The 71364-nt window shown below is 37.5% G+C and overlaps 5 protein-coding genes and 2 pseudogenes across 11 annotated transcripts; 4 read left to right on the top strand and 3 right to left on the bottom strand.

Moving 5' to 3' along the window:
- Window positions 1–29307: 29307 nt before the first annotated feature.
- On the bottom strand, window positions 29308–31676 carry LOC110771052 (rust resistance kinase Lr10-like; the record flags this gene model as incomplete). Its single annotated transcript, XM_088248305.1, has 3 exons — window positions 29308–30644; window positions 30734–30769; window positions 30923–31676. Coding segments are annotated over 3 exons (1839 nt in total), but the record flags the coding sequence as incomplete, so codon positions are not given.
- A 58-nt stretch (window positions 31677–31734) lies between these two features.
- On the top strand, window positions 31735–33245 carry LOC148296772 (uncharacterized). The gene is made up of 3 exons (XM_088248623.1): window positions 31735–31751; window positions 31972–32756; window positions 33193–33245. Exons 1-3 carry the CDS (start codon window positions 31735–31737, stop codon window positions 33243–33245), a joined length of 855 nt encoding a protein of 284 aa, XP_088104749.1.
- A 147-nt stretch (window positions 33246–33392) lies between these two features.
- Window positions 33393–35135, top strand: LOC110771053 (rust resistance kinase Lr10 pseudogene; annotated as a pseudogene). Its single transcript, XR_015833658.1, has 2 exons — window positions 33393–33459; window positions 33927–35135. The product of XR_015833658.1 is annotated as a rust resistance kinase Lr10 pseudogene (transcript).
- Window positions 35136–35433: 298 nt separating this feature from the next.
- Window positions 35434–41047, bottom strand: LOC110771055 (uncharacterized). 4 transcript variants are annotated; one of them, XM_088248306.1, is made up of 11 exons: window positions 40673–41047; window positions 40513–40568; window positions 39987–40061; window positions 39524–39620; window positions 39294–39416; window positions 39107–39202; window positions 36802–36889; window positions 36543–36627; window positions 36335–36404; window positions 36159–36248; window positions 35434–35877 (listed from the first exon to the last, which is right to left on the bottom strand). In XM_088248306.1, the coding sequence occupies exons 5-11, from the start codon at window positions 39402–39404 to the stop codon at window positions 35794–35796; spliced, it is 624 nt and encodes a 207-aa protein (XP_088104432.1). In that variant the 5' UTR covers window positions 39405–39416; window positions 39524–39620; window positions 39987–40061; window positions 40513–40568; window positions 40673–41047; the 3' UTR covers window positions 35434–35793. The 4 variants fall into 4 exon arrangements, with proteins under 4 accessions (XP_088104432.1, XP_088104433.1, XP_088104434.1 ...); XM_088248307.1 differs by having other exon boundaries at window positions 39294–39413; XM_088248308.1 differs by having other exon boundaries at window positions 39528–39620.
- Window positions 41048–45330: 4283 nt separating this feature from the next.
- LOC148296771 (LEAF RUST 10 DISEASE-RESISTANCE LOCUS RECEPTOR-LIKE PROTEIN KINASE-like 2.5) lies at window positions 45331–47624 on the bottom strand (annotated as a pseudogene). Its single transcript, XR_015833544.1, has 3 exons — window positions 46724–47624; window positions 46540–46575; window positions 45331–46445 (listed from the first exon to the last, which is right to left on the bottom strand). The product of XR_015833544.1 is annotated as an LEAF RUST 10 DISEASE-RESISTANCE LOCUS RECEPTOR-LIKE PROTEIN KINASE-like 2.5 (transcript).
- Window positions 47625–47819: 195 nt separating this feature from the next.
- Window positions 47820–64332, top strand: LOC110771048 (rust resistance kinase Lr10-like). Of its 2 annotated transcripts, XM_088249600.1 has the most exons (4): window positions 47820–49010; window positions 62500–62586; window positions 62683–62781; window positions 63004–64332. In XM_088249600.1, the coding sequence occupies exons 1-4, from the start codon at window positions 48200–48202 to the stop codon at window positions 64146–64148; spliced, it is 2142 nt and encodes a 713-aa protein (XP_088105726.1). In that variant the 5' UTR covers window positions 47820–48199; the 3' UTR covers window positions 64149–64332. The 2 variants fall into 2 exon arrangements, with proteins under 2 accessions (XP_088105726.1, XP_088105727.1); XM_088249601.1 differs by lacking the exon at window positions 62500–62586.
- LOC148296770 (uncharacterized) lies at window positions 59828–60658 on the top strand. The gene is made up of 4 exons (XM_088247927.1): window positions 59828–59860; window positions 59954–60034; window positions 60131–60421; window positions 60491–60658. Exons 1-4 carry the CDS (start codon window positions 59843–59845, stop codon window positions 60656–60658), a joined length of 558 nt encoding a protein of 185 aa, XP_088104053.1. The 5' UTR covers window positions 59828–59842.
- Window positions 64333–71364: the final 7032 nt, after the last annotated feature.

Raw genomic sequence — 71364 nt, 5'->3', positions numbered from 1 at the left:
TTGGCTTCTACGAAATCTAAATAAGGTGACTCGGACCTAGTGGCTTTGAGATATTCTTTCCACTCATTGAAAATTTCTTTTCTTTGAGCTTGGGGGAAAGAATCATGATACTTGGCTTTTCTTTCGGCATTTTCAGGGGCTTGGAAATGGGCATCTAATTTTGACCAATGAATTTTAAATGGCTTATTAAGGACTCTAAATTGGGCATCACAATTATAAACATCAAAAGTAGAATCTTGGGCATCTGACCTAGTAGGTGACGTAGGCTGTAATGGCTCAGGAGGTGCAGTAGGGGCTTTGTAGCTTGGTTGGACAACCTGTTTGGCTTTTCTTAATTCATTAATTTTAAAATCAATTAAGGCTTTGTCGGCTTCTAAATCTCGTTCTGTAATCGAAGAAGACTCTGCAGACGAATGTCTTGTTGGAAACTTAAAGGATTGACTAGGCGTAGGTATTTGTTCTAATTGAACTGTTGACTTAATTGGCCTATCAAAACTAATTTTAACCGTACCATCTAAATAAGGCTGAATATAATCTAAATCATTTAAACTACGTTGGACTGGCTTAGGGGGGCATTCAGTGGTTAAAAACCATTCTTTAGGTAAATTGACATCTGACCACCTAATCATTTTAGGAACTGTAATATTAGCATTTTGGGTATGACTCTGGATTAAAAGCGTTTGATTCTTTGGGCTTTTGCTTAAGGCTTGAAAATTAATGTTGGTGCCTGTGACTTTGTAATAAATTCTGTAAATTAAAGCTAAAGGTTGGGTACCTGGTAAAACATTATAACCGTGTGTCTTAATAGTTAAAGTTAAGACTTTCAAAATATGCGGATCACTAAGGCTTACAGTAAAATCTGGATAACAATCAAAATGTACTGGACCATGGCATAGACTTGACTCAATAATTCCTAAAACTCCTTCTTCGAAATCTTTAAATCTAGCATCTCTTAAACTTAATAAAATTGCAGACTTAAGTCCTAATTTAGTTAAGGGTTTAACAGCGACTTGAACTAATCCTATATGCAAAAAATTATTACCTTCTTGCCTATGTTTCTTAATTGCATCAAGATTAAGTAACTGGCATGTTTCATGTTCTTTTCCTAAGGCATAGACTTGTTCTACTGTCTTAATATGCGTAGTTTGCTTAAATGCATTAATTGACCATTTTTGCTTATAAATTTCCTTATTGGGGACTTTAGGTATATTCCAATCATTACAATTTAATTCTGAACTAGAAGACTCAAATTCTAAAACTTCTTCATTAACTATATCTGGAACTGGGCCTAGACTGGTTCTAGAACTAGAAGAATTAATTGAATTGGTTCTAAATAAACGACTCATTTTGCTTACGTGAAAAATTTAAATTAACTAAATTAGAAAGACTCTTACATGACTTTTAAAATAGAAAGACTCTTGGGTAACTCCTAAGACTGACTCTAAGGTACCTAAGAACCTATGGGCTACTCTCTCTCTCACCTTCTCGTGCCTAGAGCCTATATATATATATATATATATATATATATATATATATATATATATATATTAAGAGTCTGGGCCAGTACCTGGTATCAGAGCCAAAAGTCCCTAGAAGAGTGGTTAAGTTTAAGGTTCAAACTAAGTTGTTGGTTTAATCTTCTGGTTTTTCTGTCAAGTTTCCTTTACTCACTAGTCATCGAGTTGTCTAGCTGTCAGATAGGCTCATTAGCCGTTGCCCGTTAAGCTAAGGCGTTGAGAGACCTAGGCAGGGACTAGCAACCTTGAATTAGGAGGAGAACAGAAGGAAAGCATAAAATCCAGAATTTTAAAATGGCAAGCCTTAGGAGAATGTTGTCTATCCGTTCTTCTGGAGAAGCAAGCTCTAGTAACAGTCCTAGCCATAGAACCCTACGAGTTAAAAACTCTCAAGAAATAATCATGCGGGACGTAGAAAAGGAGTTGTGCAACTGGGATATACCCAGAGTACCCATCACTGATATATACTATAAAGGATCTTTCAAGTTCAGATCTGATTACGCAATAAAAACTGTTGAAAAAACGATATCTGTCATTGATAAAAAAGATAGTTTTCAGCTATTCACCCAGAGTCAAATCGACCAGCATCTGGAGAGAAATTATAACTATTTGCACATAGGATTGGTGCAGGTAGCGGTGAAACCACTTACCAGAACAGGATTGCCCAGTTCAATCTTGCTTTGTGTAAGAGATGGAAGACATAGAAAGTTCACGGATTCCTTGTTAGGAATAGTTGAGTCAACCTTAGGGGAAGGTCCGATATACTTTAACTGTTTCCCAAACTTTTCTGTTGCACTTTCCGACGTAAATGTCTTAAAAGCTTTAACATTGAATATTCAAACTCAGGGTTATGATATGGACCCAGGATCCCAAAATCTAGCGATCATTTATAGGGTTTCATATAAGGTTATGAACACTGTCTGTCCCAAAGCTAAAGATTTAGACAGCAAAGGTGAAACTACCTTGTTCCAAACCAACCTTGAAAAATCAAACGTAGCAGTCCCAAAAATGATAAAGTAGAGTGATATAACCCTACCAGAAAAGTGGATTTTGGATGAAATAGTCCCAAAGAAGCCCCTTGAAAATCAAGAACCTACTCGGATCTCCCAATTCGCTGATGGAGAGGTAGAAATACAATTCTCCAACGCTAGAAAAACTAGGATTGATCTAGCGCCCTTTGGATCTAACCTAGAACCACATAGGTCGAGTACCTCTAGGATTGATCTAGCACCCTCTAGATCCAACCTAGAACCCCATAGGTCGAGCACCTCCTCTGATATAGCTTACGATCTAGACCATGACAGAATGATCTTGGCAGGTCTTAGGAGAACCCAGGAACAGACCCAAAGGCCAGCCTATAGGTTTGAGCAAACCCTTCCAAACCCAGGAATTAGGATGAATCCACCTCAACCCGAGCCTTCCTTCTCGGATGTAGAATTTGAAATAAATATGTTAAAATCCTTCGAAATAGAACACGAAAAGATAAAAAGGAATTATCTGAGTATTGAAAATATTAATAAAAGAATCTGGTTTGAAACAGCCTTTCAGGAGCATAGGCAAAATCATCTCTGGAAAGCCCATACCGCCTTTATGAAAGAAAAGAAATTCAATTGTTTCTTTTTTACGTGGTTAGATTGGTGTGCTCAGAAATATGACATTCCTGAATATAGGAGCCATATAGAGATGATAGGAAGACCATTCTCGACTTACACTTCCAAAGATGGGAAATCAGTAAAAGCCGTACATCCACCCGAGATGGTAATTAAACAGAAAGATATGATAGCGGCTCCCTACAAAGAAACCACTTTCCTTGATGATAGCGCCAATAATTTTCGCACAGCGAGTAAAGAGGATATAGGCGCAGTTATTCAGCAGAATAATTACACCAACCTGTTTCTGCAGTCTCTAGGAAAGCAAGTCACTAGGATTGAAACGTCTGTTTCTGTAAAGGAGCAGAAATCCGACCCCGGTCCCTCAGAAACTAAAAGGATCAAGGAAATGAGTAGTCAGGTGTTCTTCAAACCACCTCCCCCTTTAGATAATAAAAACTTTAAGATGGGAAGAACATTGTCAGAAGATGAAAATTTTGTTGATATCCTGGCAAAGAAATTATCAGAAGTAAAATTGTCAGATAAAGGAAAAGGACCTCAAGTGTCGGTTCTCACTGAAGGAGAAATAGAGGACCTTGAAACGATGTTTAAGGAAGAACGACCTGAAATTAATAAGTTAACAAATGAAAAGAAATTCACTCAAACTGCTAAAACAAGAAATTACTACCCCAGACCCACTCCAGTAGATTTACAGTTTGAGGAAGATGGAATGTGGAATTCCGCTCAGTATGATGGAAGCTCCATAGTAGAATGGAATATTGATGGTCTAACGGAATATCAGATCATTAATGCAATGAAACATATGATGATGTACGCTACAACCTCTAAGATAAAAGGAAATGGAGATAAGAGGGTGGCTGAAGCTATCATCGCAGGCTTTGTAGGTCAATTAAAAGGATGGTGGGATTTCCACCTAAGCGACTCAGCAAGAGCCCAAATCCTGAACGCCCAGGTGGCTATTGGTCAGCAGAATGTACAAGACCCAGTAACTGGATTAATCAAAAGTGAAAACATTTACCAGGAAGATGCGGTAAATTCACTAATTTACACAATTACTCTACATTTTGTAGGAACTACAGAATTACAGCACGACAGGTCTAGAGAACTCTTAATGAACCTTAAGTGTCCTACCTTGTCCCATTTTAGGTGGTATAAGGACGTGTTTTACTCCAAGGTGTTCACTAGGCAAGACTGTAATGCTGACTTTTGGAAAGAGAAATTTCTTTCAGGATTGCCACTTCTATTCGCTGAAAAGGTTATGAATAGAATTAAAGAGAAAAATGGTGGTGTCATTCCTTATGGGTCTTACACCTATGGGGAATTGTCCTCTGAAATCTGCGCAGAAGGATTAGCTCTTTGCACAGATATGAAATTAAGAAAACAGCTTGATAAGCAAAAGGCCCTAGGAAAAAAGGAATTAGGTGACTTTTGTGAACAATTTGGTTTTGAACCAATAAAATCATATTCACATAAAACATACAAGAAGGGAAAGAAATTTGGGGGGCGTAAGACTAAAAAATACGAGAAATATAAGTCTGAACCCAAGAAGCCATATAGAACTTTCAGAAAAAGGAAATACACAGGAGATACTAGCAAAAAGGCTAGTAAAGGAAAGAAAGGAGTTGTCCCTACATGCTATAAGTGTGGAAAAGTAGGACATTATAAATCTGAGTGCAAAATGAAGGATAAAATCAGTAACCTAAGCATTAGTGAAGACCTTAAACAACAGCTTTGCCAAATAATGCTTAATTCATCTAGTTCTGAACAAGATAGTGATGACAAACTAGCCCAACTAGAAAATGAAGAATTGTTTGAATCAGATACTGAGACTAGCTCAGGTAGCGAGGAAGAGTGCGCCTGTCAATTTAAAGATCTGAGAATATGTGTCTTAACAAAAGAAGAAAGTCTAATAGTAGACTTAATTGATAAAATAGAAGATCCAGAAAAGAAGAGAGAAGCTTTGGAAAATTATATCTCGCTAGCTAGAACCGGACCAAATAATCCCCAACCGGCCATAGCTAATGTAAGACAACCAGTTGAAAACTATAGTTTTAAGACTATAGTAAACAGAATGAATGATAAAATTCATAAAAAGGAACCTACGCTCAACGACCTTCAGTGCGAGGTCCATGATGTGAAAGAAGAACTTAGAGAGTTAAAAAATAGGGTTAGAGTTTTAGAACTCTATCGTCCTTTTTCAGAAAAAGATACAGAAGAAAAATCTGAGCAATTAGAATTCGAAAACCTAATGGAAGAATTTCAAGAGAAAATAGAACCTGTAACAAGAGAAACCCTACAGGAAGAACAAGTTAATACTATGAGATTCATTAATAGCATAGATAAGGTAATATCACAAAAATGGTATGCAATGATAACTATTGTTATTAATAAAACCTACAAGTTTACTGTTGAAGGGCTGATAGACACTGGAGCCGATCTTAATTGTATAAATGAAGGTGTTGTACCAACGAGGTATTTTCAGAAAACTACCCAAGTCCTACACACAGCAGTCAATAGTCAAAGGATGGGGATTCAGTTTAAATTATCTAACGCTGCTGTACTTAATCAAGGAATTTGCTTTGAAACCCCTTTTGTCTTGGTGAAAGGATTAAACCAGTCCCTGATATTAGGAACCCCTTTCATTAATATGCTTTATCCTTTCTCTGTTTCTGGAGAGGGAATAAGAACTGAGGTAGAGGGTCAACCTATAGTCTTTAGGTTCTCTCAACCACCCAAGCATAAGTATATTAATGAAATTCAAGAAAAGATAAAGAAGAAAGAAAGTTATCTATATCACCTGAAAGAAGAATTGCAGTACAAAAGAATAGAGGAACAACTGCAAGACAATAGGGTAAAAGAAAAGGTAGAAGAAGTCCAAAAGATGTTTGAAAATCAAGTTTGTGCCGAAATACCCAATGCTTTTTGGAATAGGAAAAGACACATAGTGGAATTGCCGTATGAGCCTGATTTTGATGAAAAGAAAATCCCAACCAAAGCTAGGCCAATTCAAATGAATGCTAGGCTAATGGAAATTTGTAAATCTGAAATTCAAGATTTATTAGGGAAAAAGTTAATTAGGAAAAGCTCATCTCCCTGGAGCTGTTCTGCCTTCTATGTAGAAAACGCAGCAGAATTAGAAAGAGGGGTACCTAGATTGGTGATAAACTACAAACCTCTTAATAAAGCCTTAAAATGGGTTAGATATCCAATTCCTAATAAAAAGGACCTTTTGGATAGATTGAATAAGGCAGTAATTTTTTCTAAATTTGATATGAAATCGGGATATTGGCAGATTCAAATTGCGGAAAAAGACAGGTACAAAACAGCCTTTAATGTCCCCTTCGGACATTACGAATGGAATGTTTTACCGTTTGGTCTAAAAAATGCTCCCTCTGAGTTTCAAAATATTATGAATGATATATTTAATCCTTACACAGCTTTCACCATTGTTTATATTGATGATGTTTTGGTTTATTCTAATTCTTTAGAACAACACTTTAAACATCTAAATATCTTTTTGAGAGTTGTGAAGCATGCAGGATTAGTGGTTTCGGCAAAGAAAATGAAATTATTTTCTTCAAAGATTCGTTTTTTGGGACACAATATTAATAAGGGACTGATAGTTCCTATTGATCGAGCAATATCCTTTGCTGAAAAATTCCCTGATGAGATAAGGGACAAGCAACAGTTACAAAGGTTCTTAGGAAGTCTTAATTATATAAAAGATTTTTATAAAGATTTGGCTCAAGATTCAAAATTGTTATACCAAAGGTTGAAAAAGAACCCAACTCCCTGGTCAGAAGAACACACTAAAGCAGTAAGAAGGTTGAAAATTAAAGTCAAAGAACTTCCTTGCTTAGCCTTAGCCAACCCCGAAGCCTTTAAAATAGTAGAAACAGATGCTTCAGAAATCGGGTATGGAGGAATCCTAAAACAGAAGGTCAATAATTCAGAACAACTGGTTAGATTCACTTCTGGAGTTTGGAAACCGGCTCAAAAGAATTATTCTACTGTTAAGAAAGAAATGCTAGCCATAGTCCATGCTGTTTCTAAATTCGAGAGTGATCTTTTAAATAAAAAATTCCTGATAAGAGTGGATTGCAAGGCTGCAAAAGACATTCTGTTTAAAGATGTAAAAAATTTAGCATCAAAACAAATTTTCGCAAGATGGCAAGGAATACTATCTGCTTTCGATTTTGATATTGAATTTATTAAAGGTGAAACTAATGCGCTCCCTGATTTCTTAACTCGAGAATTTTTGCAGGGTGCGAACCAGGAGTTCCGGACAAATGACTCCAAGTAGGAGCTCTTCAGGAGCTCTTGCTAGGTCTTCCCCGACTGATCCAAAGCCCTTGATGACTTCTTCTCCATATAATAAGGGTAAGGAGAAACAGATTGCTGAAAATCCATTCCGTGAATATATGAATATGTCTGTAGCAATTATTGAAATGAATGATCTGGACAAACATCCGAATTTTCTAGCTGAAAAATATTTAAGGGATAACCTTCCTCCCTTAAATAAGCCCCGTCTATTCTATGAAACTCTCCTAATTGAAACTAAATCTGTTAATATAGTTCATCGTCATAGAGGTGAAAATACCAACACAATAGCCTTTTCCAAAATCCAAATTCTAAATGTTATTTCCTTGGAAGAATGGGGTCCTAGCCCTGAAAGGGCTAAAAGATTTATCCATCCTGAAATTAGGCCATATTCATATAATTTCTGGGATTATAAAAAAGCATGGGAATATGTCTTATGTTTTCAAAATCAAAACTATTCTCATACTTGGTTCATCCAATTTAAGCTTCGGGCTCTGAAAGAACTCCCAAATTGGTTCAAGAGCTTTTTCCTTATCTGGGGTCCTACTATGGAATACCTTCCTCCTGAAATTAAGGAGTCTTTTCAAATGAAAATTTGTAAATGGAATAAGAATCATCCTGATCAAAGGACTTTGTTCATGTGGTTCATGATAATGTATGAGCTACCTTGGATATTAAAGTGGGAATATGTCATCTCGGAAGACATTGATGAAGAATGGACCTATATTCCTAACTTAGTCCGAAGCATCTTAATTCGTTGGTGGGATAAATTCACAAGAGACCACTTAGTTCCTGTCAAGATTACCCCAACAATTATTCCCTCCTTTGATCCTGTTGCTGCTCAGCCTTTGGTCACTTCTCCTGCCAGTCTAAGTGTTTCGCAAAGGCTACAGATGCTGATAGATCAGCCAGGCTCTTCTTCATCAAAAGAAGATTTGAAAAAGAAAGTCCTCGAGATCCTGGATTTAGATGACGAGTCGATGGCATCAGCTTCCGCCACTCAACCTGAAGATGAGGTGGACCCTTTTGCTAATGAAGACATGCTTGACCACTTTCATCCAGATCTCCATTCGGATCTTTATGGTGGGCCCAAGTAATATTATGTCTGATAAGAAGACAATTTGTGTTTACTGTAATTTGTGATAAAGCTTTTTACTTTTACGTTTTTCTGGTAAAAGCAATACGTTCCTGCTTTTACTCTGTTTTTATTTGCCTTTTGTAAGAGTCTGCCTTTTTCCTTTTTTGGCCGCTTGCGTGAACGTTCGGACATAATCATTAAAGTGAAGATGCCGCTCTACTGTAGGCTGCTTTGTGATCTTCTGCCTCTAATTGACACGTCAACAGCCAGGAGGCTTTAAATGAAGGGCTTCTCCTCCTTTGCGAAGCACCGAAAAAGATCGCCTCTCAAGCAGAAAATAAACTTTGTGTTTTGAGTGTTTTGGAGTGTTTTTGAGTGTTTTCAAGTGCTGCTTCTGCGAAGCTTCTGTTAAGCACTACTGCTTTCCCTGCTTCTATGTAAGTTTGTTGAATATTAATGATACTACGTTTGATATCGTATTTAATTTCTCTATATTATTATCCTTGGTTTTGGCTTTGTATGTTTGAATTCCTCATAATAATTATGTTTATTCTCTACGTCTCTACACTACCTTCCGCTCGAAAGCTTAAAATTGATTGAGAAAAATTTTGCTCTTAATAGTCTGGGCCAGTACCTGGTATATATATATATATATATATAGTTGAGATTAAACCTGACATAGCAAACCAATATTTTTTTCTTTAATTAATATTTATACATTGGGATTAAAATTCTAATACCATATTAATTAAGAATTCATTCTTTCTCATCTCGAATTCAATCAAAGAGCTGAGAACTTGAGAACTTGAGAGATCAATATAGGCAGATAGAAAATGGATTAAAGATAATCTGGCAGTGTGAATTGGGTTGAGGCAAGGCCAGCTTGAAAGGTTGTAAAAGCAGAGGAAGCATAGCCGACAAGGAAGAGTCACACAATCTATGGAGCAAGCAATAAATTTTGAGTTTCCTAACAGAAGCATAGCATATTTTGGTATTGCTTATTTGGGGTGATAAGTGATTTTTTTAAAATTTTGGGAAGCCCAACCCATTTGGTAAACTATGAGAAAATCACTTATTGTTAAAAATTGCTGTGAGAGAAAGCTATTTGGGAAAGCAGCTAATAAAGTGCTTTCATTTTCTGATTATATTGGAATCAGTTTCAAAGAGGCGTTGGATTTAATGATTATGCAGCAATTATTTTTTGATTATACGGGAATCCATACCAACCACACTTCTAACAAAAAGTTTACCAAACGCCAAATTGTGTTCTCTCACAGCAGATTTCTCTCACAGCAAATCTGACAGCAATTATTTTCACAGCACAGCAATGCCAAACTGGCCCAAGTCTCTCGTATAATCTATTAAGATATTATCAATTGTTGAAAAGCTTACCTCCTCAATGTTGCCATCCTCTGTCATAGTGTTGAGAGAAAGCATAGCTTCAATCAGCATAACTTCAAAATCATCTATGTAGAGAGAGAGAGAGAGAGAGAGAGAGAGAGAGAAGATTAGATTACCAAGAAAAAAAGGATATTACGAAGAAGAGAGATTACGTTTCCAAGAAAAAAAAGGAGAGAGAAAATAAAATTAATGATTGTTTATTATTATTATTATTATTATTTTGAGAATCAGATCATAACAATTGCATTAAGAAACAACCATAACATCATTAGCAAGAATGGAAGACAACCATTCAGGTCCATCCTCCATCCAAACTATAAGGTCCGAAATAGAGAGTGCAAAATGTGCAAGGCTATGAGCCACACGATTACAAGTACGAGGTCGGAACTGACCAAGACAACTATGAAATGAATTTGCCAAAACCCGAATTTCATTTACTAAGACTCCTTCGTAGCCCAAATCTGCATCACGTTGGAAAGCCATCTATATTGCTGCTTGTGCGCCAGATTCTAATTGTATATGTTGCAGTCCCAAGTCCATAGCAAGTTGTAGGCCGAATCTGATTGCAAATAATTCAGTAACATTGGGCATAAACATGCCACCTACTAGTTTGGCTGCTGCTACAATCAACTCTCCACGATCATTTCTAATAACAACTCCCAGACCTCTAACACTATCATTTGTCTTTAAAGCCCCGTCCACATTAATTTTAAAAAACTGTGCAGGAGGCCTCTCCCAATTCACCACCAGGCACCAGGTTACGACCCTTTTGAGTCGAGCATGAATACATATGATTCGCATGATAGAACTCGTCTGCCATCTCCTGCATGGATTGAAAACTTTGCAACGCATTGGGCTTACAGCCTTGAAATAATTGGGCATTTCTTCCATTCCACACATTCCAACAGATATATCCAAAGTGCCTTAATTCCTTATCAGTCAATACGGTCAAGATATAATGGAATAAATTAAGGAAACAACCATGATATTATGATGAGCATGAATCCTGAAGGGTTGAGAATTGCCATACCTCACGAGCGGCAGGACAGTCACATAAAGCGTGTAGTACTGTTTCTGGTGCTTGGTGGCATCGAAACCATATAGGGTTAGAAACTACTCGCTTCAAAGAGAGATTTGCTCGACATGGTAAAATCTCATGCATACATCTCCATAAAAATACTTTGACTTTAGTAGCCACTTGCATCTGCCATAATCTCAGCCAGACATTCTCAAAGTTGTTCTAGACGCACCCACATCTTCATCTTCGCGATCTCGAATTGCGCAAGCCAATATCCACTCCGTACTGTGTAACAACTTGTTTTCTCATAATGCCATACCAACCTGTCCTCATTCTATAATACATATCCCATCGGTATACTGAGCACTGCATCTGCTTCATGTTGCCAGAAGCTAGCATTAACGAGCTCACGATCCCAGTGACCTGAATCCGTGATCAAATCACAAACTCGGGTGTTTAGGGGCAAACGTGGAGGAGTGGTGATTCTTAAAAGATGAGGTAGTGGCACCCATTTGTCGTCATAAACAGAAATTAGCAATCTGTTACCAACGCACCAATGCAGTCCTGCCATTAATAAGTCTCTACCCTACAACAAGGATTTCCATACAAAAGAAGGATACACCCCGACATCCGCATCCAAAACAGAGCCACCAGGGAAATAACGGGCCCTCAAGATGCGCGATGTCAAAGAATTCGGATTCATAAAGACCCTCCAAACCTGTTTAGCTAAGAGAGCTTGGTTAAAATCTTCAATGTTTCGAAAGCCCAAATCGCCAAACTTCTTGGAGCGACATAAAAATTCCCATCTTCTCTAGTGAATTCCTCTCTCCCCATTGCTCTTTCCCCACCAAAACTTTGCCAATATGGAATGAAGCTCTTTGACAACCGACTTAGGCATTCTGAAACAGCTCATAGAATATGTTGGGACAGCTTGAGCCACAGACTTAATTAGAATTTCCTTACCAGTGTTAGATAAGAATTTTTCTTCCACCCTTGGACCTTCCGCTTAACCCGCTCCTGAACTGTAAGGAATAAAGAACGCTGATTCCTCCCAACCACTATTGGCAGCCCAAGGTATCACTCGTGGAAATTCACCACAGGCACTTGCAGTATATTCCTTGCTGCACCAATAATTGCCTCTGTTACATTTGAGCTAAAAGACACCACAGATTTGTCAAGATTTATCTTATGGCCCGAGGCTTCTTCGTAGGTAGCAAAAATCCCTTTAACCTCCTCAAACACTTCCCTTTTGGCCTCTAGGAAAATAAAGGAGTCATTGGCAAAGAAAAGGTGAGACACTGGTGGAGCTTCAGCCGCCACTTTCACGCCTCTGATGTGTCCCAATTGTTCAGCTCGTTGAATGAGGCCTGTAAATCCCTCTGCACAAATTAAAAATAGATATGGGGTTAGAGGGAAGACTTGTCTGATACCTCGATGCGGGACGATATGTCCAAGAGGATTCCCTTGCCAAAGGATCGAGAAGGAGACTGTAGTAATGCAGTCCATGATATGAGTTACCCAACTTTCTGCGAAACCTAACTGTTGCATCATAGCCTCCAGAAAACACCATTCCACTCTATCGTAGGCTTTTGCCATATCCAATTTTAGAGCCATTTTAACACCGTTCCCATTGCGTGGCCCCTTCATATGATGGACCACCTCAAAAGCGGACATGACATTATCAATAATATGTCTACCTGGGACAAAAGTACTATGTGACTCAGAAATTACCTTCGGTAGAACCATCTTCAATCAATTTGCAAAATACTTAGCAATAATCTTATAAAGGACTGTGCACAAACTGATAGGCTGAAAATCCGTGACTCGAGTAGGTTGGGCTATCTTCAGGATCAAAGCGATTAAAGTGTGATTAAAATCACGCACACTACCTTCCCATTTAGAATGCGCAGGCATGCATCACTGACTGAATCACCCACTATATGCCAGTAGCGTTGTAAAATAACGCAGGCATTCCGTCAATTCCAGGGGCCTTGGTTGGGTACATTTGGCCAAGGGCTTGCTCCAACTCCAAACGACTAAAAGGACGTAGAAGGATGTCATTCATATTCGTTGTAACACAAGGAGTTATAGCTGCCAGAACCCATTCCATATCTTGACCACCTGTCTGAGTGAATGGACTATTAAAATAGGTGCAGAACATGGACCCAATGTTATCACTATCTGACTGCCACACATTACTATCATCGAAAAGCCCTCGAATGATATTATTTCGTCCCATGGATTTAGCCTTCTCATGGAAGAATCTAGTATTTCGATCGCCTTTCTTAAGCCAAGTGATGCGAGAACGCTATTGCCACATCGTCTCCTCTGCCTCGAGTAAGTCGTTTATTTTTCTCTCAACTTCTCGTCTGTGAGACACCCACACTTGTTCATACTTCCCATTCTGCAGTTTGCACAATTCAGCATGGGCAATTCGCAAATTCTTGTGAATATTATCAAAGTGTTGACGATTCCATGAGGTCAAAGAGTCAGCACAATGAGCAACACAAGCTGTGACAGTACTATCAGACCCCCTTGTGGACCCCCATTTGTTCAAATTGGAATCTTTGCATGTTCCTCCTTCCTTGTTGCTGAGACAAAGTAGTGGAGACGTTAAGAAGGATAGATTTGTGGTCAGATCCCACAGTGTCTAGATGATGAATCAAAAAATCAGGAAATCGATTAAGTAGATCTGCATTAGCCAAACCTCTATCGAAACGAACCTCTGTTGTGTTATTTTCGTTTCTTCTCCCTGCCCATGTAAAGGGGTAGCCATGAAAACGAAGGGAGATTAACGAGCAATCACGTATTGCATTCTTGAAAGTGTCATTTGTCCAATTGGTGTCTCCCTACAACCCCTTTGCTCTTCCGCTGATAGAACTTCATTGAAATCACCCAATACCAACCACGATCCGTCAACTCCGTGGTGCAATCTTCGCAGCAGCTCCCAATAATGTTTTATATTGTGGACTTCAGGATGGCCATAAAAACATGTGACATGGAAAACATCACCATTTGGCGAATGAACAATAACATCAATATGCCCTATTGAAGATGATAACAAAGTCATACTCCATCCATATTTGCACAACATCATCAGGCCTCCACCCATCCCAACACATTTCACTGCGAAAGCCATATTCATCCCAAGCCTGTATTTCACCCTCTCCATTTGTGTTTCTGTCATACAGGTTTCCATAAGAAAAACCATGTTAGGGGTCTTCTCCCTCAAAAGGAGTTTGAGAGCACGGAATGTTCTAGGGTTCCCAAGCCCTTGAACATTCCAACTTAAAATGATCATTGCTCATGGTGGGCCAGCTCCGTTGATCCCACCATGGTACTGACTTTCATCATGTTTTCTGGAACATCAATTCTTCCTTTCTTGCTTCCACTCGTTGTATTCATCTCAACCTCATGTGTTTTACGCTTGGTCCCCAGTATCACATTGGCTGTTTCCGTAGGAACTGCATGCTCAGCACCCCTTGTTTTCTTTTTCCATTTACCTCCACGCACTAAATTTTTAAGAGGAACAATATCCATATTCATGACAACTCATACCCTCCATCATGTGGATCATTGGTTTCCACTTCAAGATCTTGGATCAATATTGGGCCTTCCTTATAATTGATGCATGTGTCAAAAAATTTTCCTCCACCTTCAGGGAAGGCCAAAGCCTGCCCAGACCCAACTTCCTTTGCCACAACAATATTTTTCCCCTCATTTAACGCTCATTGAATGCCTTCCCCTGATTGTCCCAAAGGTGCTTTGAACTATGTCATAGTCAAGGTGATATTAGACGTTACTTTGGGGAGTTGTTTATTGGGCTCATCATGAGGAAAACCGTTGAGATCATTGGCTTTTACTCCAGCCATAATAGGTGTAACAAAAGTATCCCCCAAAACGTTGTAACTGCTGCCCATCTTTTCCTTCCCCTTCAATTTATTGCGATTAGCCAGCGTATCAATTGCCACGTCAGCCCTATTGTTTTGTGGGCTAAGTGGCTTATCCATACCCTGAAGTTTGCTAGCATTCAGTCGTCCGCCGCCTTGAGCAGTTTCCCATGCCTCCAATCTTTTACGTTGCTGCAACTCCTCATCTTATTTGTGTTTACTCAGCTTTGCAGTAATAGACTTTGTCATCGTGGCTCCTTTTCCTGAATAGTAATCATTCAAGGTACATCTAAACCTACTCCTGATACCCGAGAAAAATACCCGAAGCTCTCTCTCCCTCTCCACTCTCCACTCTCCATATTTTCTTCACACGGCTCCGGCCGCCCGGTTCACACCATACATACAACTCTGTACCCTTTGCTTAATTATTGTTTTCCTACAAACACTCGAACTAACTTAGGCATCGGAGGGCTCTTGGGCAACACCCCCCGGGTGTGGTCTATTTACTCCAATCTTTTTTACAGGAATCGAGAAGGAGAGAGAAGGAAGATTGAAGGTTGAAGGATCCATAAACGAATATTCTCCCGCGAGATTATTTGCACAAACAGTATGTTTAAAAGCTTCACGGTTGAAAGACTCAGTTGTTAACACCTTACCCACCAAAGCAGTTTTCAAATTTTAACGGACTTCATCTTCGTCAGCATCTCCTATTGGCACAACATCTGTTTCTTCTTCAGTGAGAAGAAGAATTTTGTCAAAAGAAGTAATGACTTCCTCCATCTCGTCTCCCCAAGTTACAGAAGAGGATCTCTCAATGGAACAGGAAAAGACAAGATAATTAAGTAGACAAAACCTAGAACAAACTTTAGGGGAAAACCCTAACGGCGGCATAGGGGTGGAGAACTCTCACCTAAGCGTAGGGAGAGATTTGGAAAAAATTGCTGCTTTGTTTTTAATGATTGTAAATATGAATTTTATTTTCTTTTGCAATGCTGAACATTTGTACAAGAAGATCTTACAGTTCATACTCCGGACACTAGGCGAGTGGCCATCAAGATGTTGGATAAGTCCAAAGCTAATGGGCAAGACTTCATCAATGAAGTTGCTACCATTGGAAGGGTTCACCATGTTAACATGGTGCAACACATTGACTTCTGTGTTGAGGGTTCAAAGCATGCTCTCGTATACGACTTCATGCCTAATGGATCTCTTTATAAATACTTATTTTCTCAACAAGGAGTTATCTCCTTGAATTGTGAGAAAATGTTTGAAATTAGACTTGAAGTGGCTCGTGGTATTGAATATCTGCACAGAGGATGTGAAATGCAAATTCTGCACTTTGACATCATACCTCATAACAAATGAAGCCTAGTGACCATCCTTCAATGAATAAAGTTGTTGAGATGCTTGAAGGAGCAATTGGGAGCCTAGAAATGCCTCCAAAGCCTTTCTTGTATCCACAACAAATGCAATAAGTGGTTCCTGGGGACGATTCAAGTACCACAAGTGCATCAACAGTGACAAATTCTACAGAAATCGTTTCGATTGCCCATGCGGATTAAACAATGTAATATATAGCAATCTTGATGTGCAATGGAGATTACATACTGAATTAGCACAATTATACTTTTGTTTTTTGGGTAAAAATTTGGACTTCTGTTATGTTGTATTTGATAGAATATGCAGGTTTTAATTTTAATTTTATTTTTACATATTTGAATTATGAATTTTAGCTTGGAATCCACATAATGTGAGTTTTATTTGATTAATTCCTTATATGAACTCAATGTACATTTTAGCAACTCAGTGTACATTTTATTTAGGGTTAATTACAATTTAGTACCCTGTACTTACACCGTTAAGGCATGTTAGTCCCCGTCTTTTCAATTTTTACAATCGCATACCCTTAGTTTGTAAATTTTTTGCAATGTGGTTCCGCCGTTAGGGTTTCTGTTAGATCTCTCTGTTAACTGCCTACGTGTCATTGTGGGTTCCACATTTTTTAATTTTAAATTGATTAAAATATGAATAAAATATTAAAAATCAAAAAAATCAAAAAATCAAAAAATCAAAAAATTTCTCTCTCTCTCTCTCTCTGCGTTCTCTCTCTGCAACGAACCCAGAAACCCAGCCTGCAATCTCTCTCTCTCTTGCTTTCTCCTCCTTCAAGAATCAAAACCTCTCCTCTCACAGTGAGATTCTTCACCTCCGTCTCTGTCAAAATGCGGCCTTTACAGCCTCTGTAACTCCGGAGACTCTTGCTCCGCTACCTCTCTACCTCTTCTTCATCACCATCTTCTTCTCCAACTATACAAACCCACATTCTGTTTCACTCAAGAAAACCCACCCATTTCCACTATGCCCAACCTGTCATTACCACAACAGCAAGCTCTCACTTTCTCTCTTCTCTTCATTTCTGTGTCTCTAAACCCTTTTCTTCCTCAACCTCACCAGCCCAAGACTCAGATCAATCCCAATTAGCTCAGTTTCTCTCCTCTGAACTCCTCATAGACCCTAGCTCCGATCCTCTCTCTGTCACCCAACGCCTACAATTGAGCTTCTCCCATATCACCCCGACTCCTTCCCTGGTCCAGTCCGTGCTCAATCTGTCCCCTGATGCCGGCCGGGCAGTTATAGGGTTTAACGAGTGGCTCATCTCAAACCCTACTTTTGAGATCTATGGGTTATGGGTTATGGGTTCGTGGGGGCTGAGGTCGTGGGTTCTGGGTTCGTGGGGTTTGAAGGGTGGTAGTCATGGGGAATGCAGGGAGAAAGAGAGGGGGGATGGGGGATGGGTTCTGTGGGTTATGGGGGCTGGGGTTCCGAGCTTTGGTCATGGAGAGAGAGAGAGAGAGAGCAGCTGGATTTCAAGATGGGTTTGTGAATTTTGACCCCAAAATCCCAACTTTAACAGAAAAATGGGACAAAAGCTAAGATGATGAAAGATCCAAATGGTTCAAACAGGTTTCTGACAGCAGAAAGACCAGCCAAGATCGAAGGAAACAATGGAAGCAAGAGAGAGAGAGATTGCAGGCTGGGTTTCTGGGTTCGTTGCAGAGAGAGAACGCAGAGAGAGAGAGAGAGAGAGAGAGAGAGAGAAATTTTTTGATTTTTTGATTTTTTTGATTTTTAATATTTTATTCATATTTTAATCAATTTTAAATTAAAAAATGTGGGACCCACAATGACACGTAGGCAGTTAACAGAGAGATCTAACATAAACCCTAACGGCGGAACCACATTGCAAAAAATTTACAAACTAAGGGTATGCGATTGTAAAAATTGAAAAGACAGGGACTAACATGCCTTAACGGTGTAAGTACAGGGTACTAAATTGTAATTAACCCTTTTATTTATACGAACTCCCCCTTCCCCCCACCCCCAAAAATGTTGTGTTGTTGATTATATTCCTTCTTTTTCTTGCCCTGATTATGCGCTATTGTATATAGCATATGCATACAACCCAGATGAGGATTATGCAGAGGTGCATGCACATTTGGAATCTTTCCTAGAAACTGCAAGATCATTCAATACGATTTACACTAAGGTTTGACCTGCTCTTTCCTTTCATGTACTTTGCCTTTTGACACTCTGTTATCCCTTCAAATGTCATGCTTTTTGCAAGAAATATGTCCTTGGACACACATGATGGAGGTACCCTAGCTCCATGGGTTTCGGCCAGCGTTACCAATCCCTTGTTAGACACATACTGAATGCCTTGTTAAATTATATACCTTTTTGTGTTGGAGGGGAAGGAATATGGGGGTGGGGAAAAATAATTTTCTTTGTTTTGAAGTAGGAGGGAGGGCATAGAAAAGAAAGTGGGCGAGGTACTTTTCCCTTGAGCTGGAAAAGCATTCCTCCTGAGGCCAGGAAAGGATTTCCTCTTTTTTTCCCTGAACTCGAGGGCTGCCTTTGAGAGACATTATATTGTGTTGTGTCTATGTAGCAGTTGGACAGAAATGCTCAACTGTGACACAATTAGTTCAAATTCTTTCAGAAGATTAAACAAGGAACATCCATTCTCCTTATGTTTCCTATCCTCTCATGTTCTTCAACCCAACAGTAGCAAAAAACCTACGCTAAAATCGTCCATTGAATTTTCTCTCCTCCCATTCTCTCTCTCTTTCTCTTCAACATGGTGTTGCTTCCTGATGACCTTTAGTGTGTGTGTTTTTGTGTGTGAGAGTGTGTTGTGTTGGTGCAAGGGGCAAATGGCAAGGGGGTGTAGAGTTTCTAGGTTGAGTGAGGTTACTTTGGTATGGAGTAGCAGTGTGTAGGGGCTTTTTCGTTCCGACAGCTACTGCGGGCTTGGGCTGCTGTAAAGAGCCAAACGTGTGAAATTGCCCCTTATGTCTGAGTTCAAGAATCGGACCTCAAGAATGCTTCGAAAAGGTAGCTGCGCCTTAGAAAGCACCTTGGTTACCTTCACTAACAAAACTAACAATGGCTTACAGATAGATTCTTAGCTTGGCATAAGAAGCTTGTGGCATGGCAGCAAAGCAGTCATGAATTTAGCATTAAAGATAGAGAGAGAGAGAGAGAGAGAGAGAGAGAGAGAGAGAGAGAGAGAGCTGTTATTTCCTATGAGAAGCATAGTTTTAAATCAAGGGGGAAGGGATTTCGAGAGGATTAGTTGAGGGGAGAGAGAGAGAGAGGAGAATGGGTGTGTTGAGTAACCTTCCGGCAGCCTGACGAAGGATATGCCAGACTTTGGAATAGCTTGCTAGAAGAGAAAATGGGAGGAGATGGAGGAATAGGGCACGAAATTACATCGCTTCAGGGATGAGAGATAATCTCTGGATGTGGGTTGGTAGGATGAGAGATGATGCTTGCTCTCTTGATGTGGTTGTTTTGGTGGGTAGGAGATGGCCCTTTTTATAGCCGCTGGAAGCTCCCATTTTCCAAGAAACCCTAATGGTTTCTCCCAAATTTTACCAAGTCTCTCCTTTCATTTCTCTTCTCTCCCTTTGACTCATCCCATTTTGTGAAATCTTCCTCTGTCCAAACACACAAAGACAAGATTTTTGGGAGCTCTAAGGCTTTCCCGCAGCTGCTTCAGTAATGCACTCCCATTTTCGGCTACCTGATCACCTTCTTTCCTTCCCTCTTCCATGGCAAGAGCTAGTGGGAGAAAGAAATGGGTAAGGGCGCTAGTTTGAAGGGTGCCTCTTCCTCCTAACAACCTGCGTGCGATAATACCCTCTGGTTCTTTGAGTGTTCTACCTTGATGTTTGTTTTGCCCATGTGCTGGAGCCTCCCAGCAGCTTACATACATGGACATTTTTTAGCTTTTATCGTGGCCCTTGTTTCCAGCTAAGTGCTGGAGGCTGCAGATATTTTCCTTGGTTGCTTGGGCCTTTCTAAGGTGATGGGTTAACCCATTAAGGGAATGGGCTAATTTCCTAGAGTATTGGGCTATTTTCTCTCCTTTTTGCTTACCCACATATTTGGGCTCAAGAAATGGGCTTGAGTTTCGGGGCTCCCAAGCAGCCCAAAACTTCCATTTCTCGGCTCATCAATGGGCCTCATGAAAACTCGTAACCATCCATACCACAACCCGCTCAGCAAGCCCCAGGCATTCGTGTGGCTTGGGCCCACTTAAACTTGTAGCGTGGCATGTTGCTTATTTACTTGGCGTGGCACGTGTGCAAGCGTATATGACGAACTCTTGCGTACCCAAGTTGGGTTTCTTCCCAAGTTAGGTGTTGTACTGGGCTAGAAATATATTTGGACCTAGCCTTGGATTTTTTGGGCCTCAACATTAGCCCCCGTGATTATTGGGGCCATGAATGTGTATTGAAATGGTCCAAATAATCAATTTCTAGCCCAAAATAAATGGCAGTGGCATGGGTTTCAGAACAGCTCAAGGATGACTAGTTAAGTGTCTCTGAAATTACAGCCAGGTTTTTTCTGGGAAGGTTGGAGGGGTCGTGATGGTCCCGCTTAAAATCCAATCCTTCTTAAACACCGAGGGTGTTGCCTTGAAGAACTTTCCTAGATACTGTAATTTTGGAGGTCACTCACTAGAATTACCAAGAGTTGACCTATTTTGTGGCATGACATAGAAGAAAATGCTTAGTGAATTAGCTCAAAATAACTTAGCTTGCATGATTTATTTTCTTGAGTGACTAGAGAGGCTTGATTTTGCATGATCGTGGTTTGCAAGAGTTGCATTGACTTGTGTGTCTGATATTAATTTTGTATGCTTGATATTGGCTCGCACGCTCAGTTTTGACATGTATATTTGGTGTTGGCATGTATGCTTGGTATTTGGCTTGCGTGCTTGGATGCTTGGTATTGGCATGTATGCTTGATGTTGGCATGTATGCTTGGTATTTGGCATTAGCGTGTACGCTTGATTTTGGCTTGTATGCGTAGTATTGACCTGTACACTTGGCTTTGGCTTGTCTGCTTGGATGCTTGGTATTGGCATGTACGCTCGGCTTTGGCTCGTATGCTTGGATGCTTGGTTTTGGCATGTACGCTTGGCTTCGGCTTTTATGCTTGGATGCTTGGTTTTGGCATGTACGCTTGACTTCGGCTTGTATGCTTGGATGCTTGGTTTTGGCTGAAGTAGAATGGTTTAATATAGCTTTTGGGACATTTAGCATGGTGGATGTCATTTGACAGTAGCCAGACATGCTAGTGGATGGTGGGGATCCAATCTTGGAGTTGCGGATGCAATAAGCCTTGATTCACCATTGTGTTTGAGTTTACTGCACAAGCCTCTGAACACTTTGAATTTTGCAGACAAAACCTCAGTGAAGGTGATAGCGTGTGACATGATGGCTAGATACTGGAAGAATGTTTGCAACAAAGCGTATGCTGAGAGGATGTTTGGAATAGGAAAAACACTATACAAAAACATTTAGAGAGGTAATGGGAGGAAAAAGCCCTCAGCTAGCCCTTAGTGTGTTATAGCATTTCTCCATTCAAAAGTACAACAAGGTGTTTTCTACAATATTGTGCTCGAATGGGTTTTTTTGTTTTTTTAAATTTAAAAAAATAGTATTTTTTTTGCTTTTTCAAATGTAAAGTTATCAAATGTGGCAACAACAAAAAAATTGTAAAGTTAAAAAAGACTTATATATGAAAAGCCCAAAAATTTAATTGAGGGAGATAAATGAGATTCAAGTATTATTGGTCTATCTTTCTAACCATTGTCCACATGTTTGTAGGTAAAAATTTTCAAAATCAACATAAGAGAAAACAATTTGTTGCTTTTGAAAATTTTCGCGCATGTGGACGATACTTAAAAAACGTAAAGAATAATACTTGATCTCTTTCAACTTTGAAAAGAGAAATATCATTAGTTTTTTCTTTTAGTCATATTTGTACTTTTATTGTTAAGGTGTCCAAGACCATAAAGAAATTTCAAATCCAAAATAAGTAAAATTTCCAAGAGATTTATCCGTATTTCTTAAAGACTTGGAAAGTTTCAATCATACAGCGAAATTGAATAAAAAATATTTCTAAGAAACAACCATCCAAGTGCAGTTTCAGTTTATTTATTACCTTATTCAGTCAAGTACTCAATCATTCTCCTTAAAATATATATACAGTAACACTCAAGTGCTAACCACTTATTGAGTTAATACAACGTTCACTATATGTTTCGCCAAAACTATGAACTTTCGCATCAAATTATTATTATTTTTTACCGAAGCTTCACATGAACTAGGAGAATAATCATTGGTCAACTTTCCTATTTGAAAGAAATGAAACTTGTGCCAATTGATTGATGCATACTATATAGAAGTGGAAAAAAAATCCCAAAAAGATAAACATTGAAAAGGAAGTGCAAGAAGCAAACGAAACCATCACTAAAAAGTAAACATAATAGTTACCACATATTTGACCACCATGGTACATTCGAATAGAAAACAATTCAGGATCACCTACATATTACATGTCGTTATTTTCAGTTAAAATATTACACAAAACACAGTATTCAAACATTACAGAAAAGGCAAAACACAGTATTCAATTATTTTCAATTTAGGATCATTATAGAAAAGGCAAAGTTTCTATTAAACAACCATTTTCACACCCTTCCACCTAACACTTTTGCCTTATTAAAGGCAGACACTTTGGCCTTATTAAAGGCAGACATTGCAAGCACATCCTTACAAACAAAATCTGCAGAAGGACCAACTATATTCGACAAAATCTTTCATACTTCTCCCACTATTCCACACAGATTATAAAACACACCATTCAAAGCACAAGAACCCATACGACCTCTAACCAATTTACCACAGATAACTGAATTCGCAAAAATTTAAAGCTACTTACCATACGAGGGATGTGGAGCGCCTGGAGCCCTGAAATCCCAACTAATTTCTTCTCAGTTCTTCCAAAATCGCAGCGCCTGGATTTCTCTCAGGTCTTAGCTATGGAGTTTTAGGATTTAGGTTAAACTGTGGTTGAGGAAGACTTTTGGGGATTTTTGTTCGAACTCGAGCTTTGCAACGCGTGCCCAAATTGGGCTCGATTTAGCTTTTTTTGTTTTTGTTTTTGGAATTGTTGAAAACCTAAAATACCCTTCAACAGTCGTACGCTGAATGGTCAATCCGCTGGTGAGGTAGGTCCCACGGGTGCCACATTAGCATTTAACGATTGACTGTGTGGTCAACTTAAAGGAAGGATGAAATTGGACGATGTTGAAAACGTAAGGGTGTAAATTGATAAAATTGATACCTTGGAGTCCATATTGAGAACCACCCCAAACCTGCAGGGTGTCTTTTGTCCTTACCAGAGTCTCGCCTGAGTTCCCAAAGTAGCCTTGAATTATGTTTCTAGATTTTCTTCCAGCATGTGGGACTACAAGCACTAGGAGCCCAAAGTCCAAAGCCCAAAGCCCATTTGGGTGTGCTTCAAAGAAAGAGACCACGACACTTGCAGCTATGGCCATGATGAGATGAGAGAAAAGGGAAGGGGAGGGGAGTGGATAGTGAAGGGGAGAAAGAGAAGCATGAGAAGAAACCAATTTAGTCCTGAATAATTTAGTCAGGTGTGCATCATGTGACCAATTTTGAGAGGAAATGTATTGAAATTGACTTCAAGAACTAATCAATTAAAAAAAAAAAAAGAAGTAAGCATCTCAAAAATTTGGGTAACCACAAATATTTGGGTAATGGGAAGAAAAAGCCCTCAGCTAACCCCTTAGTGTGTTACAGCATTTCTTCATTCAAAAGTACAACAAGGTATTTTCTACAATATTGTGCTCGAATGTTTATTTATTTATTTATTTTTATTTTTAAATTTAATTAATTTTTTGTTTTTAAAATGTAAAGTTAAAAAATTTGGCCAAAAAAATAGTAAAGTTAAAAAGGACTTACATGTGAAAAGCCAAAAAATTGAATTGAGGGAGATAAGTGAGATTCAAGTATTATTGATCTATTTTTCTAACTATTGTCCACATGCGGTAGGCGAAAATTTTCAAAATCAACATCAAAAAGAAAAATTTGTTGCTTTGGAAATTTTTCGCGCATGTAGACAATACTTCAAAAAGTAGAGAATAATACTTGGATCTCTTCCAACTTTGAAAAGAGAAATATCATTAGAATCTTCTTTAAATCGATCATATTTGTACTTGTATTATTAAGGTGTTCAAGTTCCACCATTTACAAATTCTATAAAAAATTAAACTTCCTTGTCCAAATACACTGTAAAGAAATTTCAATGCCAAAATTAGTAAAATTTCCAAGAAATTTATTTGTATTTCTTAAAGACTTGGAAAGTTTCAATCATACAACGAAATTGAATAAAAAAAAGTCTAGGAAACAACCATCCAAGTGCAGTTTCAGTTTATTTATTACCTTATTCAATCAAGTACACAATTATTCTCCTTAAAATATATATATACAGTAACTCTCAAGTGCTAACTAATTATTGAACTAATACAACGCTAACTATATGTTTTGCCAAAACTGTGAACTTACTTTCGCATCAACTTTTTTTTCTTTTTTTTTTTTTGCCAACGCTTCACACGAACTAGGAGAATAATCATTGGTCAACTTCCCTAGAAATGAAACTTACGCCAATTGATTGATGCATACAATATAGAAGTGGAAAAAAATCCCAAAAAAACTAAAAATTGAAAAGGAAGTGCAAGAAGCAAACAAAACCATCACATCTTATATATACATAATAACTAAAAAGTAAACAGATTGGAATCAAAATGAGCACCAAGTCAATATGATTGATACAAAGAAATCCGTTTCATAACCCTTTCAATTTTAGTTTTTATTTTTTATTTTTTGTGCAAGAGTATAAAGCAAAATAAGGGGAAAATGGAAATGAGAACGAGAGTGAAGATGAGATTGGAGTATAAACAAACTTTATTTATATAAATTTATTGTGTTTACTGTCCATGGTACACGAAAACACCCTTCATTGCCTCATTCAATTATCATAATAACATTGTGCATTAATTTTTTATTTGTAAGACATAAGAAATTATTGGAAATCCTGTTGAGGACTTTTGACCCCTCAAGGTCTTTGGTCTTGCACAATGCCAAGAAAAAGAAAACGGATTGGTTCGCAAAACAGTCTATTCCTGGATGATTAAAATATTCATATATAAAAATTGATATATTTGGTCTATCATTGGAGTGCTTTTCGTGGATTGGTTGGCAAAACTACCGTTACAACAGTTTTATATTATTTTCAAATTAAAAATATATTTTAGACACTATTTTTTATACTAACAACACTTTAAAAATATTTTTAAAATATTGTTTAGCAAACATGAAGCTGTTTTACTTTACAACTAATTATTTTCAATGCACAGCAGAAACAACTCTTTTTTAAAAATAACACCCAAATTGGCCCTTAATTCAATGGTATGGTTTTTCTGAATCAGAAATCTTTTAGAAGTTTGTATGTTCACTGTGATAATCATAGAACTCGGCTGAACAAATGCTTTCCTGGGCGGTGTTCGAAAAATCAGCCTAGGCGGCTAGGCGGTCGTGTCCTTTTTTTAATTTTTTAAAATATAAATAGATTTTTTTTTTCCTGACTTTAAACATTTATTTGGTTAATAAATAGGACCTCACAAGACCTTATTTTTAGATCCTTAAATGAGTGGGACTATTTTATTAAATATGACTTATATATTTTATTCAATTTTCATCTAAATTCTTTTGAAAAATTAGGTGATAAAATGAAAAATCCGTACACACTTTCATCAATCAGAGAGCAGACCCAGGTCAAGTGTGAATGTATAAAAAACAGAGCAATATTGTTAGGAAAAAAAAAAACTCAAGCCTATGTTGACTGTGCAGACCCAGGTCTTGGTCTTCTTTCTCCTTATTTAATATTCAATAATATTTATCGTTGATTAAAATAATTTACTGGGTCTCTACTTTGTAAAAACGGAAACAATAAAAGTAGTCTTTTTTAAAAAATTGATATAATCATTATATATAGTTTGGTAATTAACAAATTCGCCGCCTAACAAAAAATATAATAAATTTTGGAAACTTGTCACTTAAACTTCATTAGCTACGAATGATAGGAAAATAGAAATTAATTTATAATTCTCTATTATCATGTCATACCAATGATTGTGAATGCTTTCGTTTATTTATTATTTGGGGATCAACAATACAGAATTTTCAATATTTTCTCAACAATTACAAAAATTTAATATAAATTTAATATGAAATGCTGGAGTTTGGGGACAGTTACAGCAACTTCGAGGCAAAGTGTGACCCGGTGTGCTTAAGAAAATTCCCCTTCTCTTTTTTTTACTTTGACAAACAAAAACCATTACATTTGATAATGAATACGACAGATATGGATAAGATTTAAGCATTAATATCGTCTACACAGAGTGGGAAAGCAAAGTGGAATGGCAGCATTATGTGCATTTTTTCCTTTGGACTACATGGGTGGGTAAGAAACAATAAAAGGAGAGTTTTATTGCTGAGCAATATAAGAGAACTAGAGGAAGGTAGTGTCCTACCAACGGGCCAAAAACGAGTCTCCTATTTGTTCAAATCATGCTCTAATATTGTCACTACTTTAACCTCATAGGTCCAATCTTTGGGTTGAGTTAGGCCCAATGAATTTCTAGGTGTGAGATTTTAACTTCATAGATTTCGGTGCAATTAGAAGTGAACCACCTATATTTGAACTGTAGATTATTGTTATATTCTCTAACGTGTGACTTACACATTATAGCTTGTATCGAGCCATCTGTACTAACAAGCAGACTGAGAGAAAAAGAAGAGAAATGAGATAGAGAGCATAGAAGAAAAGGAGTTGCTGCTACGTATTGTAGGAGAAGGAATAAAATTCCAGTTGTTTTCTTCTTCATTTTATGCTGCATAAGTGCTTTGACGTAGAGACAAAAATTCTTATTTGTCTCTCTTTAATTATCTCGTATTTGTGTGAGTGTGAATTTGGGTGTATTTGATAAACACCACGTGTGTGCTCTCTTTGAATATATTGGATTGCTCCGTCGTCTCCAAACTAAACGTCGGCCTATAAAACTAAACTAGTATAAATCTTAGTGTTCTTATTGGGTGTTGATTTTTCCTTTTATCTCATGCCGGTTTTTATTTGTTTTCACTCACAATTTTGCACATATTGGTTGAGCTTCCGCACTTTGTCTGCCTTGAGTGATGCTGATTATGAGTGAATTTGATAGCTGGAGATAAAGAGGAAATTGTTAATGACACAAGTGTGAATGTAGAAAAAAACAGAACAATATAAGTTAGGGAAAAAAAAATCTTAACTATATGTTGACTGCAGACCCAGGTCTTGGTCTCGGTCTTGGTCTTCTTTCTACTTATTTAATATTCAATAATATTTAATCGTTGATTAAAATAATTTACTGGGTCTCTACTTTGTAAAAATCGATCGAGTGATATGATGGTTTCTTTCTTTTCTCTTTCTTTAAACATAATGCGTTCCTCGACTTTTCATTACAAGACCATAAGTCACCTTTTGAAAATATTGATTTTAAAGGAGTCTTTTTAAAAAATTGATATATTCACTATATATAGTTTGGTAATTAACTAATTCGCAGCCGAGCATCTTCAAGGAAAATATCGAATACAAAATATTAAATTTAAATTTGATGTCTTATGTGACAATTTGACAATTTGACTTCAGAAAATTGAGTGATAAACACTACTTGTATGCTCTCTTTGAATATAGTGAATTGCTCTGTCGTCTCCAAACTGAACGTAGGCTTATAAAGCCGAACCAATATAAATCTTGATGTTCATGTTGAGTGTTGTTTGTTCCTTTTATCCCATGCCGGTTTCTATTTGTTTTCACTCACAATTTTGCACCATATTGGTTGAGCTTCCACACTTTGTCTGCCTTGGGTGATGTTGATTATGAGTGAATTTGATTGCTGGAGATAAAGAGGAAATTGTTAATGGGTCGACATCGTCATTCAGTAGACATTCAGTTGCTAGTGCGAGGTTTTAGGTTGATAAATTATTGGAAACCCTGCTGAGGACTTTTGACCCCACAAGGTCTTTGGTCTTGCACAATGCCAAGAAAAAGAAAACGGATTGGTTGGCAAAACAGTCTATTCGCGGATGATTAAAATATTCATATATTTAGTCTATCATTGGAGTGCTTTTCGTGGATTGGTTGGCAAAATTTTCTAAATATTTTAATTATTATTCACAGTTACAATAATTTTATATTAAAATTTATCAAGCTGTTTTGACACCAATTTTTGTACTAATAACCCTTTAAAAATAATGTTTACAAAAAATGGAGTTGCTTTACTTTATAGCTATTTATTTTCAAAGCACATCAGAGCAACTTTTTTAAAAGTAACAGCAATTCCAAATTGTCCCTTAATCCAATGGCCTTTATTAAATAGGAACTCACAAGACCTTATTTTTAGATCCTTAAGTGAGCGAGACTGTTTTATTAAATATGACTTATATTTTCTTGACCAAAAAAAATATGACTTATATTTTATTAAATTTTCATCTAAATTCTTTTGAAAAATTGGGTGATAAAATGGAAAATGCATTCACACTTTCATCACTCGTTAAAAACGAGTCTAATTTAAGCATCACATTGTTGACTCATAAATGTTAATATGAGAGCACATGCTGGTCAAGTGTGAATCTAGAAAAAACTAAACAATATAAGTTAGGAAAAAAAAAACGTTAAATATATGTTGACTGCAGACCCAGGTCTTGGTCTTCTTTCTACTTATTTAATATTCAATAATATTTAATCTACTTTGTAAAAATGGATCGAATGATATGATGGCTTCTTTCTTTTTGTCTTTCTTTGAACGTAAAGCGTTCCTCGACTTTTCATTACAAGACCGCAAGTCACCTTTTGAAAATATTGATTTAAAGTAGTCTTTTTTGTGAATTTCAACTACCAATTATGAAGCAAAACTTGTTGGAAATGGGTATGTTGAGAATTGTGAATTGAATTGGAAATGGGAGCTGACTCAATATAAATTCGTCGCTATGCCTTCGATGAATAAAGGACTGATGGAATTGAATTAAAAATCATTACATACGAAAATAACAAGATAAACTGAAAATAGTACAGAAAACCAGCTCGAATCACTAATTAATATAGAGCGAATAGTGACTCATGACAAATTCAAACCTAAACACTTAGCATATACTACGATATTCAACACCATATGTTATTTAATATTACAGTGCATGATCTCATAACAAAATCATGGTGACTGGTAGAACTCTTGAGGTACGCAAATGTCCAGATGCCTTGCAGACAGTATAGTTGTATTCATTCAATTCGAAGTAGAGCAGAAAGGATTGGGTGGTATGGTTAGATTGTCACCTTCTCTTTCTAACATTTGAACTACAACTTTCATTGGAGGACGATCTATTGGGTGCCATTGGACGCACCATAGACCCACAATGGCAAGTTTCTTTGCAATTTTAGCATCTCCTTCATCCTCAATATGGATCCTCAGGTCGTCCCCTTGTTCTAAAAGGTTATAAATCCATTCTGGGAAGTAGACTTGGCTGGTGGAGTCCTCCATGACCTTAAAGTTTTTTCTGCCACCAACCATTTCCAGCAACAACGTCCCGAAACTATAGACATCTGACTTGTAGGACACGCTACCGAAGTTCCTAGAGAACACTTCGGGTGCAATGTAGCCCATGGTCCCCCTGACGGTTGTCATGGATATTGCGCTTTGATCCCTTGCGCATAACTTGGCTAGACCAAAATCGGAAACTTTTGGAGTGAAATTCTGGTCTAGCAAAATGTTATGGGGTTTGATGTCGAAATGGAGGATTCGTTGGTCACACCCTTGGTGAAGATACTCAATTCCTTTGGCTATACCTAAAGCAATATCTTGCAGCTTATCCCAACCAAGCAAAGAGTTTTTATTATCTGCTGATGATAAAAGGTTTTGCAATGAACCATTTGGTAAGAATTCATACACAAGAGCTCGTATAAACCCATCAGCACAAAAGCCAACCAAGCGAACCACATTGACATGGTACACGCGACCCATTGTTCCCATTTCATTTGTAAAATCTTCTCCATTATTTTCATTTGAATTGTTGAGGATTTTCACAGCAACAAGCAATTCAGAGGAAAGCTTCCCTTTAAAAACTGTTCCATAGGCCCCTTGCCCCAACTTGTCCTTGAATTGATTTGTTATCCTCTTAATATCAGCATAGGAATATCTGCTTGGCTTCTGAGCTATGTAATCTTCCAAAAATCTTTCAATTCTCAACTGATTTGTTTTCTCTGTTTTGTTGGAGCTATAGGCATGGTAGATGATGAGAGCCCCCACTGCTATAAGAGCCACAGAAACTGTGCAAACTGCAGATAGAGATGACAAAAATTAACCTAATTATATTTGATTCAGATTTATACATCAACTTAAGTATTTTAATTTACGGACAACTCACCTGATATCTTTATGCGTGTCCCTCTACGACTACTATCTGTAAAAGTTGTTATTTAAGCTAATAAGTACTTTTGCTATGAAATCAATAAAATTCGGAGTCCTGACTAATCAGATCGAATTTGAATGACTGAAAATAAATAATATTTGCTTGCAAAGTACTGCAACAAAGCCAAGTTTAGTTAAATGATACCTTCAGGGAAATCTAAACATTCGCTTTCTGCAGTCTGAACATGTGCAAGACTATATTCACTAATCTTTGATCTACATGCCTTGCCCATCTCTTCACAATGTCGACATGATGCCTTGCCCAACTTCATTGGAAAGGATGATATGTCCGGAATTAATGTATAGTCATGCAGCTTGGTACAAGACTCTAGGGGCAGTCTATCAACAGAACATTGAGTGTTCACAGCATATGTACCGTTTTCAGGATTGTCGGAAAGGCTCAAAGGCATCATACAAAAGCTTGTGTAGGTTCCCGTTGGATATGGACAGCTAAATAGGGTATAATTATAGTTATTGTGTCCAGGCACAAATTGTAAGGGAGAAGAAGATAAACTGAAGTAAAAAATATTTCCCGATGGGTAATCACTGTGGTAATATATTTCAATCTCCTGAGATGTGTACTTAATCTTTTCAACGAAGAAGTTGTTAGATGAAGATGGCATCTCGAGCAGAGTCTGGTTGTCGTTAGTGCATGATAGATCAAAGCCATGGTAACCGCAATGGATTGACTGCTTACCTTTAAGTCGAAATGGGAATCGGATGGCTGGGCCGTCCGGTTTACATCTTGCTTCTCTGCAAATTTCAAGGCCTACTCCTTCATGGACTGCATTGACATCTACTACTATGAGCAACCAGCATAAGAAATTGATCAGAAGCATTATTCTAACAAAAAAATGGCTTGCAGCATTCCGGTCTCTTGCTAAGTTATTAATTGATTGTATACGACAGATATGGATATATAAGATTTAGCATTAACATATATATATATATATATATATGTGGACGGATAGATGGTTTAGTATTTAATTTCCATAAGGATTAATATTTAATTTTTTCTGTTTGGGTGACTTTACTTTTGGTTGACTGAGCAGCTTATCGCTTGCCTTCAGAGGCTCCAAAATCCAGAACCTAAGTTGTCTAATTAATCTGTGCTCTTCCATAATTTTGATAAATTCCTATTGGATTGGATGCCTCTTCCCTTCCTCCTAATATTCTCTCTCATTATGTCTAGAGGAAGTCTCCTATTTGCTGCACACATAGCCCTTCTCCTTCTCCTTCTTCCTCCTTCCTTCTGTTTCCAGACACCACCGTGGAAGATAGTGCCCTTTATTGTGGCAATATTAACATAAGGTCTCCATTCGACTTAAATGGAGACCTTCAAAACTGTGGCTACAACACTTTTGAGCTATATTGTGAGGAAAATGTTACAGTAATATGCTTGTATTCGGGAAAGTATTACGTAAAGGCGATCAATTACAGTGATTGGACAATCCGAGTTGTGGATGCTGGTGTTCAGAAGAAAGACAACTACTTCTCCAACCCACTTTACTCTTTAACCTCCTACAACCTTAGCGATGATGGAGATCCTTTTCTTCCTCTTTATTATAGAGACAAATATATTCAAGAACGTAGTCTAGTGATACATGAAGTGCCTATAATTTTTATCAGCTGTCCAAATCCAATGCATTCTCCTCGCCTTGTTGATACAGCTCCATGCATCAACAATTCTGCCAATTCTTCTTTGTCCAGTACTTTAAGAATGTTTTCTTATGTCATGATTGGCAACATAAGTTCATTCGATTTGGGGGAGTCCTGCAAAATAACACAAATGGTTGTGGTGTCACCTTCAACATCTACAGATCTGCACCAGAACTTGTCCTGTGAGGGTATATATAATGAAATAGCGCGCGGCTTTGAGCTCTCATGGTTTAACGGTGCATGTAACTTATGTAGAAGGGATAAGGAGAACTGCACGCTCGACAACGTGAGTAAAACCAAGTGCCCTTCAACAACCAAAGGTACTAAAGTGCATCTGTTAATGATTTCACTTATTCAATAATGCTAGCGAGAGTCAACATATTTGTTAAATATCTTCTTCACCACCCACCAAGCCTTATTTATTCATTTGACTACTGGTTTTTCGCACTGCAAGATTTTGTTGTCAAATAACATTTCACGTTGTTCTCATGTGTGGAAAGGACATGTGTAGGCTTTTGCTTCCATCTGTGTACAGATTGATATATTACAGTCATCCATCTACTGTAGATATATTATGTTAGAGATACTGATCAAAGGAATAGGAAGAGAGTTTTTATCAACTAAGTACGGGAGGCTAGTTTATGGTGTTTTCACTACAAATAATTTGGTGGTCAAAAGTAGACTATGACATGTTGATTTCTAATATTATGATCTTTTTGTATGCAAATATGAATCTTATTTTCTTTTGCAATGCAGAACATTTGTACCAGAAGATCTTGAACTTCATACTCCTGATACCAGGCAAGTAATCCAACTTACATATTCAAATGTGTAGTACTTAGTTTCTTAATCCGGCATTACATTAATCAAAGTATACTTAATTAAATTATGAATTTATGATCGAGTTTTTCACTTGTTTTGCAGAAGTGCTATTCTATTTGTATTTCCATGCACTCACCAACAAGTGCAACAGGGGTTTCACCCTTCCTTGGATTCCATTAACCTGTGTAATCTCTTACCTAGGTAATGTGAACTACTTGAAATCAGTTACTGTGTAGCATTTTTCAGTTTTAGCTATTGATAACTGAAGAATAAAAGCATGAACCCGTTTGATAACCTTCTTTTTTTTTTTTTTTTTATCTTTTCAATATTTGGTTTTTAAGTTAAAGAGATAGAGAGACAAAATGAGAAAGAAAGGAGGAGAGGGAGAAAATGGTATGAAATGTTGCACAAAAAGAAAACAAATTAAAAGCAATTTTAAATACCTCTTTTCAAGTTTTTGTTCCCCATCTCTTATTTCTCCAATATTTCTCCCATATATTTGTTTCTCCATCTTTGCTAAAAAAGTAACAAATAAGAACTAAACACGAGAAGGTTACCAGACGCCCGGGCCTTTCACTAATGAAAAATGTTGTACTAAGGAAAATGTTGATAGTATTGTAGCAATCAATTAATGTCTCTATTGAGTCCACTTTTTGTGAATTGCGCAGGAATATTGCACATAGTCATGTATGTGTTCGGCTTTCCCTGTGCAACTGCATTAATAATATACAAATGGAAAAGGAGGCACTTGTCAATGCATGACAATATAGAAGACTTTTTGCAGAACAATAAGCTCGTGGCAGTAAGGTACTCTTACTCGAACATAAAAAAGATGGCAAAAGGTTTCAAGATAAAATTGGGTGAAGGAGGGTATGGCTCTGTATACAAGGCAAAGCTTCGTAGCGGTCGCCTTGTAGCCATCAAGATGTTGGGTAAGTCCAAAGCTAATGGGCAAGACTTCATCAATGAAGTTGCAACCATTGGAAGGATTCACCACGTTAAAGTGGTGCAACTCATTGGCTTCTGCGTTGAGGGTTCAAAGCGTGCTCTCGTATATGACTTCATGCCTAATGGATCTCTTGATAAATACTTATTTTCTCAACAAGGAGTTATCTCTTTGAATTGTGAGAAAATGTTTGAAATTGCGCTTGGAGTGGCTCGTGGTATTGAATATCTGCACAGAGGATGTGAAATGCAAATTTTGCAATTCGACATCAAACCTCATAACATTCTTCTCGACGAGAACTTTCTTCCCAAGGTGTCTGATTTTGGATTAGCAAGGCTATGCCCGCTCGATAATAGCATTGTATCTTTGACAGCAGCAAGAGGAACTATCGGATACATAGCACCTGAGTTATTCTATAAAAACATTGGAGGTATTTCATACAAAGCTGATGTCTACAGTTTCGGAATGCTATTGATGGAAATGGCTGGCAGAAGAAAGAATTTAAATGCAACCATAGAGAAGTCAAGCCAAATATACTTTCCAACATGGGTTTTTGACCAATTGAATGATGGAAAGGACATAAAAATTGAAGACGCCACAGAGGAGGAAGAGAAGATCATAAAGAAGATGATCATTGTTGCATTGTGGTGCATACAAATGAAGCCTAGTGACCGTCCTTCTATGAATAAAGCAGTTGAGATGCTTGAAGGAGAAATTGAGAGCCTTGAAATGCCTCCAAAGCCTTTCTTGTATCCACAACAAATGCCAGAAGTGGTTCTTGGGGACAATTCAAGTACCACAAGTGCATCAACAGTTACAAATTCTACAGAAATCGTTTTGATTGCTGATGCGAATCAAACAATGTAATATATAGCAATCTTGATGTGCAAGGGAGATTATGTAATGAATAAGCACAATTAGACTTCTGTTTGCTGCCTTTGTTTACTACATTTGGAAGGAAATAAATTGCAGGATTTTCAGAAACGCTTCTTGCCCCTTTGCTGCAACACTCAAATTGTATGATTTTCAGTAATTGCAGAATTCTATTAGGTAGGCTGTGCTCTCTAGCGTTTAAAACCTCACCTGCTAACTCCTATCTTGTTGCAGATTGGAAGATCTCTATGAGCTAATTGCTATTAGTGTTTGTTGTATTGTTAGCTTGGGATTGTCTTCTATTGGTAGGATTTGCCCTCCTTTTTGTTAATACATTCATTTAATTACAAAAAGAATAAATAAAAAAACAAGTCCATTTATTCTACACTAAGAAAACACTTTGAAGCTAGAATTACATTTAGATATGTGCAAGTAGCAGTTTCCCTAAGAATATTGCAAATGGGGCAGCAGGTCAAAACCACTAACCCCCAAGGCTCAAGCTAAGCTGATTCACAATGGAATCATACAAATATTGTCTTACCCCCTACACCACTAAAGTTTGTCCACCTTCCCATCAAGCTAATTTGAACTACAATAGTTTATGTATAATCTAAAATGAAAAAGTTACAAGCTCAAATCAAATTGTATTCATGCCTTCAAACACATTCATGAGAAACATGATAGAAGTAGCTCCCCTTTGCTGAAGGTCTGTCAGCTTAAGGATCTTCAGGTTCTTCATCCTTATCTTCTGCATCCACCCACCACGAAACAGGGCCCAAACCGTCAAAATCAATTGATCCCTGCAAAATAGGAAACTTAATTGGAGGCTCACAGAATTCATTAGAAATCTACTTGCCAAAAGAGAACCCTCATTTAATTTGAACAAAGATGTAACAAAAGAATTAGTGTAACTCTACATAAAGGAATTAGCACAGATTTTAAAGGGAACAGAAGTTTCACAGAGCAGGATTTTTGCAATAGTTACATTGCGTTTGGAGAATTGTAGAGAACTAGAGATCAAGTGATGCTACAGCTAGATGCAACCACCAGTCGTATGATAAGATTTAAAGCACAAACTTACTGTAACCACCATAGGGGCAAATGGTTTTGAGTCTTCTGGCTGCACAATTGGAATTGGAGGAAAGTTCACACTGTGAACTTGGAATTTTATCTGCCATTTGGAACTAAAAGTTAGCATACACTTAGGCAACTGAAATTTGAGTACGTATGGATAAATCAAACCACAACAATATGAACCTCGTCTATCCCATCAATAACAAGTTCTTCATCTGAATCAGGAAACTTCCATATCCACACGACTCTATCCCTGTAATCCTCAGCAAATATTATAAACTACAAATTAAAGGGTGTTTAAAAATATATCAATATACAAGAATTCATGCAGGATTATAAATATAACGCTCTATTTGTACTTATAACAACCAGACATGGAAGGGATGGTCACCTCTTTCCTGGGTCAGGCACGGAATGGGATGGAACAGGCAAAAGATGAACAGGTACATAAATATCATCGAAAAATTCAAGGGACACTGCCATTTAAAGATTCAAAATCAGACTATAAGACATGGATATGCTTCCTTATCAAAGAGGAGTCCATCAAAGCATAGAGTGAGAATTGCTTGCACCAAAGAGAAACTAAGAAGGAAAAACTAAATGAGACGTAGAATTAAGCTACACTCAGTTCATCTCAGTAGAATACATACGACGTAAACCATTTGCAGTAGATTCTTTAAGTTTTGCGACAATTATCTCTCCCACAAATGGACGAAACATAATCAGTGTGAACTCCACCTGCCAATTGTTGAAAAAGGGGAAAAATAAAACAAGAAACTTTAGAAAGGAAGAAGAAGAACATTGCATAGTGCATACTCAAATGAAGGGAGTATTCTGACATTAATTTCTCTGGTAATCATCTCTGCAAATCAGACATTAATTTAAGCTGAAAATCTTAATTAGTCTAAATGCCTAACAGTTACCCATTAAGTGTAAAAAACAAATACTCAGCTTATACCAGTGATACTCACTCTCAAGGTAATTAGGCACTTCAATTTCATAGAGAAGAAGACACGCCCTAGTTATCAGTTTTGTCACCCACAGGGAATGAAGTAAATCAAGCTGAGAACCGAGAAGAAATCCAAGCGAAAAGATTTAAAGGAACCTATGTCATAGTAATGGGAAAGAGAGAAGAAGCTGTCCGTTTCTTTCTTTGTTCCTTTTTTCTAGGGTAAGGGTAGCAGTGGGGTTAGATCTCAAGAGCTTGTTGCTCTGATTCCATGTTTCAGAAAAACAAAACAAACAAAATTAGGATATAGAGAAGAAGATCATTGTATATTACATATTATCATATCAAATGAAGGTAGAGTACATTAATTTATGTAGGATCCAGGAAATAAATTCTCCGCTAATCAGCAGCTCCCATTTAAGCTAACAATCAGACATTAAGTAATCAATTTAACAAGTAATAAATGGCTAGCTAGCAGGCAGGCACTGACTAAGAAGTAAAGAATTTAAGTGATGAATTCTAATTACACATAAGAGATATCAATCTTCTGCAGCCAGTGCACGAAGAACAATGATATGCTTCCTCGTTTCGAAATCATTTTAAGTCGAAAACTCTGACTCAAACAACCAAACAAAACTCGTTTGTGTTTTCATACAACAAATAATCACATAACTCAAAGTCAGTCAAAAAATCAAAATCCAGTAGTTCAAAGCATTCCTTACAGAAAAGTATTTTATCAAATATGAAAAAATTGATTAAAACCAATCAAATCCTGATAAGAGATAAAGCAAAAAATGCCAATCTTTCAATCAAGACCTGTACAAAACGAATAGACCACAATGGAAGACCAATCATCAAAATAGATGCAATCACCAAATTTAATAATTATAAGTTAGAAAATCCACAATGGGCTCCCTAAACCACCTCCTTACACAAAATTTTGAGAGCAATTGGAAAAATACAACTCCAACCATACTTCCTATCCACCTCCTAAAATAGAGAGATCTCTAGGAGCTCCTAAATCTGAGAAGAGAGAAAGGACTCCTAGTGGCTCCTTATAATTTAATGCTCAATTATTTTAATAGTATTTTAACCATTTATTTAATGCCAACTATTTTTTGTTGTTGCTTTTGTATCTATACTTTATCCAAAAATTGAATTAAAATTTATTAAAAGCATTTATGACTCTTTAAATTAGAGAGTATGGTTGGAGTTTGAAATTTTATAGAGAACTAAAATAGTTTTATAGTGTTTTTAGCTAAATTTTAACTAAAAAATAGAGAGCATGATTGTGGATGCTCTTACAGACTGACAATGCCAATGCATTGAAAACTAAACAAGTATGCTCTAAAAGCCATACCATTCTCCCTCAAAACTATTTGAGTGAAACATGTTACAAATGGAAATCCACAACTTTATTATAATCCAAAGCAGCTCCAACAAAATTTATTCCACTACATACCTAAAAGCACGATTATAGTTCTTATTAGAAAACTAAACCAATCATTAACCCCTACTGCAACCCAACACCCTCTCCGAAACCATTAAATCTTTACCACCCATCAGCTAAAACACCAAAGTTTCCCAATTTTATTCGGAAACCAAAAACAAAAAACCAACAAAAGCAATCCACAAACAAGCGAAATTACCTGACCAAAACAAGCCTACTTAAGCACACCATTATCACCAATCAACAAACAAAATTTGGATATAGAGAAGATCACTGTCTATTGCATATTAACCTAAAGGCCTAATAATCTGTATCAACGATACCAGGTATTTAGATTGGCAGTTCTCATACACCGCACAGTTTAACCAGAAATAAATTGAGGTATCTTACAATTGAAAATTGGAAATAATATGAATAAGAAAAATAAAACGAATTGAAGCAAGCAAGCTGATTCCACTTATACGAACTAAAACAACCTAAATTTGAACAAAACAGAATTTACCCAAAGCACTTTATAGTCATAAAATTGAGAAGAGTAAGGTAAACAAATATATACCCTAAAAGTTGGATGACCATCATTAGGTAAGATAAAGCCATCGTTAATGGATTGTATAGTATGCACAGAAATGCAAAGTCCCAAGTTGGCGATAACCTACAAGGAACAACATCATAGTGAATCAAAGTAAAAACATTGTGAATAAGAAACAAAGGGCAAAATTCAAAATATGTATCAGGCCACAAACCTTATCTAAGAAAAGCTTCTCAAGCTCTCCCCTAACTGCATCTTCTAGACGAAGGCTAAGCAGATGAGGAGGCAGCCGCAGAGTGTGCTCAATTCGGCTGAGGTAGAACATTTGGGTTGTCTTCTAAATTATATTCCAAAATCAAGCATGCTCAGATTAAAGTCGCAGATTTTGGGCAAAGAATGCAATGTTAAATATCAACAAATTCAAGCATAATTGAAAAAAATTACCAGCCTTAGTTTCCAACAATAGCAACTCTCTCTCTCTCTCTCTCTTCTGTGCCGTGGACGGAGGTGCACTTGCTCTCTATGTTCGATGTCCTGCTCTCTGGTTAGCGTTAACATATAAAACAAAAACAATAAGCCAAAATACAGCAGCAACCAAAATACAAATATTGCATGCTTCAATAACAAAAAAACAATAAGCATTAACATATAAAAAACAAATTAATTGAAACAGCAACCAAAAAATGAAACAATAAGCATTAACATTGAAACAAATTAATTTTCAGACGGTTTTCTGTAAACTACAAATAAAACAAACAGCAACCAAAAATAAAAAAATGAAACAGCAACCAAAAATACAAAATAAAACAGCAACTGAAAATAACAAATAAAACAGCAACCAATACAAAATAAAACAGCAACTGAAAATAACAAAAAAAAAAAGCAACAAAAAATATAGAAAAATTACCAGAAATAAAAACAGCCAGCAAGCCAATCCTTTCCTTAGCCTTCAAAATCAATTCCAGCCAGAATTTTTGATTCCCTAAATTACCAGAAATAAACAGAGTCAGACAAATAAATAGTAAAAATACAACAGAGTCAAATCCCTAAATTTTTGAATTAGGGTTTCCACAATAACAATCAACAAGTGAGAACTAATAGAATGGTGACAATCAACAAGCATTGGCATAGAAAGTCTCAGTAGATCATGCAACGTGGTGGTATCACAAATAGAAAAAATAAATCATACCAAACATGCTAATGATGAATTCCATACCAAAAATAACAAATAAAACAGCAACAATTTTCAATGGTAATGCAGCTCTTATTCAAACAGCAAACAAAAATAAATATAGCAACCGAAACAGCAACCAATCATACAAATTAAATTATTACTCAATATCTGCCAAATCACGTTATTGAATGATGCAATTCTTTCCAAAAATAACAAAAATACAGCAAAAATAGCAAATAAAACAGCAACAATTCCATACCAGAAATAAACACAACCAGCAAGCCAATCTGGAAAAACTTTGCCTTCAAATCAATTCTGTCCAGAAAAAATATATATACAAAGTCAGAATATATAAAAAGAAATAACAGAAATCAACAAAAATCCCTAAATTTTGAATTAGGGTTTCAAAATATTAATACCTCAAACCAACAAAAATCGAGAGAGGGAGACCTTTGATGACTAAGAGAGAGCGGGTGAGAGAGAGCGATAGTGGCTGAGAGAGTGACTGAGAGGAAGAACGGACAGAGGCAGAGACCAGAGACTGAGAGAGGCAGAGGCGAGCGAGAGCGGTTGAGAGAGAGACTGAGTGACTTAGAGAGAGCGGGTGAGAGAGAGAGAGAGACTGAGTGACTTAGAGAGAGCGGGATTCGTGTGAAATCTGGAGAGAGTCTGAGAGTGAGATAGGCAGAGGCGGGAGAGAAAGAGTGACTGAGAGGAACAACGAAGAAGAAAGAAAGAGGCGGGAACCAAAAGAAAACGCTGCTGAGGACTTTTGACCCCCAAGGTCTTTGTTCTTGCACAATGCCAAGGAAAAGAAAACGGATTGGTTGGCAGAACAGTCTATTCGCGGATAATTAAAATATTCATATATAAAAATTTGATATATTTAGTTGCTTTTGTGGATTGGTTGGCAAAATTATCTATATATTTGAGACATTATTCACAACTAGCCTCTCCGCACGAGCTTCCGCGACTGCGAGAGCCTTTTTAAAAATAAAAATAAAAAAAAATATTTAAGAATTAAAAAAAAATAATGGTAGTTGTGTTCCATAAAAATAGGATCCATTATCTGATTTTTCTTTTAATTTTAATTTTTTTAAATATGAAAAAGTGTGAATTTACCATATTATCCTCTGTAGGGGCTTTTTCGTTCCAGCAGCTTGACGAATGGGCTTGGGCTGCTGTAAAAAGCAAATGGCTGGAACCACTCCTTATGTCTGAGTTCGAGAATCAAACCCCAAGTGCGCTTCGAAAGGGTAGCGGAGCCTTAGGAAACACCCTGGTTATCTTCACCAACAAAAAAGACAATTGCTTGCAGATAAATATTTAGGCTTGGCATGAGAAGCTTGTGCCATGGGAGCTGAGCATTCATGAGTTTAGCATGAGAGAGAGAAGGCTTGGGTTTCCTATGAGAAACATAGGCTCGAAGTAAGGGGAAGAGAGAGTTTTTGGGAGGATTTGTTGAGGAGGGAGAGGGAGAGGAAGAGATGAGGAAGAGGAACGGGTGGCTTGAGCAAGTTTCCGGCAGCTTGACGAAAGTTCTGTCAAGTACTGGAACAGTTCTGCCAAGAGGGAAAATGGGAAAGAAGGATGAATAGTGCACGAAATTGCTAGGTTTTGAAGATGAGAGGGAAGCTTGCTCTCTGGATATGTGTTATGAGAGAGAGAGTGAGGAAGAAGATGAAAGCATGGGTGGTTTTAGCATATTTCCAGCAGCTTGACGAAAGCTTCGTCAAGCTCCTGGGCGATTTGACAGAAGAGAAAATGGGAAGCAATGGAAGAACAAGGCTTGAAATCGGAGGGTTCCAGAGATGAGAGATGATGCTTGCTCTCTCTGGATGTGGGTTTTGAGAGAGAGAAAGGAGGAAGATGGAAGAATAAAGCATGAAATTGAAGGATTCCAGGGGGGATGCTTGCCTTCGATCGGTTTGTTGTGTGTTTTGCTGGGAAGAAAGTGGCTCCTTTTATAGGCATTAAAAACCTTAATTTTGTCAAGCCACCCTCTCTCCTTTTCCTCACTTTCTTCCATTTACTCTTGTTTGGTGAAATTTCCCTAGCCTGAACCCATAGGCACGCAGCTTTTTGGGGTTCCAAGGTCCTCAGGCAGCTGGACTTCTCCATGTGGGTGAGGAGCAGCCCACTTTTGTTTGTTGTTTTCTCACCAAAGCTTGAAGAGGAAAGAATGGGTAAGGGTGCTGGTCAAAAGGTGATTCCATTAGCACTTGGTTTTGGTGGTTTGGCTTCGATCTGGTTTTAAGAAAGATGCTGGATATTTCCATGATGTTGGATATAAGACGTCGGGCTGTTTTGTTTCCAGCAGCTTGTGAGTTTGCTCAAGCAGCTGGAAGTTTTAGCTGATGTGGGATTTCTTCAAGTGTTGTGGGCTTTTTCTTAAGGTGATGGGCTATTAGGTTTTCTCTCTCATGCTTACCCATATGTTTGGGCTCAAGGAATGAGCTTGAGTTTTGGTGCTCTCAAGTAGCCCAAAACTTCCACTCCTTGGACCATCAATGGGCCTCGTGAATACTCGTAACCATCCATACCACAACCCGCTCAGCAAGCCCTAGGCATTCGCGTGGCTTGGGCCCACTTAAGCTTGTAGCGTGGCGTGGCATGTGTGCAAGCGCATATGACGAACTTTCGCGTGCCCAAATCGGATTTCTTCTCGATAAGGTATAGCATTGGGCCGAGATTATATTTGGGCCTAGCCTTGAATTTTTTGGGCCTCAACATCCTCATTTAATTAATAATTTCAATTCTTAATGTTTGCATTAACCAAAGACATTTTTTGGTATTTTGAATGTTTCACCATTCTCTGCCTTTTGCTTTATATAGATAGATATAGATTACAACAGTTTTATATTAAAATTTATCAAACGATTTGAACACTATTTTTTGTACTAACAACACTTAAAATATTGTTTATCAAATATAGAGCTGTTTTATTTTATAGCCAATTATTTTCAAACCACAGTAGAAATAATTTTTTTTATATAAAAATGACATCAATTCAAAACTCGCCCTTAATCCAATGGCCTTTATTAAATAGGACCTCACATGACCTTATTTTTAAATCCTTAAGTGAGCGGGACTGTTTTATTAAATACTACTTATATTTTATTAATTTTTCACCTAAATTCTTTTCAAAAATTGGATGACAAAATAGAAAATGCGTTCACTCTTTCATCACTGATTGAAAATGAGTCTAAAGATAATGTGGTCCAGTCTAATTTAAGCAACTGATACTGTGTCACATTGTTATTGACTCGTATATATATATCAATCAAAGAGCACATAATGGTCAAGTGCGAATGTAGAAAAAACAGAACAATATAAGTTAGGAAAAAAAAACTGTTAAATATATGTTGACTGCAGACCCAGGTCTTGGTCTTCTTTCTACTTACTTAATATTCAACAATATTTAATCTACTTTGTAAAAATGGATATTAAATAAGTAGAAAGAAGACCAAGACCTGGGTCCCCAGTCAACATATATTTAACGTTTTTTTTTCCTAACTTATATTTGGGAAATGATACATCAACTGGAAATCTTACTAACGTGGGGGAAATGATTGCAAAATGATCTACAATGTAATCTAGAATCTGAGCGGCCTAAATAAGGCTTGAAATCTCTCTGGGAAATCTCCAAAATCTATGAAATCTGGATTGATATTTGTTTAGAAATTCAAATTCAAACACTTAGCATATACTACGATATTCAACATCATATGTTATTTAATATTACAGTGCATCATTGATGGGCATATTTTATATTATATATTTAACCCTATTATTAATATATTTTGGTTAATATTTTGGAACAATTTTGATACTTTGAATTATATTTCCAATATAGGGTTTTCGACTTCCTCCGGAGCAAAACATAATCAAATGGACGAATTTTGGAGTAATTCCAGTTGGAGGACGTTTGTGAGTCACTTAGCTTGATCGTATCAAAATTTCAAATTTTTCTACCAAGCGGTTATTCTCTGGCAATAAAATAAAGGAGCAATGCGCGGTACTGGAATACTGACGGTTTGGGCCTTTATTGCGTTTTGGAGCCCAAGATGACCTCAGATGGGTTCGTGGCCTTCTTAAGATATGTTCAGAATGTTTTTATCTTTAAAACGAGCTATCTTGGGCCTGATTTGGAGGAGATTTGAGCCTAAAACGTGGCTGGGCAGATTGTTGGCAGATTCTCCTAGTCCAATTTGGACTTTATTTCCTAGTATTATTTTATTTTAACCTAGTTTCCTTGTGGACATTGGGCAGCTGGGTTTTAGGAGGTATATAAGTTATGTTTCACATAATTTTAGGACATCTCTCTTTTGGCTTTTGGAACGCGACTTTTGCTAGGGTTTTTGAAGAACTTCTACTTCAACGTGTTTTTATTCTTATTTATGGGAATGATATTTTCTTGGGTTTTAGTTATGATTATGCGTAACTAACTCTCTTTCCTAGGGTGAAGCCTTGAACCTTAGCATGAATATGTGATTTTTATTTAATTGCTTATGATTGATTGCATGCATACTTTGAATTGTTAATCATTGTTTTAAACTATCTAATTGTCTTAATGCTTGATCACTATTAGGATCTTTAGAAAAGTAATTGGATGCAATTTTGGTCTGAAGGTTCCCTGAAATTGACGCTGGCTTCTTGTGGTTAATAATTGTAATTTCACTTAAGATGAACACCACGTCTTAAGAGTTGCATAGTTTTTCAAAGGGTTTTCACAAAACTTAATGAGTCTTTCATGTTCATATTTGATCCGAACGTCCGGACGGGTTGCATGTTAGATATACGTTCTGTGTTGGAGGTTCCCAGTAGAATATAAATTAGAAAAACCTAACCTTCAAAGTGGCATGTGTAGATCATAAGTAATTGGTAAAAATTCATAGGATTGCTAGGTGACGGTGAAACCCTAGTGCTTTTATAAATTGGTTTTTAAAACTTGCTTTTCTTCAATTTCCCAACTTTCCGATTTCTTTTATTGTTAAGTTAATCTTTTCAAATTCATAAATTTCAAATCTTTGATAAAATCTATTTTAACCATTAACTAAGAGTTAGTTTAATTACAAATTAGTCAAACAATCTTTGGGGACAACAACCTTGCATGAACATTTATACTACAATTACCTTGTATTCTTGCAAGTATTTTAAGTGATTTTAACCCTCTTTGCGCAGGTACTAAAAATCCTATCAATGATCTCATATCAAATCATGGTGACTGGTAGAACTCTTGATGTACGCAAATGTCCAGATGCCTTGCAGACAGTATAGTTGTATTCATTCAATTCGAAGTAGAGCAAAAAAGATTAGGTGGTATGGTTAGATTGTCACCTTCTCTTTCTAACATTTGAACTACAACTTTCATTGGAGGACGATCTATTGGGTGCCATTGGACGCACCACAGACCCACAATGGCAAGTTTCTATTGGGTGCCAAAACTATACACATCTGACTTGTAGGACACGTTACCGAAGTTCCTAGAGAACACTTCGGGTGCAATGTAGCCCACGGTCCCCTTGACGGTTGTCATGGATATTGCGCTTTGATCCCTTGCGCATAACTTGGCTAGACCAAAATCAGAAATTTTCGGAGTGAAATTCTGGTCTAGCAAAATGTTATGGGGTTTGATGTCGAAATGGAGGATTCGGTGGTCACACCCTTAGTGAAGATACTCAATTCCTTTGGCTATACCTAAAGCAATATCTTGCAACTTATCCCAACCAAGGAAAGAATTTTTATTGTCTGCTGATGATAAAAAGTTTTGTAATGAGCCATTTGGTAAGAATTCATACACAAGAGCTCGTCTAAACCCATCTGCACAAAAGCCAACCAAGCGAACCACATTGACATGGTGCACGCGACCCATTGTTCCCATTTCATTTGTAAAATCTTCTCCATTATTTTCATTTGAATTGTTGAGGATTTTCACAGCAACAAGGAATTCAGAGGAAAGCTTCCCTTTATAAACTGTTCCATAGGCCCCTTGCCCCAACTTGTCCTTGAATTGATTTGTTATCCTCTTAATATCAGCATAGGAATATCTGCTTGGCTTCTGTGCTATGTAATCTTCCAAAAATCTTTCAATTCTCAACTGATTTGTTTTCTCTGTTTTGTTGGAGCTGTAGGCATGGCACATGATGAGAGCCCCCATTGCTATAAGAGCCACAGAAACTGTGCAAATAACTGCAGAAAGGGATGAGAAAAAACCTAACCTAATTATATTTGATTCAGATTTATAGTCCATCAACACAAGTATTTTAATTTATGGACAACTCACCTGATATCTTTATGTGTGCCCCTCTACGGTTACTCTCTGTAAAAGTTGTTATTTAAGTTAATAAAGTACTTTTGCTATCAAACCAATATAATTCTGAGTCCTGACTAATCGGATCGAATGACTGAAAATAAATAATATTAGCTTTCAAAGTACTGCAACAAAGCCAAGTTTAGTTAAATGATACCTTCAGGGAAATCGAAACATTCGCTTTCTGCAGTCTGAACATGTGCAAGACTATATTCACTAATCTTTGATCTACATGCCTTGCCCATCTCTTTGCAATGTCGACATGATGGTTTGGACCAATGCAACTTCATAATTTTGTTCATTGCCAAGATCGGTGATATGTCTGGAATTGATGTATAGTCATGCAGCTTGGTACAAGACTCTAGGGACATTCTATCAATAGAACATTGAGCGTTGACAGCATATGTCTGGTTTTGAGGATTGTCATAGTGGTAAGGTCCCAGTTCCATCCCACAAAAACCGATGTTGGATCTTTCTGGTGAATATGGACAACTGAATAGCGTATAATTATAGTTATCTGGCACAAATTGTAAGGGAGAAACTGAAGTAAAAAATATCTGGTCGAAATGAAGATGGCACAAGGTAATCATTGTGGTAATATATTTCAATCTCCTGAGATGTGTACTTAATCTTTTCAACGAAGAGGTTGTTAGACGAAGATGGCATCTCGAGCACAGTCTGGTTGTCGTTAGTGCATGATAGATCAAAGCCATGGTAACCGCAATGGATTGACTGCTTACCTTTAAGTCAAAATGGGAATATGATGGCTGGGCCGTCCGGTTTACATCTTGCTTCTCTGCAAATTTCAAGGCCTACTCCGCCATGGACTGCATCGACATCTACTACTATGAGCAACCAGCATAAGAAATTGATCAGAAGCATTATTCTAACAAAAAAATGGCTTGCAGCATTCCGGTCTCTTGCTAAGTTATTAATTGATTGTATACGACAGATATGGATAAGATTTAAGCATTAATATCGTCTACACATATATATAGCATGATTGGTTTTATGATGGATGAGTCTCCAGCATAGTAGCCGACAATGGGAAGTGTAATCCCTGCAGCACTTTCATTATGTGCTGGCAGAAAAAGTTGACAAATTTGGGAGAGCAAAGTTGATTGGCAGAAAAAGTGGGAAAGCAAAATTGATTGGCAGAAAAAGTGGGAAATCAAAGTTGATAGGCAGACAAAATTGATTGGCAGCACTTTCGTTATGTGCATGTGGCTTTTGTCCTTTGAAGAAACGCAGAGTTTTATTGTTGAGCTGTTTAAGAGAACTAGAGGAAGGCAAACCCAGAGAAAAGAAGAGAAGTGAGGCAGAGAGCAGAGAAGAAAAGGAGATGCTGCTGTAGGAGAAGAAATAAAATTCCAGTTGTTTTCTTCTTCATTTCGTGCTGCACAAGAGCTTTGTTCTAGATACACCATTCTTATTTGCCTCTCTTTTATTCTCTCTTGTATTTCTGAGTGTGAATTTGCCTTCAGGGGCTCCAAATGGTCATTTCTGAAGTCACTCCTTTCTAATTTGCCATAGCCACATACATAACTTAATTATTCTTTGTCCTCTTCCATAATTTTGATAAATTTCAATTGGATTGGAAGTCTCTTACTTCATCCTAATATTCTCTCTCACTATGTCTAGAGGAAGTCTCCTATTTGCTGCACACATAGTAGTTCTCGTTCTCCTTGTTCCTCCTTCCTTCTGTTTCCAAACATCCACCCTGGAAGATAGTACCCTTTCTTGTGGCAATATATACATAAGGTCTCCATTCTGTTTAAAGGAAGACCTTCTAAACTGTGGCGACAACACTTTTGAGCTATATTGTGAGGAAAATGTTACAGTAATACGCTTGTATTCGGGAAAGTATTACGTAAAGGCGATCAATTACAGTGACTGGACAATCCGAGTTGTCGATGCTGGTGTTCACAAGAAAGACAACTACTTCTCCAACCCACGTTACTCTTTAACCTCCTTCAACCTTAGTGATAGAAATCCTTTCGTCTATGGTCGATATACTGACACATCTATTCAAGAACTGCATAGTCTAGCGATACGTGAAGTGCCTATAATTTTTATCAGCTGTGCAAATCCAATCCATTCTCCTCGCCTTGTTGATACAGCTCCGTGCATCAACTACAATTCTGCCAATTCTTCTTTGTCCAGTACTTTAAGAATGTTTTCTTATGTCATGATTGGCTTGAATGGCTCCATAAGTCCATTCGATTTGGGGGAGTCCTGCAAAATAACAAAAATGGTTGTGGTGTCACCTTCAACATCTACAGATCTGCACCAGAACTTGTCCTGTGAAGGTATATATAATGAAATAGCTCGCGGCTTTGAGCTCTCATGGTTTAACGGTGCATGTTACTTAAAATGTGGAATGGATAAGGAGAACTGCACGCTCGACAACATGAGTAAAACCAAGTGCCCTTCAATAACCAAAGGTACTATCACTACTACATTTTTCTATTTGCGCGACGATAGTTTGCGCGACGAAGGACAAATCGTCGCATAAAAGATCATAGCGCGACCGATAACCATATGCGTAGCGCAAACAAGAGCGACGAAGAACTTTCGTCGCATAAAAGATCATCGCGCGACGAATCATAATATGCGTAGCGCAGACTAGCGCGACAACGAAATTTCGTCGTATAAAAGATCATCGCTCGACGGACAATCATTTGCGTAGCGCAAAATAGAGCGACCAATAAATTTCGTCGCGCAAAACAACTTTGCGCGACAGAACAAACGACCGTCGCGTAAACCAAGGGGAAAAAACCGCGAATAAATATTCTGGCGCCTAATTCTTGCGTGACGACTAAACTTGTCGCAAATCACATCTTTGCGCGACAAAACACTATCCGTCGCGCAAGGTACGATATACAAAACCATTAATCCTAAGCCTAAATTTTAATTTTGCCATCTAAATCATATATTTTTCATTGATTTTAGTGAAGATCATCATTCATACCCTTTTAATTGTGGGAATGGTAGAGGAGAATCTTTTTGTATGGTTATCAACCTCCATACGAATAAATTTCAGGGTTATCAATTTCCCTACGAAGAGAAGAGCGCGAAATATGTTTTGAAACTAAAAAATGTTCATTCAACTCTACAAAACTAATTTCAACGATCCAACCGTTAAACGTGTTTGTATATACTGTGAGATTGTATACCCCAAAAATCGCAAATAACAAATATTCAGAGATCTAGAAATGGGACAAAATATTCAAATGTTATAAATGAACACGTTTGCGCGACGACGACGTATTCGTCGCTATAGGATGTTTTGCGCGACGACTAATCCCGTCGCAAATGACACCTTTGCGCGATAAAACACTATCCGTCGCGCAAGGTACGATATACAAAACCATTAAGCCTAAGTCTTAATTTTAATTTTGCCATCTAAATCATATGCTTTTCATTGATTTTAGTGAAGATTATCATTCATACCCTTTTAATTATGGGAATGGTAGAGGAGAATATTTTTGTATGGTTATCAACCTCCAAACGAATAAATTTCAGGGTTATCAATTTCCCTACAAAGAGAACAACGCGAAATATGTTTTGAAACTAAAAAGTGTTCATTCAACTCTACAAAACTAATTTCAACGATCCAACCGTTAAACGTGTTTGTATATACTGTGAGATTGTATACCCCAAAAATCGCAAATAACAAATATTCAGAGATCTAGAAATGGGACAAAATATTCAAAGAGATATAAATGAACACGTTTGCGCGACAACTATTTGCGCGACGACGACGTATTCGTCGCACTATGATGTTTAGCGCGACAAAAAAATAATACGTCGCGCATAATAAATTGCGGGAAACAAACAGTGTTTCATACTTGCGCGACGACAAGTTTAGTCGCTCTAGGGTGTAATGCGTGACAAAATAAATTGTCGTCGTCGCGCAAAAAAAAAGGGGGAAAAAAGCCGCGGGTTTATCGATTTGGCGCAAAATGATTGCGCAACGAACTTTGCGCGACGATAAAAGCGTCGCGCAAATGCATTGTATTCTTGCGCGACGACGATTTGTATTCGAGCGACGGATATATGCGCGACGGTCAAATTTTAATACGTCGCGCAAAATGGATGTCGGCATCAGCATGCGCGCCGGGGAAAGAATTTTGCGGGACGGCAAATACGTTTGCGCGTCGAATAATATGCGACGAAAATTTTTATTTGTCGCGCAATGTCTTTCGGTTTTGCGCGATGAAAATAGTATCCGTCGCGCAAAATCGTCGTTTATTACTTATTCAGTTACAGCCATGGCAGAGGCAAACTGCAAAAAAATTGCAGCTTGCCTCAGCCACTCTCTCCCTCTATCTCGAACGTCATATGCCAAGCAAACGCATCAATCTCATTTCGTTTATGAGTTAAACTATTTCTGCCTCCGGTAAGTTCATTGATTATGTATTTTTTGTCGTTAGTGTAAAAACATTACTGTAAATTCATACTAACGCCATTAATTTCGTTGTATATAGGGATATTATATGTGATTAGCGATTGGTGGAGAACGATTGCGAAGGTATTATATAAAATTAATTACATTATGTTTAAATTGTGTTGTGAAATTATATTTATATTATGTTGTTCAGTTATGCACGTTGATGTACGAAGTTAATTGAAATTAATTTCATACATTTTTTTTTTGTAAAGCTTAGTTCCCGTTCGAGGTTAGTTGGACCGCGCATGGGTGGGTAAACCACGACTACGGTCCAATTAATTCTTGAATTGTCCCATACTTTGGACAGTTTGGAAATGCATAGTCGTGTCACGTAGTTTACAGCTACAGGATTAGGTTTCGATTGTGGAGATTTCGGTGTCATCTCGGTACGTTCTTCGGGTGGTACGTAGGTATTTTATATCTACGGTACGCCTCAAGAACTGTACCGAGATGCTGCCGAAATTCATCCACGTCGAAATCTAATCTCATGTAGTTGTAAATTACGTGACATGACTATGCATTTTCGAATGGGATAGGGCCCTTACCGGAGGCATAAGGTGACGTTATGATTTTGTAAGAATACAACATGATTGTTGTATTGTGATTGTGGTTCCAGGAATTATGAGCAGAAGGTGGATACAGAACCCTAACAGGTGCGCAGAGGAATACTTGGATGGAATCGAGGACTTTATTCACTTTGCACGGTCACACAACCCGGGTGCAACTAGAATCCGGTGTCCTTGTAGGAAGTGTAACAACATGTTGTGGGAGACAATTGAAACTGTTCGATTTCATTTAGTAAGGAATGGAATGATTGAGACATACAGCACTTGGAACCATCACGGGGAACAATTAGACATTGCTTCGTCTTCAAGGGCCACAACAGTGGACAATGTTGAACCTATTGTGGAACCTAATGAACAAGTCATGGATATTATAAATGATGCTTTTTCATTTGCATCGACGAGCAGCAATCAGCAAGGGGAAGATGATGTGCCTACACCAACGGATAGTGCAGAGTTTGAACAGTATGAAAAACTGTTAAGAAATGCTAACCAAGAGTTATATCCGGGGTGCGAGAGCTTTTCCATTCTGACGGCCATTGTGGAGCTAATGCATGAAAAAGTAAAGTACCGTATGTCGAACCTGAGTTTCGATTACTTTTTGGGGGTTTTCAAGAGAATGCTTCCGACGGACAATTGTTTGCTGAAAGACCACAGACAGGCGCAGAAGATGTTGAGTGGTCTTGGATTGGGTTATGAAAAAATCCATGCTTGCAAAAACAATTGCATGTTATTCTACAAAGAGTATGAATCATTGGATACATGCCCTATATGCAATGAGTCGAGGTTCAAACAGAAGTCTTAGAATAGAATGACTAAGGTTCCACAAAAAGTCATGCGTTATCTGCCCCTGAAACCAAGATTGCAGCGATTGTATATGTCGACGCATACTGCCACAGACATGAGATGGCATAAGGAAAAACGGGTAGACGACGATGTGATGTGGCATCCTGCAGATGGGGAGGCATGGAAAGAGTTCGATCGAACGTTCCCCGAGTTTTCTGCTGATCCCCGAAATGTTAGGCTGGGACTTGCCACTGACGGATTCAATCCGTACGGGGTTCTAAACCAACATCACAGTACTTGGCCGATTTTCGTATTCCCATATAATTTGCCGCCTTGGAAATGCATGAAAAAAGAGTACATGATGATGACTGTTTTGATAAATGAGGATCCTGGCAGGTCAATCGATGTGTACTTAAGGCCGTTGGTTGATGAGCTCAAGGATTTATGGACAAACGGTGTGCGCACGTACGATAAATCCACTGGGAAGATGTTCACTTTGAGAGCGGCAGTTATGTGGACTGTGAATGATTTTCCCGCATATGCAATGGTGTCGGGGTGGAGCACAAAGGGTTATATGGCATGTCCTGTATGCAAGGAAGATGTGACTTCTAGTTGGCACGCTAGAAAGGTGTGTTACCTTGGGCATCGAAGATGGTTGCCATGGGATCACGAGTGGCGGGAAAAGGATAAAGAGTTCGACGGGAACAAAGAGCATCGTGCAAGACCTAGAGAATCGTCCGGTGATCAGATCTTGGATCAGCTTAACCATTTGGATTTTGCTCCGTTCTGGAAAACTGTTAGTCGAACCAGACCTGCTACACATATGAACTGGACGCACAAGTCTATGTTTTTTGAGCTCCCATATTGGTCGAAACTAAAATTGAGGCACAATCTCGACGTTATGCATGTTGAGAAAAATGTGTTTGACACATTGATGGGAACGATTCTAGATATCAAGGACAAGACAAAGGACACGATAAAAGCTCGTCTTGATTTAGAAAGAATGGGCATACGAAGGGGTTTATGGCTGAAAAGGGGCAATGATAAAGCTATAAGGGATCTTGCGTTTTTTTTCCATGAAACCGAATGACAAAAAAGAGTTTCTACAGTTTGTGTCGTCTGTAAAGTTTCCTGATGGGTATGCTTCTAATATCGCACGTTGCGTGAATGTTGACGGGGGTAAATTTACAGGACTCAAGAGTCATGACTGCCATGTGTTTATGCAACGCCTACTTCCTGTTGGGATTCGACACCTGTTGCCGGAAGATGTAGTCAAGCCAATCATATTGTTGTCCAGATTTTTTTCCCAACTGACGGCAAAGACATTGCAAAAGACAGACATTCATCAGTTGCGCGATGACATTGTCCAAGTCTTATGCAAGTTTGAGATGATATTCCCTCCGGCTTTCTTCACAAGTATGATCCACGTGATGGTTCACTTGCCAGAAGAGGCATTGCTTGGGGGTCCAGTCAACTATCGCTGGATGTATCCTATAGAAAGGTATATAACTTGGCATCATTTCTGTATGCATCATTGGTTCGTATTCTTGCTACTTCATGATTTTCATCTTTTCATTATATTTTGGCAGGCTTCTCGGAGAGCTGAAAAGAAGCGTACGCAACAGAGCGAAGCCCGAAGGATCAATTGTAGAGGCTTGGGTTCAATATGAGGCGCTGACTTTCTGTGGAATGTATTTAAAAGATGTGGACACGGCTTTCAATCGACCTCAGCGCAATAATGACGGAGGTGTGAGAAATGAGCAACTTTCTGTTTTTTCTCAAAGCGCACGACCCTTTGGAGATCTTGTACAAGGGGAGTCATTTTCCAGGAAAGATATGGAGGTAGCTCATTGGTTCGTATTGAACAATTGTGATGAGATAATGGCATACTTAGATGAGCATGAAGAGATGATGAAGCGAGAACATCCATCACATTTGTATTCCAAGAAACACCGTGAATTATTTCCAAAATGGTTCTTGCAATATGTAAGTTATAAGTATTTTGTAATTGACCTATATATTGTAGTATTTGAAATTGTCAAACTAACATTTCCATGCTATTGAATTTTTTTTTAATAATATTAGGTGACCAAGTTGAAATCAGAGAATTCCCCCACTTACAGTGAAGAGTTATATAACTTAGCATTCGGCCCACTTTGGCCTGAATTGTTCTCGGGTTGCCATGTTAACGGCGTCAAGTTTTTGGTGAGTGCACGAGATGACAAGTTGTGTACGCAAAACAGAGGTCTCCATGTTCCAGGTGGAGGCGAAAGTACAGACATTGATTTCTATGGCAAACTCACCACTGTCGTGCAATTGCTTTACAAAGACCGATACCAAGTGATCATGTTTAGGTGTCGATGGTTTGATACGAACCAAAATAGGCAGGGAAGTATTAAAATCGATCATGGGTTATTATCTGTGAACATGAGCAGAACTTGGTATGATGACGACCCTTACATTTTGGCAACCATGGCAAAACAGATTGTCTATCTAGATGACCCTAAAGCAGGGAGCGGGTGGAAAGTTGTTCAGCAGATGGGTCAGAGGAATGTGTATGCTATACCAGAACTAGACCCACCTGACAACGACGTCGACGTTGCTGACCAACGTTTCGAATCTTCCATGGAACATGATGCACAAACACTTCGAGATACAATTGTCGTACAGGAACCTTTTCAGCTTGAAGGAGTGTCTCCAAGAGAAATACTGATTCAGTCAATTACAATTGACCTCGGTTATCTTCCGCGATACGATCCAACCGTGGGCCCGAACAATGATGATGATGTACTTGAGGAGGAGGAGGAGGAGGAGGAGGAAGAGGAGGAGGATGATTGGGAGACCGACAGTGATCATAGCGACGAAAACGAAGATTATTATAGTTCAGATGATGAATAATGTAAAATATTTGCGACTTGCCATGTAAAACATAATAAATGATTATCCAAACCTTAAATATTTGTTTGAATATTGTTCGAATATTTGTGGAATGTATATCCAAACCTTCAATATATGTGGGGAACTTTGTAACGTGTTTGCAACGTTTTTCATTTCTTTTATTGAATTCTGTTCATTTTCATAACTGTTTTTGACTTTTGGTCCGCGTTACGTTCTTTGTTTTTCTGTGCTGAATCCAACCGTATAAATAACATGAAATTTGGACATATGGTTAAGAAGTTATGGATTCAAAACTGAACATATGTTGTAAGTGGTAATCAGCCAATTACAATCTGTCAAAAAACGACCGGTCGTCTACACACCGGTCGTTAACTTTGCGCGACGAACAAAATGTGTCCGCGTCGCACAATCACACTTTGCGGGACGGAAATATTGGTCGCGCATAATAGGTTGGAAGTTAAAAAAAAAATTAGAATATGTGGAAAAACGACCGGTCGTCGAAACTAAACGACCGGTCTTTAAATTTGCGCGACGGAAATCAATTTTGAGTCGTCGCGAAATCATACTTTGGGGGACGGATATTGTCGTCGCGCAATATTAGGTTGGAAGTTAAAAAAAAATTAGAATCTGTGCAAAAACGACCGGTCGTCTACACTAAACTACCGGTCGTTAAATTCGCGCGACAAAATTAAATAGTTCGCGTTGCACAATCATACTTGGAGGGACGGATATATTCGTCGCGCAAAATAGGTTGGAAGTGAAAAAGAGAAATTACAATCTGTGAAAAAACGACCGGTCGTCTACGCTGGACGACCGGTCTTTACATTTGCGCGATGAAATTAAATAGTTCGTGTCGCACAATCATACTTGGAGGGACGGACATATACGTCGCGCAAAATAGGTTGGAAGTGAAAAAGAGCAATTACAATCTGTGAAAAAACGACTGGTCGTCTACGCTGGACGACCGGTCTTTACATTTGCGCGACGGATAATATTTTATTGTGTCGCACAATCATTCTTTGCGGGACAGACATCGTTGTCGCGCAAAAGCAAATATGTGATAATAATGTTAAAAATCATCTTTGCGCGATGAGTACGATTTGTTGGTCGCGCATTGTTCCAAATATTACAAAAATTTACGAATTAGATAAATCATCTTTGCTCGACGAACATGAATATACGTCGCGCAAACCTTCAGAGACGAACAAGGAGCTCATTCGTCGCCCAAACCAAGTTTTTAAATTTTATTTATATGGCATGATAGTTAAGAAATTATACGAACTATCCATTAGTGTAAATAATTTTAAATGAAGATCAACTTCAGTAATTGTATTCATATACAGTAAAGGGGTGCACCCATAGAAAATCTTGAACATCGGAGTTAAAATACCCGTTCAATCGTGATTTTTCATATATATCCGTCGAAAATTGTGGTCCCGTTATGTCATCTAGGACTGTATATTTTTTCCAATTTTTTTAAAGTACGATCTCAACGTTTAAAGAAATAGGTTTGACGGTTGGATCGTTGAAAATAGTTATGTAGAATGCATATGTAGCCAATTACTATATATTCACAAACATTAAGAGTTGTTGATGTACTTTTGTTAAATATAACATAAGATGTTGTGGTATCCACTAGTGTAAATATTTTTCAATGGAGATCAAATTCAGTAATTGTATTTATATACGGTAAAGGAGTGCATCCGTAAAATATCATCAAAATCGGAGTTAAAATAACCGTTAAATCGTGATTTTTTGTTTATAACCGTTGAAAATTTTGGTCCGGTAACATCATCTATGAATGTGTATTTTTTTTCAATTTTTGGCGTGTACGATCTCTAAGTATAAACAAACAAGTTTGACGGTTGGATCGGTGAAACTAGTATTGTAGAATGCGTAGCCCCATTAAAACAATATACTCACTAACATTTCCATGCTTTGTTGCGCGACGAATAAGATTATTTCCGTCGCGCAATAGTTCTACGCGCGACGTATGAAGTTATTTCCGTCGCGCAATGTAAGTAAGGATTTCTGGGTTTAGGGTTTAAGGTTTAGGGTTTAGGGTGTAGGGTTTATCTTTGCGCGATGTGTTGAAAAAAATGTCGTTGCGCAAGTTGCCCAAATTTTTGGCGGAGTTTATCCCTCGAATTAAAAATTCTTTGCGCGACAGGTTAGACTTATTTCCTTCGCGCAATGTAAGTAAGGGTTTCTGGACCATGTTTCAGGGTTTAGGGTTTACCTTTGCGCGACGTTGTAAAAAATGTCGTCGCGCAAGTCGCCCAAATTTTTGGCGGAGTGCGATATTTATCCGTCGTGCAAAGTGCGATATTTATCTTTGCGCGACATTTTACATCTTTCTTCGCGCAAGTTGGCGAAGCTTTTATGAAAAAAACGCGCATTTCTGTTCGTCTTCAACCTCTCTCAGCCCCTCTGTCTCTCTCTCCTCGAACCCTAAAATCCGTCGAACCCTCAAATCTCTCAGCCACTCTCTCTCTCACGTTCAACCTCTCAGCCCCTCTATCTCTCTCTCCTTCGAACCCATTGATCTCTCACCCGGTCTCTCTCCTTCGCACCCCCAAATCTCTCACCCAGTCTCTATCGCAAGCTCTCAGCCCGCCCCTCATCCTTCTCAGCCGCTCTCTCCTCCGTCCCCACTCATCCCTCTCTCCTCCGTCTCCACTCATCCCTCTCAGTCCCTCTATCCTCCATCCCCACTCATCCCTCTCTGTCCCTGTCTCCTCCGTCCGCTCTCAGTCACTCGCTCCTCCATCAGACGACGGCCCTTCGATTTCTCTCTCGCTCTCCACCGTCGAAACCCATACGGTAAAAGTCCCGACTCTAGCCCCGATTTATAATTACAAGTTTTTGGATTTTTTTTTTTCTGAAAGTTGTGGATTAAAATATATGTTAGGATTAAATTCTGAAATCTGCTGTTTGAATTTGTATATTTATTTTGTAAGTGTTTACATTACTTAGTCTGGTGGTTGGTTAGGATTGCTCCGTTTCAATTTCCTTTTTGTATTGGATTTGCATTTGTGATTTCAGATTTTATTGGAAATGTTGAAATAGTGTTGGATTTGTGATTTTGTATTTGGTTTGGTTTCAGATTTTAAATTTGATTGGAGCACAATTTTATGTTTTATGTTTTTTGTATTTTGATTGCTTTTCGTAATTTTCTGTTTTTTGTATTTGGATTGCTTTTCAGATTTAAGATATGTGCAACTAACCAAATTAGATGTTCATTTTGTTGAGATGAATATTTGTTTCTGTTTTTTATTTATTTATATATATATGTTTTTGTTTTGTTTGCAAACAATGTGCATATGTTATTTTTAATATATATCTGTTGTTGTTTTGTTTGCTTTAAAACAATGTGCATCTGTTTATTATTATTATTTTTTTATAAGAATACATGTTTCTGTGTATTTGTATGCTAAATATTGAATTTGCTGTTGATTAGTTGTTGAGGTTGTTTTTTTAAAAATAAACAAACATTTTAGGCAAGGATGTTTTAATTTTAAGACCTTATCAGTTGTGCAGATGTCGAACCTTATCAGACGTCGTAAGACGGTGACGAGTCCTCATAGTTTGCCTCCCCCGATTGCGACGTCAGCTGTCACTGCTCCAGCACAGTTGAACGAGATCCCATCTGTTCCGAACGTCTCCCATGCACAGGCGTCATCAGAGTCCTCAGTTGCGCAGCCTGTTAGCGCCAGGCGTCATCGCCCTCCCCACTTGATCGACACCGCTTCGACCTCTGCTGCTGGTGCGTCGGGTTCTCAACCAGGTAAAGATTTCCTTTACCTACAAATAAACTGTACCATTATTTTTTTTAATAATTTGTTAATTAACGTTAATTTTATATATCTTTGCAGCCAAGAAGAACACCCGGGGACCTTGTCGCCAGTTGAGTACGGCGAAGCTCACTCGGGTGACCAACAGTCGTATCAACATCAGATACGACGAGCGTCATCGGGCTGCACCTACTGCGGACCAACATAGCTCATTGGCCCACGATGTTGGTTCAGTCATTCGGACCCATTGTCCGATGAAATGAAAGTCTTGGAAGGCCATGCCTAACGAGGTGCAGATGGAGGTGCGTGGACAGCTGTCGGTATGTATCCTACCTTTTAATTGTGTTCCCTTCCAATTTTATATATTTCTAGTACTTAATGCATGTAATTAATTTATTGCAGATCAACTACAATTTAGAGAATCTCAACGATGATTTGTTCGAGTACATCGATAGACTGTTTGCGGATAGGTACAAGCAGTGGAAGAGCGACCTGCACCACCATTTTCAGGCATACGATGATCCGCAGGTTGCTCTTCTGGAGGGTTGCCCGAAGGAGCTTGAGGGGCGGGAGGATAGTTGGGAGTGGCTCTGTGGTCATTTTCAGGGGGCAGATTATGTGGTAATTTTTTTTTTATACTAAGTTCAAAATTCTGTTTTCAGTTCATTTTCAACTAAAATATTTTATTTTTTGTATAACAGAAGATGGCCAAAGCAAATAAGGGCAATAGGGCGAAGAAGACTCTTCTCCACCATTCAGGTGCCAGGCCCTTCTCCTATAGGATGGAGGCGCGGCGGCAGGTAATAATTATATAATTTTTATTTACTTTTTAATGTATTTAATATTAATTTGTTTTTTTTGTACTAACAATTTTTTTTCTCTTGTTCAATTAGGAGGGGTCCAAATTCCCAGAGATTGATGTCTTTGGCGACGTTTATGTTCGACCTGGGAATGAGTTGGCGGAGTCCATTCATGTAAGTAGTCTTTAATTATAATTATTCTCTTACACGTTCAAGTTTCAACTTTATTATATGAATGTTTTAATTAATATTTTATGTTATGTTAAATAGATGACCATGATTGAGAAGAGCCAGTTGGTTCTTCAGGAGTCCGCCTCTCAGCTTCCTCCCGATACGCCGCTCGAGTCCGTGGCTCCTCCACCAGATGCAGGGTTTCAGATCTTGACGGAGGCTTTGGAGCAGACTCTCGGGAGGCGGCTAGGGACATATTGTCGAGGGATGGGGAATGCCCGGCGGCGGGAACCTAGATCCCGTTCATCGTCCCAGTCAAACAGTGCTATGACAGCAATGATGGCCCAATTTGAAGCCCGGATGTCCCAGATGGACCAGCTTCAAGCCCGGGTGGCCCAGATGGCCGAGCTTGAAGCAAAGGTGGCCCAGATGGGCGAGCTTGAAGCCCGGATGTCCCAGATGGATTCGTTCTTACAGTCCCTCGCCCAGTCCGGCATTCCCGTACCGTCTTTTGTTCCTCCATCCACCTCTGAGCCCATCCAACCCGAGCATGGCCATCAAACCTCTGCCCCTGTCCACAATGTCCAGATCGGAGACCAAGTAGATTATCAAACAATGTTTGATTAGTTTTCTTTATGACATTTGAAACATTTTTCTTTTATTTGACTCTATATTATGTTATAACAAAAACTTTCTCTTAATTACATTTTTTTATTGTCATTTCATTTAATTATAAAAATAAATAAACCAAACAAAAATTTCCCCAAAAAGAAAAAATTAATAATTTAATTACTCTTTTGCGCGACGAATATATGCCGTGATGTCGTCGCGCAAAATTTTCCACAGGAAAATACAAACCATTATAATTTAAATGGAGAAACAATATATTTACGTTTGCGCGACGAAAAATGTCGTCCCCTAAAGGCAACGCGACGACGAGAATTTTGTAGCTCTATATTTGCGCGACAAATGGCATTGTCGCACAGGGTTTGTGCGACAATCTATTCTTCGTCGCGCATAAAACTACGCGACGAAAGTTCATCGTCGCGCCAGGTTTGTGCGACAGTTATTTTTCGACGCGCATAAAGCTGAGCGACGACCCTTATGCTGCCTCTCAAATGTCTGTGCGACGATGGTAATTCGTCGCACCAGCTTTGCGCGACAATTTTTTTTTCGTCGCGCAGAAAGGTGCGCGACAATTATTATGCCGCCTCTCAAATGTCTGTGCGACGACGGAAAATCGTTGCACAGTTTTGAGCGACGAACACATAATCGTCGCGCAAAATGTTTGCGCGACGAAGTGTAGCAGTCCCAGAATTGTTGGTGCAACGAGCTTGTTGCGCGACGAAATGAGCAATGGTCTGTCGCGCAAGGGCTTTCTTTACGGATTTCGCGCGACTGAGTTTGCGCGACGGTGATTTCGTCGCGCTGTTATTCGAGCGACTACTTTGTACTTTGCGCGACAAATTTGTCTTCGTCGCGCAAACAGTGAAATTTAGTAGTGTATAGTGCATCTGTTAATGATTTCACTTATTCAATAATGCTAGCTAGAGTCAACATATTTGTTCTCTCTCCTCCAGATGATGTCAGTAATATGCAGCGCTGTTAAATATCTTCTTCACCACCCACCAAGCCTTATTTATTCATTTGACCACTGTTTTTTTTTTTTTGTGGAGAAAAGAGGGATAGTATTATTGATTGATGGAGGGAATAAGTAACAGTACCAAAAAAATAAGACCATGTCGTCGGACTAACTGAGTAGTCTTACCCGTTCAACCGCAAAGCGGGGGCAGGAACCAAACCACTAATAGAGTATCCCATGTAGAAAAATTACATGTTACATTCCTCAAATAGGAGGTCACTAATAAAGTCTGGAGGTTCCTCAAACAAAGTAATGGTAGAACATTCCTCAAATAAGAGGTCACTAATAAAGTCTGGAGGTTCCTTGAACAAAGTAATGGTAGAACCCACCCATTTAATTTTAATTCTTCATATTTGGTTAATTTCCTTAGTTGTCAATTTCTCCCTTGATTGTATTTTTGAGTTTTAGAGGTTACCATTCTTAGTTTCATTGTCTTGTATATCGAGCTTTGCCATTTTAAATAAACACAGAATCATGACCGAATTATTCTGCATTAACATGGTATCAGAGCATGCTCTCTATCTTGGTTAATCCCGTGAGAAAGATAAGAATGTGATGGATATGAAACTTTACACATTGACAAGATTTTGTTGTCAAATAACATTTCATGCTGTTTTCATGTGTAGAGATTGCAGTCATCTACTATAGATATATTATGTTAGAGATACTGATCAAAGGAATAGGAAGAGAGTTTTTATCAACCAAGTACGGGAGGCTAGTTTATGGTGTTTTCACTACAAATAATTTGGCGGTCAAAAGGAGACTATGACATATTGATTTCTAATATATACAAAATATGAAGATCTAATTTTCTTTTGCAATGCAGAACATTTGCACAAGAAGATCTTACAGTTCATACGCTCTATACCAGGCAAAGTATGGGAGATCTTACAGTTCATATACTATGCAACAGGCAAAGTAGCTGACTCTCTAATCCAACTTACATATAATTCAAAGTATACTTAATTGAATTATGAATTTATGATCGAGTTTTTCACTTGTGTCGCAGAATGGGTATCCCAGTTATATGTATTTGCGCTCACCAACAAGTGCTACAGTGATGTCCCCCTTTATCTGCTTCCATTAAGCTGTGTAATCTCTTACCTAGGTAATGTGAACTGCTTGAAATCAGTTACTGCGTAGCATTTTGCAGTTTTAGCTATTGGTAACTGAAGAATAAAAGCATTTTGGTTTTTTTATTTTCAATATTTGGTTTTTAAGTTAAAGAGATAGAGAGACAAAATGGGAAAGAAAGGAGGAGAGAGACAATATTTGGTTTTTTTTATTTTCAATGTTTGGTTTTTAAGTCCACTTTTTGTGAACTGAGCAGGAATATTGCACACAGTCATATGTGTGTTTGGCTTTCCCTGTGCAACTGCATTAATAATATACAAATGGAAAAGGAGGCACTTGTCAATGCATGACAATATAGAGGACTTTTTGCAGAACAATAAGCTCGTGCCAGTAAGGTACTCTTACTCAAACATAAAAAAGATGGCCAAAGGCTTCAAGGAAAAATTGGGTGAAGGAGGCTATGGCTCTGTATACAAGGCAAAGCTTCGTAGCGGTCACCTTGTTGCCATCAAGATGTTGGGTAAGTCCAAAGCTAATGGGCAAGACTTCATCAATGAAGTTGCAACCATTGGAAGGATTCACCATGTTAACGTGGTGCAACTAATTGGCTTTTGTGTTGAGGGTTCAAAGCGTGCTCTCGTATACGATTTCATGCCTAATGGATCTCTTGATAAATACTTATTTTCTCAACAAGGAGTTATCTCTTTGAATTGTGAGAAAATGTTTGAAATTGCGCTTGGAGTGGCTCGTGGTATTGAATATCTGCACAGAGGATGTGAAATGCAAATTCTGCACTTTGACATCAAACCTCATAACATTCTTCTTGACGAGAATTTTCTTCCCAAGGTGTCTGATTTTGGATTAGCAAGGCTATGCCCGCTCGATAATAGCATTGTATCTTTAACAGCAGCAAGAGGAACTCTCGGATACATAGCACCAGAGTTATTCTATAAAAATATTGGAGGTATTTCATACAAAGCTGATGTCTATAGTTTTGGAATGCTGTTGATGGAAATGGCTGGCAGAAGAAAGAATTTAAATGCAACCATAGAGAAGTCAAGCCAAATATACTTTCCAACATGGGTTTTTGACCAATTGAGTGAAGGAAAGGACATAAAAGTTGGAGACGCCACAGAGGAGGAAGAGAAGATCATAAAGAAGATGATCATTGTGGCATTGTGGTGCATACAAATGAAGCCTAGTGACCGTCCTTCTATGAATAAAGCAGTTGAGATGCTTGAAGGAGAAATTGAGAGCCTTGAAATGCCTCCAAAGCCTTTTTTGTATCCACAACAAATGCCAGAAGTGGTTCCTGGGGACAATTCAAGTACCACAAGTGCATCAACAGTTACAAATTCTACAGAAATTGTTTTGATTGCTGATGCGAATCAAACAATGTAATATATAGCAATCTTGATGTGCAAGGGAGATTACGTAATGAATAAGCACAATTAGACTTCTGTTTGCTGCCTTTGTTTACTACATTTGGAAGGAAATAAATTGTAGGATTTTCAAACGCTTCTTGCCCCCTTGTTGTAACACTCAAATTGTAGGATTTTCAGTAATTGCAAAATTCTATTAGGTATGATGTGCTCTATAGAGTGTTTAAAACCTCCTAACTCCTATCTTGTTGCAGATTGGAAGATCCCTATGAGCTAATTGCTATTAGGGTTTGTTGTATTGTTAGCTTGGGATTGTCTTCAATTGGTAGGACTACCCCTGTAGGTATTTGCACTAAGGGATTTGCCCTCCTTTTTGTTAATACGTTCATTTAATTACAAAAAGAATAAATAAAAAAACAAGTCCATTTATTCTATCAAGTGCTTTCACAATTCTACACTCAAAGAAAACACTTTGAAGCTAGAATTACATTTAGATATGTGCAAGTAGCAGCTTCCCCAAGATATTGCAAATGGGGCAGCTGATTCACAATGGAATTCATACAAATATTTTCTTACCCCCTACACCACTAAAGTTTGTCCACCTTCCCATCAAGCTAATTCGAACTACAATAGTATATGTATAATCTAAAATGAAAAAGTTACAAGGTCAAATCAAATTGTATTCATGCCTTCAAACACATTCATGAGAAACATGATAGAAGTAGCTCCCCTTTGCTGAAGGTCTGTCAGCTTAAGGATCTTCAAGTTCTTCATCCTTATCTTCTGCCCAAACATTCAAAATCAATTGATCCCTGCAAAATAGGAAACTTAATTGGAGGCTCACAGAATTCATTAGAAATCTACTTGCTAAAAGAGAACCCTCATTTAATTTGAACAAAGATGTAACAAAATAATTAATGTTACTCTACATAATGGAATTAGCTCAGATTTTAAAGGAAACAGAAATTTCACAAAGCAGCATTTGTGCAATAGTTCAATCACCTGAGTTGTGTACTTAATCTTTCGGTGGGAACTCATATTGGTAAGATATTTCAATCTCCTGAGATGTGTACTTAAATCTTTTCAACGAAGAGGATGACGATGGCATCTCAAGCAGAGTCTCATTTCGTTAGTGCATGACAGATCAAAGCCATGATAACCGCAATGGATTGACTGCTTACCCTTAAGTCAAAGTGGGAATCGGATGCACTGCATGCACTGCATCTGCATCTACTCCGCCATGCACTGCATCTGCATCTACTACTATGAGCAACTGGCATAAGAAGTTGACCAGAAGCATTATTTCTGATGAAAAAACAGCTTGCAACATTTTGGTCTCTTGCTAAGTTATTATCTATTGTATATAAGAAAGATATATATGGATAAGATTTTGCATTATACCGTCTGCGCGCACACACACATTTATATATGGATTTTTAGCCGTTTTGCCGCCTCAACTATAAGGCAATTAGAACTTACCCCCCTGAATTATTTCGTCTGCCAATTTAGTCCTTCTATTTGTTTAAAATAGTCAATATGGGACCTGTCATTAGATTTCTAGATATTTCATCCATATTTCCGTCTAAATGGATGCATGAGTTGCTTGTGCTTTGATGGTAATGTGGATGAAATCCTCAGAAAACTAATGACAGGTCCCATATGGGCTATTTTAAAAGAATACAAGGACGAAATCAGCAGACGAAATAATTCAAGGGGGGTAAGTTCGAATTGCCTTATAGTTTAGGGGGCAAACGACACTTACCCTTTATATATATATGATTGTATTTGACCCGCGGACTGGTTCAATTACATTACCAAAACTTTTCTTTTTCTAATCTACGATAGAGAGAAAATTTGAACTTGAGACCTCTTTTAACATTGAAAATATAAATATCAATAAGCTGACAACTAGTTGGTAAAATGCCTTCACTATTTTCATTAAGGATTAATGCTGAATTTTTTCTGTTTTGGGTTGCTTTCGGTTGACTAATCAGCTTATCGCTTGCCATTAATAAGGGCTCCAAAATCCAAATGGCCATGTCTGAAGTCACTTCTTTCTTATTTGCCATAGACACAGAACCTAACACTACTACAAAAAACACTTTGCGCGACGAAATAATTTTGTTGCGCAAAGTACAATTTCGTCGCGCAAACTTTGCGTGATGAAATTTTGGTCACGCAAGTTCTGTCGCACAAAGATCGTGAAGAAAGCTTTTGCGCGACGAAAAATATTTTTTGTTGCACATAGACACTTTGCGCGACGAACCATAACAATTTTGCGCGACGAATACTAACGTCGCTCAAAGCTACTTTGCGCGACGAAAATTAACCACTTTGCGCGACGAATTCTAACAACTTTGCGCGACGAATAATAACAACTTTGCGCGACGAATACTAATCACTTTGCGCGACGAATACTAGGTACTTTGCGCGATGAAACTTTGAGCAACGAAATTTAACGTCGTGCAAATATACTTTGCGCGACGAATCCTAATGTCGAGCAAAGCTTTGCGCGACGAAATATTCAATTTTAAAAAAATTTTGTTTTTAAAATTTTTTAATTAAAATAAACTAGTTTAATAGTTTGTGCGACGAAATATTTTGTCAAGCAAGGTTTTTGACATTTTGTTTTATTATTTCTCTTATATCAATTTCATTATATTAATTTTTTCAAATTTTACTTTTTAAATTTAATTTAATTGTATGATTTTATTTTTTTACTTACTTTAATTTAAATTGACATATTCAAAATAAAATTACATATGAAAAATAGTGGTCAAATTATCCAATATATATAATATTTAAAATGTACACATAAATTAACAAAGTACAATAATAATATCTACAAGCCTATTGTGGTGGTAGTGGCGGAGGATATGTTTCGATAGCGTCCAAATCCACAACTTTAGCCGTCAAAATCTCGACGATTCCCTACAAAAAAAACAAAAATATTGTCAAATAACAAAAAAATAACAAAAAATTGGCATAAACTCAAAACTAACTCCAAAAACACATATTAATGAAAAAAAATTTAAAGTTTGGAGAGAATATACCTTTTGGCAAGATTTTGAGTGAGTGAGAATGAGAGGGAGAAGTGAGTGTGAGAGAATTAGAGAAGATAGTGAGTGAGAGTGAGAAATGATGGAAAGAGAGATAAGAGAGTGAGTGAGAGTGAGAGATAGTGAAGAGAGAGATGAGAGATTAAGTGAGAGGAGTGAGTGTGAGAGAAAGGGTAGGATTTGGGGAGAGGGAAAGAGAGAGGAGAGGTAAGAGTAGAAGACATTGAGAAAATGGTGGAGGAGTTATTTTGGTTTTAAAAGCCGTATCACTTTGCGCGACGAAACAATATATTGGTCGCGCAAAGTCTTAAAAAAAATTTGAGAAAAAAATTCCATTTTTGGTGCGCGCCCAAATTTTTAGGGTTTTGCGCGACAAATTTGTGGTCGCACATAGTTTTGCGCGACCAAAATATTCCCACGTCCGACGAACTACTATATATTCGTCCCGCAAAGTCGTAAATTTTTTTAAAAATAAATTCCCATTTTTGGTACCCGCCCAAATTTTTAAGGTATACTTTGCGCGACGAACCACTATGTATTGGTCCCGCAAAGTCGTAATTTTTTTTTTTTTAAATTCCCATTTTTGGTACCCGCCAAATTTTTAGAGTATACTTTGCGCGACGAACTACAATATATTGGTCCCGCAAAGTCGTAAATTTTTTTTTTTTTTTAAATTCCCATTTTTGGTACCCGCCAAATTTTTAGAGTATACTTTGCGCGACGAAATACTATATATTGGTCCCGCAAAGTCGTAAAAAAATTTAAAAATAAATTCGCATTTTTTGTACCCTCCCAAATTTTTTAGGGTATACTTTGCGCGACGAAGGGTTATATATTGGTCCCGCAAAGTCGTAATTTTTTTTATTTTTAAATTCCCATTTTTGGTACCCGCCAAATTTTTAGAATACACTTTGCGCGACGAAGTTCAATATATTCGTCTCTCGTAAATATATATATAATTTTTTTAAATTCCCATTTTTGGTACTATTCAATTTCTTAAGTGTTATACGCACAAATTTAAAGCTACTCAACAATCCAACCGTCAAACTTGTTTGTTTATACTTCAAGATCATATACGCCAAAATTCAGAAAAAATAAACATTAAGAGATCAATTAATGGGACAAAACATTTCGACGGTTATAAAAGAAAAATAAGATTTAACGGTTATTTCAACTCTGATTTTGATGATTTTTTACAGCTACACTCCTTGACCCAATATGAATACAATGATTGCATTTGATCGTCAATTTAAAATATTTACACTAGTAGATACCACAAAATCTTATGTTATATTTAATAAAAGTATAAATAAACTCTTAATTGTGAGTGAATATATTGTTTTGATGGCATACGCATTCTACGAAACTAGTTTCAACGATCCAACCGTCAAACTTGTTTGTTTACACTTCGAGATCATATACGCCAAAAATCGGAAAAAATAAACATTCAGAGATTAAGAAATAGGACAAAACTTTTCGACAGTTATAAACGAAAAATCATGATTTAACGGTTATTTCAACTCTGATTTTGATGATTTTTTACAGCTACACTCCTTGACCCTATATGAATACAGTGAACCAATTCGATCGTCAATTTAAAATATTTACACTAGTGGATACCACAAATCTTATGTTATATTTAACAAAAGTATAAATAAACTCTTAATTGTTAGTGAATATATTGTTTTAATGGCATATGTATTCTATGAAACTAGTTTCAAAGATCCAACCGTCAAATTTGTTTGGTTATACTTCGAGATCGTATACCCCAAAAATCGGAAAAAATAAACATTCAGAGATCACGTAATGGGACAAAACTTTTCGATGGTTATAAACAAAAATCACGAATTAACGGTTATTTTAACTCCGATTTTGATGATTTTTTACAGCTACACTCCTTGACCTTATATGAATAGAATGACCCAATTTGATCTTCAATTTAAAATATTTATACTATGGATACCTCAAAATCTTATGTTGTATTTAACAAAAGTATAAATAAACTCTTAATTGTTAGTGAATATATTGTTTTGATAGCATATGTATTCTATGAAACTAGTTTCAAAGATCCAACCGTCAAATTTTTTTGTTTATACTTCGAGATCATATACGCCAAAAATCGGGAAAAATAAACATTCAGAGATCAAGTAATAGGACAAAACTTTTCGACGGTTATAAACCAAAAATCACGATTTAACGGTTATTTCAATTTCGATTTTGATGATTTTATACAACTACACTCCTTGACCCTATATGAATGCAATGAACCAATTCAATCGTCAATTTAAAATATATATTTTATAACAAAAACTCAATCCGAACTACAAAAATATATTTTTCTAACAAAATAATTTTTTTAATTTTGTAATTTTTTAATAGACTTTGCGAGACGAAGATTATTTTTTCGTCGGGCAAAGTCATCCAAAATTTTTTTAAAATAATATTTTATTTTATTTATTTTTGTAAAGACTTTGCGAGACGAAAACTATTGTTTCGTCGCGCAAAGTCATCCAAAAAATATATTTTTTATTTTATTTTAATTTATTTTTTTATAGACTTTGCGAGACGAAGATTATTATTTCGTCGCGCAAAGTCATCCAAAAAATTTTAAAAATAATTTTTTATTTGATTTATTTTTGTAAAGACATTGCGAGACGAAAATTATTGTTTCGTTGCGCAAAGTCTTCCAAAATTTTTTAAAATTAATTAATTTTTTTAAAGACTTTGCGAGACGAACCAGACTTCGTTGCGCAAAACTTTGTGCACCGAATCCCTCTCTTTCGTCGCGCAAAGTCATGCAAAGATTTGTAAAAATAATTTTTTATTTAATTTATTTTTTAAAAGACTTTAGGAGACGAAACACACTTCGTCGCGCAAGACTTTGTGCACTGAATTTTATTGTTTCGTCGCGCAAAGTTGCTTTTTGCGACGATGATTTGTCGTCACGCAAAGTGACTTTGTGCGACAATTTGTGTTTCGTTGCGCAAAATTTAATCGCGTAAGTGAGCGACGAAGTTCAATTTTCGTCGCGCAAAGTTTGGTCGCGCAAGGGTTTTTTTTTACTAGTGTAAGTTGTCTAATTAATATGTCCTCTTCCTTAATTTCGATAAATTCCTATTAGATTGAATGCCTTTTTCCCTTCCTCCTAATATTTTCTCTCGCCATGTCTAGAGGAAGTCTCGTATTTGTTGCACACATAGCCCTTCTTCTTCCTGTTCCTCCTATCTTCTGTTTCCAAACATCCACCGTTGAAGATAGTACCCTTTTTTGTGCCAATATAAACATAAAGTCTCCATTTCACTTAAAAGAAGGCCCTCAAAACTGTAGCCGCAACGCTTTTGAGCTATATTGTGAGAAAAATGTTACAATAATATGCTTGTATCGGTTAAAGTATTACGTAAAGGAGATCAATTACAGTGACTGGACAATCCGAGTTGTGGATGCTGGTGTTCAGAAGAAAGAAAACTACATCTCCAACCCACTTTACTCTTTAACCTCCTACAACCATACTGATGATGGAGATCCTTTTTTCCCTGGTCTTTATTATAGTTACAAATATATTCAAGAACGTAGTCTAGCGATACGTGAAGTGCCTATAATTTTTATCAGTTGAGCAAATCCAATGCATTCTCCTAGCTGTTTTGATACAGCTCCATGCCTCAACAAGAGCATGTTGCGTTGTATTCTAGCATTCTTTTAGCTTTCCTTGCCAACTTTGTAATAGGACATGTAATGTATTTCCCAAGCTCAAGGTTATTAGACTAGGTTAAATTGTTATCTAGTTGTTCTCCTGTGGCTTTGATCATCAATGGGTCAACATAATCAAGGGATGCCAAAGGTAATTTCTGCATTACATTATTGCTTTAGGTTATGACTAGTCATCTTTTGTGCTTAATGAGTTCTGCCAGCTCATTTTGTTTTCCATGTGGGTCCTAACGTATTTTGTCTTAGTCTCTAATATTCTTCTACTGCCATCCGTATGTTTCAGACCTAGGAATTTTGGGTAAATGGTCCCTTCATTCCTTTTGGAGCCATCACTTTAGGAAAGGTGTTTTTGAGAGGTTATGAGTTTTTCCTCCTTTGCTCTCCTTTCCTTTGGAGTGATTTCTCCATCTTTTCATAAATGAGTTTTTCAAATTGATTTTGAAAACTACTTTGAAAGATAAAATCTACATC

This window comes from Prunus avium, chromosome 2 (assembly GCF_965620075.1).
Source record: "Prunus avium chromosome 2, drPruAviu1.hap1.1, whole genome shotgun sequence".
In the NCBI taxonomy this organism is placed as follows: domain Eukaryota; kingdom Viridiplantae; phylum Streptophyta; class Magnoliopsida; order Rosales; family Rosaceae; genus Prunus; species Prunus avium.
Note: the sequence above shows the minus strand (reverse complement) of the source record. Positions and strands in the feature narration are given on the sequence as shown.

Excerpts from the sequence above, each read along its gene's own strand:
- LOC148296772 (XM_088248623.1), top strand. Across the intron at positions 32,757-33,192 it reads GTGCCCTTCAACAACCAAAG|AACATTTGTACCAGAAGATC; the intron begins GTACTAAAGTGC and ends TTTGCAATGCAG.
- LOC110771055 (XM_088248306.1), bottom strand. The coding sequence starts at position 39,404 with ATGTTCTACCTCAGCCGAATTGAGCACACTCTGCGGCTGCCTCCTCAT. Across the intron at positions 36,628-36,801 it reads TACTGCAAATGGTTTACGTC|TGTCCCTTGAATTTTTCGAT; the intron begins GTATGTATTCTA and ends TTTAAATGGCAG. Across the intron at positions 36,249-36,334 it reads TTATTGATGGGATAGACGAG|ATAAAATTCCAAGTTCACAG; the intron begins GTTCATATTGTT and ends TCCAAATGGCAG.
- LOC110771048 (XM_088249600.1), top strand. The coding sequence starts at position 48,200 with ATGTCTAGAGGAAGTCTCCTATTTGCTGCACACATAGTAGTTCTCGTT. Across the intron at positions 62,587-62,682 it reads GTTCATATACTATGCAACAG|AATGGGTATCCCAGTTATAT; the intron begins GCAAAGTAGCTG and ends CTTGTGTCGCAG. Across the intron at positions 62,782-63,003 it reads CTGTGTAATCTCTTACCTAG|GAATATTGCACACAGTCATA; the intron begins GTAATGTGAACT and ends TGAACTGAGCAG.
- LOC148296770 (XM_088247927.1), top strand. Across the intron at positions 60,035-60,130 it reads AGTTGGCGGAGTCCATTCAT|ATGACCATGATTGAGAAGAG; the intron begins GTAAGTAGTCTT and ends TATGTTAAATAG. Across the intron at positions 60,422-60,490 it reads TGGACCAGCTTCAAGCCCGG|ATGGATTCGTTCTTACAGTC; the intron begins GTGGCCCAGATG and ends CGGATGTCCCAG.